The sequence below is a fragment of the Nicotiana tomentosiformis genome, chromosome 6 (assembly GCF_000390325.3).
Source record: "Nicotiana tomentosiformis chromosome 6, ASM39032v3, whole genome shotgun sequence".
NCBI lineage: Eukaryota > Viridiplantae > Streptophyta > Magnoliopsida > Solanales > Solanaceae > Nicotiana > Nicotiana tomentosiformis.
In genome coordinates, this window is record NC_090817.1 from 136,543,082 (window position 1) to 136,615,170 (window position 72,089).

Genomic DNA, 72,089 nt, shown 5'->3' on the forward strand with positions numbered 1-72,089 from the left:
CCCAGGTAGAAACTTTTCCCCTAGGGGGATCCAGCTCATATTTCGGGTAGAAGTGATCCAGCTCATATTTCGGGTAGAAGTACTTTTCGCCCAGGCTCGTTTTTCGCAATTTAACCGAGGTAGAACATTTTCTCCCAGGGGATTCATTTTCATTTCAGTAATACAGGGCACCGGCACCTGTTTACATTTCTTTTCCGTAATACAGGGTACCATCCCCTGGTTACATTTCCTTTTAGTAATACAGGACGCCATCCCATGACTACATTCTTTTCCGAAATACAGGTTATCAACCCCTGATTACATTCTTTTTCCGTAATACAAGGTACCAAACCCTGATTACATTTCCTTGCCAGTATTAGGGTACACCAATCCCTAGTCGCTTTTCCAATATAGGGTCTCCACTCCCTAGTTTCTTTCATTTTAGACATAGGGCCTCTATTCCCTAGTCTCTGTTATTTCGGAGTACACTATTCCCGACCTTTTACTGCTTTCAATAAAGAAGTAGTTTAGAATTTTGTTACAATAACTCACGAAATTTCCTAGTGCAAACTAGGGCAGAAAAATTTCGTTCGTTTGTTTGTTTTGGTATCTGAGTAGGTTTTACCTCGAGGCATAGGGTTCGAGATGACCAAAAGAAGAAGTCTCAATTCAGGATAAAAGAAAAGAAAAAATAGGTGAATCCAAAATGTAAAAGCAGTTGAAAAGATGTGGAATGCTCAAGACATGGCTGAAGCCACGAGCATTGGAGTCCTGTTTTGATTAGAAGAAGCTATAGAACAATGAACTAGCACCTACAACTAGCGAGCATCAAGGTTTAGATCAGAGTCTGCATGAAGAACCAATCAAGACTCAAGATCAAGTTTTAGAAGACTCATAGATAGGAATCTTGTAACTCATAGCTAATAGACTTGTTTAGTTTCTTTTTTTTTTTAATAATAGCACGATCGTGGACCAGAGCCTCGATGGAACCTCACTCGACTCCTCAACTCATCATTCCACCATTCTCCTTGAACTACACATGACCTGATTCCCCTATAACCCGGGATATGTAGGTTGTCCAAAACCAGGATTCGGTTACACCCTATCTTTTATTTCTTTTCCTTTTGAATAACGGTTTGGTCAAAAATTAGTTACATGGATCACCTAGTTTTTGCCTAAAATCTATTCATGTTTCCAAGCAAAGAGGGACAGCTGTGAGCACCTAATTTTTGACTATATTTGAATTTTTACCACCTTCTACTATGTAAATATTTTTAGAAATTTAATATATATATTTTTTAGCTTTGTTACATTATTTTTATATAGGTTAAGAATTAAAAATAATTTAAAAGGTCAAATTATTACTATTAGTATTATTTTTATTTTTTATCTTTATTTTAAAATAAAATAAATTTAAAAAAATGAAAAGATTAAATATTTTTTTAAATTTTCGGATGGGAATAAAATAATAGGATTAAAAGTATGGAATAAAAAATAAAAAATAAAAGTAGGTGGAAATTATTTTTTTTAAAAAAGTAAAAGAAAGTGGAAAATTAAAAAAATAAAAGTAAAAGAATGTGAAAATTTTAAAAAATAAAATATAAAAGAAAGATGAAATTAAAAAATAAAAGTAAAGGTATCTGAAAATTTTTAAAAAAAAGTAAAAGAAAGTGGAAGTTAAAAAAAGAAAAGTAAAATAAGTGAAAATTTAAAAAAGAAAAGTAAAATAAGTGGAAAATTTAAAAAAGTAAAGTAAAAAAAATGAAAAATTAAAAAATAAAAGTAAAAGAAAGTGGAGAATTATTTTGTTTTTAAAAAAAGAAAAATGGAAAGTGGGAATTCTTTTTAATTAAAATAAAAAAATCTGAAAAAATTTCGATTTTTTTCTTCTATAAATATAAGAGAAATGTGAGGATAAAGGGGGGATAAGGAAAAAAAAGAAGGGAGGAGGGAATTGAGAGAAACTATTTTTTCTTCTTCTACACTAAGAGAATTTCTACTCGTGTCATTCTTTCTTCGTCTTTCTTTCAAACAATCCAGCAAGTCATCACCCAAAACCCAACAAAAATACTTCATAACATCCTTTTTTACACGCCAAAAAGTGGAGTCAATAGTCGAGGTCGATGATTCCGTTGGAGCTCCGTTCACTAGGTTTGATATTATTCTTCGCTTATACTTGTTCGACGTTCGTTTGAGTTATTGTACCTGTTCTTGGAGACTCATTTAATTGGAAATTTTGCATTAAAGGTTTATTCTTCCCTCTGTTTTTTTAATCTTATTTCATGTTATTTTATTTATTTGCCTTTAAACTTTATAAATAATAATGTAAGTTAGTCCTTAAATGCTATATGCTTAATCATATTTTTGAAAATATGGTATTCAAACTTGCTTTAAAGTTGGAAAGATTTGGACCCTAATGAGTTTGGGCTTCAATTTTTGAGTTGTAGGGTGTTGGTATATGATATTTTATTTATTCAAATATCTAAAATCATACACTTCTTCCATAAGTAATTCCATAATTCATGGCCTTCACAATAATCTCAAACTCAGGAAAGAAACAAATCATGAATGCGCTAGAATGCTTTAGGCGTACTCATAATTAACTAAATCATCGTGATTATGTATATGTTCGCGTGACATAATTACGATTTTCAAAACTAAAATCAAGGTATGCGTTCGCGCAACTTCGGGCGAAATAACCTTAAATATAATAAAAATGCTATTAATTGCGCGCACGTACACGTGACATGATTTTGGCACAATAAACAAAACGGATTCACACACGTGATTCGTTTCAAAGATAATTCCATATTTTAAAATAAAAGCGGATAGATAAAACATGAAAATCAATAAATCACAGTTTATCTAAATTAATTCAAGCCAAGTTGTAGTCAATAAAGCGACCGTGCTAGAACCACGAGACTCGGGGAATGCCTTACACCTTCTCCCCAGTCAACAGAATTCCTTATCTGGATTTTGTTATCGCAGACCAATAATAATAGAGTCAAACCTTCCTTTGACTAGGGATTCAAATAAAAGGTGACGTGGAACACCCCAAAAATCAATTTCAAGTGACGACTCTGTAAATAAAATAATTCCTATTCAAATTTGTCACTTGAAAAAACTTTTTAACCCACAACAATTTATTAACACATATATCTTTTGTGGGGGGAAAAAGGAAGTGTGACAATCATAAGTTACAATATTAGTAACTTGAAAGCCAGTTAGTACATCAAACTGTTAAAAGATAACATAAGCTACGTATGAGAATTCTCATAGTAGAAGATGGAATCAACTCAATATACACATAAACAAGAGACAGAATTTGCACACTACATCATTATCAGATCTAAATAATTGAGATTGCAAAGAACAAAAGTAATCTTATTAATTTCAACTACAAAATAATACTATCAACTACAGAACGGAACTCAAAATAAAATAACCATTCATTTTCTTCTATGGCTATTTCATTATTGAAAAAAAAATCTAGATTTATTTAAACTCTACCTACAAGGAAAAATGCTGCAAAATATTTTCCTTATCTGAAACATAAAGGAATCTGAAAGACAACAGTAAAAATAAAATAAAAATCCCAATCACTTAAAAAACTACGAAAAAGAAGTCCTAATTCTCTTATAATATCCGAAGCTGGACTTCAAAAATCTGGAAGCTCCTTAATATTTTCCGATGAAGAAGAAGAAATGGAACTTCTCATACTAGTACTAGGCATAAAAAACAATGGATCGGTATAGTTACAAAATGGCTGATCTGTGAAAAATAAATCTGTCGAATTTGGACTAAGAAAAGGTGCATTACTATCTAAGAAAATTGGAGGGTCACTAAGATTATTATAATTACTAATACCACTATTAATATCATTAATATTAGGTAGATCAAAAATTGTTGGAGGAGGAGGAACATAACAAGAAGCTGATGAATTAACCTGAGCATCTCCTACACTGCAATTACCACTATTTTCATCCGTGACAACCGATGTAGATTCATTGTCATCATTGGCCAATAACTCACATTTCTTATTAATGTTCCTACTATTATTTTGATAAATAATTTCTTTATCAGGTCTGAGGATATCTCCAAGACAGCTTTCGGGGCCAGAAACGGGGTCCTCCTCCTCGGATTTGGGATGTTGAGGTAGAGGAAGAGGTGGATGAGAAGGAGAAGAGTTGTCGTCTTCTCGTGAAAAGCCAGTGAGTTTTTGGACCAATGCCATGAAATCGCGCGGATGAGTGTGGATAACTTTAGGAGGATGTGTGTGGATGATAATGGGATGACGTGGTTGTTGAGGGATGGTGGTTGAGGTGGTGGCCGCGACCCCATTAAATAGGGAGGAAGAAGACGAAGAAGAAGATAACGAATTCGTCGATGATTTCTTGATCAAATGAGAGTTCTTATTGATCTTCAAAGGAGGAGAAATATTGTTGTTATTGCTAATCATGTCTTGATCTGCCTTAATTGCATGATTGTCGTAGAATTGTGCATGGCTCATGGTTAATTCAATTTTGGTTTCCTAAGCTAATTCCAACAACTCCAAAATTGATATATCTCTATCAATATGAGATAAGGTTATGAATGTAATATATGTATGATATAAAGATAGAGATATTGCTTAATTTGTGAATCTCTTTGATTATTGGGAGGTTTAATTTGAGTGGAGTTGATGAGAGGTAAGTGAATTTGTGTGGTGAATATATAGAAGAAACTTGAGTGATGAGCTGTGGGTGAAAGTTTAGGTGTATAGATTAGCGAATTCATCGGCTATGAAAAAGGCAGCACGTTATTTGCGAAAATAAAGCTCTTGTTTCCACGTTAAAATAATGAATAATCAAATTCACCAAGTCCAATTAACTTAACTTTAGGAGCAAATATTAGAGAAATTAGAATATTTTTAATATATAGGGCTTATGGTTTAAAATTTATGTTTTACATTTTATTTTCAGTCAAATGTCTTAGCTGTAATTTTAAAATGTTTCTCTTAAAAGTTTCTCACATCTTTTGATATTTTAAGGAGCAACACGTGATAACACTATCTATTAGTGTAACGACCCGACCGGTCGTTTTGAGTATTATAACCCCGTTTCCCCATTTACTGATTAAATTGGGCTTTACAGTTGTTGTGTAACTTGCCGGGGCAATTGGTTCGGGTCCCGTGAGGTTTTGGAATGAATTGGAATACTTAGTTCCAATGTTTAAAGCTTAAGTTAAAATAGTGGTCAAATGTCGACTTATATGTAAACGACCTCAGAATTTAATTCTAATGATTCCAATAGCTCCGTATGGTGATTTTGGATTTAGCAGCGTGTCCGAAAATTATTTGGAAGTACGTAGTGGAATTTGGCTTGAAATACCGAAAGTTATATTTTTAGGAAGTTTGACCGGGGGTGACTTTCTGATATCGAGGTCGGAATCTGATTCCGGAAATTTGAATAGGTCTGTAATGTGAAATGTGACTTGTATGCAAAATTTAAGGTCAATCGGACGTGATTTGATAGGTTTCAGCGTCGTTTGTAGAATTTGGAAATTTATTAGGCTTGAATCCGTGTGTATTTCGTATTTTTGAGGTTGTTAGGTATGATTTGAGGCCTCGAGTAGGTCCGTGTTATGTAATGGAACTTGTTGGTATATTCGGACGGGGACCCGAGGGTCTCGGGTGAGTTTCGGATGGTTAACGGATTGATTTTTGAATTTGGAAGATTGCTGGAACTGAAGCCTTCTGGTGTAATCGCACCTGCGGAAAAGTGGTCGCAGGTGCGAGCTCGCAAGTGTGAGCAGGGGAGCGCTGAAGCGAGGCGCGCAGGTGCGGAAGGATCTTTGCAGGTGCGGAATCGCACCTGCGCGAGAAGGAATGCAGATGCGGGCATAGGGCTGTGAGGCATAGGTCAGAGGTGCAAGGGAAAATTCTGCACATGCGTGAGCGCAAATGCGACGTTTGCTCACACAAGCGGATGCGAAGGTACGCAAAACTTATCCGCAAATGCGAAAATCGCTGGGGCAGAACCTTAAATTCGAGGGTTCGATATTTTTAACCCATTTTCGGATTTTGGAGCTTGTGTTGGGCGATTTTGGAGAGGAATTTTTTCACACAACTTGGGGTAAGTGTTCTTAACTCCCTTGTGATTATATTCCATGAATTAGTCTTCATTTTTGGTGTAAGATTATTGAATCTTCAAGAGAAATAGAAGGAAATTTCTATAATGTCACAAAATGATTTTTTTTTTCAAGTTTGAATACCGATTTGGAGTCGGATTTGAGTGAAATTAGTATGGTTGAACTTGTAACTGGATGTGTTGTCGTATTTTGTGAGTTTTGTCGGATTTCGAGAGGTGGGCCCCACGGATAATTTTTGGGGCGTAATTTCAGATTTTGTGAAAAATATTAGTATTTTGATATTGAATTAATTCCTATAAATTGTGTGGACTGAATCAAATTAATTGTGGTAGATTTGAGCCATTCGGGGAGTTGATACGCGCATGATGAGATTTCTGGAGCATTGTTTAACTTGCTCGATATTGGATTCGGCTTGTTCGAGGTAAGTAACTCTTCTAATCTTGGAGTTGAGGGTATGAACCCTGAATATATGTATTTTGTGAATTGTTGGGAGGTAACGCACATGCTAGGTGACGGGCGTGTGGGCGTGCACTATAGAAATTATGACATAATTATTTTTGTGGAATTTTATAGTTAAATAATCTTGGCATTTTCCATGCGGTTTTATGTGTTAAAGAAATTGAGCTGAAAAGCATATTAAAAATTATGTTAAGGCTATGTGTCAGTATTATTGGGACCCATAGAGGTCATATTGCTGTGAATTATTGTGTTAAATTGAAAATTCATACTTAGCCATATTCATTTTATTGCATATCATGTCTCAGTTTCTGTTGTTATTTATTGATACAACATATCATCATTTTGGGTAATTTTCATGACATTGTGAGCCCGAGAGACTGGAGAGATTGATGACTGAGTGAGGCCGAGGGCCTGTTTTGTGAGGATATTTATGGGATCGAGCTGTACGCCGCAGCAGGACATGTTGGCTTTATATATATTATTATTGCACGTGAGTTGGCCGTGCAGCACGTGAGTGGGCCGTGCAGATCATTATATTATTATTACACGTGAGTTGGCCGTGCGACACGTGAGTTGGCCGTGCAGATCCTTATATTATTATTGCACGTGAGTTGGCCGTGCGGATCCTTATATTATTATTGCACGTGAGTTGGCCGTACAGATCCCTATATTATTATTGCACGTGAGTTGGCCGTGCAGTACGTGAGTTTTCGTGCAGATCCAGATATTTATATTATGTCACGTGAATTGTCTGTGCTTATAGTGCTTGGGCTGTAAGAACCCCTCATGAGTCTGTACACCCCCAGTGAGTGCAGTCGACTATAAACAGGGATCGGGCTGCACGCCACGGCAGGTATTGTATAGCGCTGAGTGATTGAGTGTGCTGAGCACATTGAGAGAGAATGCGAGACAATGAGATTGAGTACTCTTAGAGTGTGAGTACATGGGTGCAATCTCTGAGATACATTGCATTGACATGCACACATGACATATATGCATAGAGATGTGTTTTCCTTATGCTGTACGATATCACATTATTCATGATTTCTCACACATTTTGATAGATGGGCATAGTGATGCATTTGTTTTACACGGGTTATCCGGAAGGAAAATGAAACATATTGTTTATTATTGAAAAGATTTTTGGAGAAATTTATTCTTTTTCAAACTATTCATATTATTGACAACTTCGGCAAAAGATTTGAGTTTTTACCGATGGATTTGAAAGGAAGAAATATTATTTTTGAAATCATAATTTGGCTGAGCATTTTATTTCTGAGTTATTTCTGGTATTATTTGCTTATTGTTCTTATGAACTGTTGTGGACTATTGGTTTTGGACCCGACCCTAGTGGAAGCTCGTCACTACTTTCAACCTACGGCTAGGTTTGTTACTTACTGAGTACATGGGGTCGGTTGTACTGATACTACACTTCTGCACATTTCGTGCAGATGTTGGCTGCTGTTGTTGATGTGCTCGATGGTTGCAGGATTTGAAGATGTACCTGCGTTCCTGTTGTAGCTGCCTCTTGTTCAGGGTAGCCTTAGATTTATAAAAGCTCTGTTTATGTATTATTCAAACAGACTATGTATTTATTTCATTTCCGCTTTGTATACTCTATTCTTAGAAGCTCATGATTTGTACTACCAGTTCTTGGGTAAAAGTATTGGTTTTAGATATTTTCTTTTAATTAATTACCTCGTTAATTTTATTGGAATCAGATAGTTGGTAATTGGCTTACCTAACGGATTGGGTTAGGTGCCATCACGACTAGTTGGATTTTGGGTCGTGACAAGGTGGTATCAGAGCTCTAGGTTCATAGGTTCCACAAATCATGAGCAAATGTCTAGTAGAGTCTTGCGAATCGGTATGATGACGTCCATACTTATCTTCGAGAGGCTACGGGGCATTTATGATATATACTTCCCATTTTTCTTTCCTTATCGTGTGAGATTGATTCAGCTTGAGTCATAAACTCTTTGAATTCCTTCCACGTATTCGTATGCGCACATGAACGCTCGGTATTATCTGTGCATGCCGGCTTGTGATTCCATAACCGAAGTTCGAGATGAGTATTCTATGTTTTTGGGATGGGCCAGTCTGGAGGACTTGAGGCCAGGTTTAGACCGTAGCTTAAGCTCGGTAGCTTCAGTTGTAACCTGTACAATTGGACTCATATGTCCGGTAATGACCCTGCAGTGGAATTTGTAGCTGGATGAGCGGTGAAATGGCGGTATGATGGGTATGATGTGACCGCGGGATGTGTTAAGACGATTTGAACATAACGAGAAGTGTTTCCTTGAAATGTAAAGAAATGGCCATTGGGTGCTTGATTTTCGTTTTAATATGACGTACAGTCTCGAGTATGAATGTTTTGAAGGATCTTTCATATTGTTAAATTTTGGGGTAAATTAAATTCTCATGTCTGGGTAATGAGTTTGGACTCAGATTGACTAAGTTATTACATAGTAATTGTGACTGCAAAAAAATATAACAAGATGCCAATTTGAGGCTAGAGAGGTGGGTTATCTCCTAGAGAGTAATCTACGTAGGTATGTTCCTTATATGTGAGTGGAGAGTTACTTTTCCGCCAGCAGGGCGTATGTGTGGAGATTTGAATTTGAATTTGAATCTGGCTGAGAAAGTTAATTTGAGTGTCAAGAGAATGATTGCGAGCTTAGCAGATGATTTGGAGTATTTTATGGTTGGCGTTGTATGAGCTTGAGAAGAATTTTTCGTTGAACTGACGGAAGTATTAGGGCAGTTGTAGAGTATGGATATTGTGAGTTATGGAGTGTTTAAATTTATAGCTTTGAGCCAAGTGGGGGAGCCTGCTGCAGATGGCTTAATTTCATGGTTATATATTAAATTTTAGTTTGGGTCTGAGGCATACTTGTGGATTAGTTATGACTTGCAGAGATGGAGTTCGAGAATGACTTGAGTAAAAGAATTTCTGGATACGAGTTACATTGTACTTTATGAGTATGTGAAAATCATGGGATGAGTGAGTTGTTATTTTCAAAATATGTAGTACGCACGGAGTATGAATTTGATTGGGGGTATTAAAGTAGAGTTACTTCTTTGAGTGTTGTTGTGCTAATGGGGCATGTGTCTTTTGACCCATTTGGGCGGTGCAATTAGATTTGAGCAAAGTGGGTGACTCCCGAGAAAATTCTAGTGGGTTTGAAAATTTTATATAGCAATTGAGAATTTCTCCGAACTTGTGTATGGATAAAACCTAAGATTTACACTGGATGGTGCCTGGACTTGCGGAAATTCTGTATGACTATGGATTCTATGTTGTAGTCTAAGGAGGGTGAGGAGAATAATTTCAAATTCACATAAGGTATTTTCAGAGCGAGTGTTAAATTATGATATTTTTGAAGGTGCTTAAGAAGAATACAGTTGCTTATGGGCCGTAGGGCGTTGTGGTTCTATGCTAAGGTTTGTGGGGTGAGTTGTGGTTAAAGATCGTGGTGTTTTAGCAAGGAGAAGTATCAATTTCAAAACAAATTCGGAAGGGACTTGGAGAAATAAGACAACTTGGTAGTAGGTTGGATCAGTATGGTAATGGATATGATCGGTTCTTTGAGTGCTTATGATGTGGGGGTTTTCTACAGGTTCTTTGTGGCAATACACCTGGACTTGGCAACCTACGTGGCTTGGTCGAGTTAGAGAAGTTTAGTTTTAAGGGCTTGATTATGTGTAAATGGATTCCAAAGTATTCTTGATGGTTTCTACCGGTGTGGAGGACGTGTTGTGTATTGTGATTTTCTCCTGGAAAGAAGCAAGAGAAAGGTTTCTAACTAAAATGGTATGTAAATTATTGGTGACTCAAAGTTGATAATAATATTCTTGTGTTTTTCACATTATGGCAAGATAGATGTTATGTGTCGTACGAAAGCTAGATTTTCATGTACAAGGTGGTAGTACAGTCTTGAAGAGAAGGTAACGAATGTTGGACAACATGGACGATTTCAAATAACTAGATGAATACTATTATTACTTGGTATTGTATGAGAAAAAGGGCGGACTTCAGAAGGCGCATTGAATTTTGACTTACGGATGTATAAATTAGTACTACAGTACTCACATAGTTGATAGACTGCTGATATTCAAATTTTGTCAAGTGGCACGGAAGAACTTTTAAAGTATTTCTCGTGGGATGATCGTGTATGAGAGAGGTGTTAGGCATTCGGGCGGTGGAGATGGAATCAAATATGGTGATTCGCGCGTTCTATGGATTTGGAGATTGAGAGTTCCCAAGAGCAGATTGTTTCATGGTTGGGGACTGTGAAGTTGTGGCCGGAGCTAGCCAGGTGATAAAATGTGTTATGATTCAGTCATTATGGATTTTCAGAGGGATTTTTATCTATTTGTGGGTAACCCGAGTTGATTTGGGGGTCCATAGGTAGGCCCAATTAAGATGTGTATTTTACACCGAGTCGGAATGGTTGGCTCCATACTGCTATTATTGAGGGATGTGTCATTTGGTTGATGTTGAACTTATTCGTGTTCTCAAATGATCTGTGAGTTACTCGTTTATGCTATGAGGAGTTGTGATTCATTGGTTATGTGCACAGATGGTGCGGTTCTATTTGAGCTTTATAGCGGAATTTGAGTGTGATGAGTATTTGGGTATTGCATGATCGATAGCGTAATGGTTATGTCCTTTCAGGTTTTGTGTGGTATTTTTGTCATTTGCCTCTCCGTCATTATTAATTTGGAGCAGGGTGGCTCAGAGTATATAACATGAACCTCGTGTTAAAATCAGGTGATGGTTCTACAGTGTATGATGAATTTTCAGTGTTTCGTTGTGGAGGTACTTGTTAATCTGGCGGTGCAGTTATCTCATTTGAGTCATTTTTCATGACTGAGTACATTTGAATTGTTGCGTATTAGTGTGTGGATGGCACGAGTTGTGGCTCTGAGTTATATTGGTGAGGCATGTCTATGGAACAATTGTATTAAGTAATATAAGGTCATTGGACCTGGAATGGGTACTATCCGGTTTAATTTCGGTATATTCGGGAGTATAATATTTAAAGTCGGCTCAGAAAGTGATTACTATTCCGGTTAGGGCGAGAGATCTCCATGACTTGTTGGTCGGATAAGGGGTTACGAGATTCTGCATGTTTCTTTTATCATCAACAATGTACGGAGGTTTTGGGATGAGGTTTGGTTTGATATGAGTTTAATACTAGTATTTGGTTGGTTTTGTAGTAGTCACCGTGATCAGGAATGGTGCTACGAACATACGAGTTGTGTAATATGAAGGTGATTATGTCCGTGGTTATAGTTATGGCTTGATATAACTTGTTCAAACTCATACAATGTGTAAATGTAAGATTCGTGTCTTGAAAGAAATTCTAAAGTTTGAAAATTAAATTCCAAGGTTTATGGGCTAAAGTTAAATCAATGATTTCAGTTGTAATGTATTGTCAAGCCTATATGGAATAATGTGACGTGGGTTCACCCCTGAGTACGTGTGTGGTAAGATAGAACAGTGATTTGATGGCTTGGAAACAACTCTTGGCATGTTCGAGAACGAACGTATGTTTAAGTGGGGGAGAGTGTAACGACCCGGCCTGTCGTTTTGAATATTACAACCCCATTTCCCCATTTACTACTCAAATTGGGCTTTACAGTTGTTGTGTGACTTGCCGGGGCAATTGGTTCGGGTCCGGTGAGGTTTTGGAATGAATTGGAACACTTAGTTCTAAGGTTTAAAGCTTAAGTTAAAATAGTGACCAGATGTCGATTTATGTGTAAACGACCTCGGAATTTAATTCTGATGATTCCAATAACTCCGTATGGTGATTTTGGACTTGGGAGCGTGTCCAAAAAATTATTTGGAAGTACGTAGTGGAATTTGGCTTAAAATGCCGAAAGTTAAATTTTTGGAAAGTTTGACCGGGGAGTTGAATTTCTGATATCAAGATCGGAATCTGATTCCGGAGATTTGATAGGTATATAATGTGAAATGTGACTTGTGTGCAAAATTTGAGGTCAATCGGACGTGATTTGATAGGTTTCGGCGACGTTTGTAGAATTTAGAAATTTGGAAATTTATTAGGCTTGAATCCGTGTGTAGTTCGTATTTTTGAGGATGTTAGGTATGATTTGAGGCACTGAGTAGGTCCGTGTTATGTTATGGAACTTGTTGGTATGTTCGGACGGGGACCCAAGGGCCTCAGGTGAGTTTCGGATGCTTAACGGATTGATTTTTGAATTTGGAAGACTGCTGGAACTGAAGCCTTCTGGTGTAATCGCACTTGCGGAAAAGTGGTCGCAGGTGCGAGCTCGCAAAGTGAGAGCAGGGGAGCGCTGAAGCAAGGCGCGCAGGTGCGGAATCGCACCTGCACGAGAAGGAGCGCAAATGCGGGCAGAGGGCAGTGAGGCATTGGTCGCAGGTGCGAGGGAAAATTCCGCACCTGCATGAGCACAAATGCAATGTTTGCTCGCACAAGCGGATGCGCAGGTGCGCAAAACTTGTCCGCAAATGTGGAAATCGTTGGGACAGAAACTTAAATTCGAGGGTTCGACATTTTTCACCCATTTTCGGATTTTGGAGCTCGTGTTGGGCAATTTTGGAGAGGAAACCTTCCACACAACTTGGGGTATGTGTTCTTAACTCTCTTGTGATTATATTCCATGAATTAGTCTTCATTTTTAGTGTAAGATTATTGAATCTTCAAGAGAAATAGAAGGAAATTTTTATAATGTCACAATTTTTTTTTTCAAGTTTGAATACCGATTTGGAGTCGGATTTGAGTAAAATTAGTATGGTTGAACTTGTAATTGGATGGGTTGTCGTATTTTGTGAGTTTTGTCGGATTTCGAGACGTGAGCCCTACGGGTGATTTTTGGGGCGTAATTTCAGATTTTGTGGAAAGTATTAGCATTTTGATATGGTAGATTCGAATTAATTGTGGTAGATTCGAGCCGTTCGGGAGTTGATACGCGCATAATGGGATTTCTGGAGCATTGTTTAGCTTGCTCGACATTGGATTCGGCTTGTTCGAGGTAAGTAACTCTTCTAATCTTGGAGTTGAGGGTATGAATCCTAAATATATGTATTTTGTGAATTGTTGGGAGGTAACGCACGTGCTAGGTGACGGGCGTGTGAGCGTGCACTATAGAAATTGTGACATAATTATTTTTGTGGAATTTTATAGTTAAATAATCTTGGCATTTTTCATGCGGTTTTATGTGTTAAAGAAATTGAGCTGAAAAGCATATTAAAAATCATGTTGAGGTTATGTGCCAATATTATTGGGACTCACAGAGGTTATATTGCTGTGAATTTTTGTGTTAAATTGACAATTCATACTCAGTCATATTCATTTCATTGCATATTATATCTCAATCTCTGTTATTATTTATTGATACAACATATCATCATTTTGGGTTATTTTCATGACATTGTGAGCTCGAGAGACTGGAGAGATTGATGACTAAGTGAGGCCGAGGGCTTGATTTGTGAGGATATTTATGGGATCGGGATGTACGCCGCAACAGGCCATGTTGGCTTTATATATATTATTATTGCACGTGAGTTAGCCGTGCAGCACGTGAGTGGGCCGTACGGATCTTTATATTATTATTGCACGTGAGTTGGTCGTGCAGCACGTGAGTTGGCCGTGTGGATCCTTATATTATTATTGTACATGAGTTGGCCGTGCGGATCCTTATATTATTATTGCTCGTGAGTTGACCGTGCAGATCCTTATATTATTATTGCACGTGAGTTAGCCGTGCAATACATGAGTTGGCCGTGCGGATCCAGATATTTATATTATGGCACGTGAGTTGTTCGTACAGCACGTGAGTTGTCCGTGCTTATAGCGCTTGGACTGTAGGAGCCCCTCATGAGTGTGTACACCCCCAGTGAGCGCAGTCGACTATAAATAGGGATCGGGCTGCACGCCGCAGCAGGTATTGTATAGCGCTGAGTGATTGAGTGTGCTGAGCACAGTGAGAGAGAATGCGAGATAATGAGATTGAGTACTCTGAGTGTGTGAGTATATGAGTGCAATATCTAAGATACATTGCATTGACATGCACACATGACATATGTGCATAGAGATGTGTTTTTCTCATGCTGTACGGTATCACATTATTTATGTTTTCTCACACATTTTGACAGATGGGCATAGTGATGCATTTGTTTTACACGGGTTATCAGGAAAGAAAATGAAACATATTGTTTATTATTGAAAAGATTTTTGGAGATTTTTTTTCTTCAAACTATTCATATTATTGGCAACTTAGGCAAAAGATTTGAGTTTTTACTGATGGATTTGAAAGGAAGAACTATTATTTTTAAAATCATGATTTGGCTGAGCATTTTATCTCTGATGTTACTTCTGGTATTATTTGCTTATTCTTATTATGGACTGTTGTGGACTATTGGTTTTGGACCTGACCCTGGTGGAAGCTCGTCCCTACTTTCAACCTACAGCTAGGTTTGTTACTTACTCGGTACATGGGGTCGGTTGTACTGATACTACACTTCTGCGCATTTCGTGCAGATGTTAGCTGTTGTTGTTGATGTGCTCGATGGTTGCGGGATTTGAAGATGTACTTGCGTTCCTGTTGTAGCTGCCTCTTGTTCAGGGTAGCCTTAGATTTATAAAAGCTCTGTTTATGTATTATTCAACCAGACTATGTATTTATTTCATTTTCGCTTTGTATACTCTATTCTTAGAAGCTCATGATTTGTACTACCAGTTCTTGGGGAAAAGTATTGGCTTTAGGTATTTTCTTTTAATTAATTGCCTCGTTAATTTAATTGGAATCAGATAGTTGGTAATTGGTTTACCTAATGGGTTGGGTTAGGTGACATCACGACTAGTTGAATTTTGGGTCGTGATAATTAGCAATATTAAAAATAAAATAAAAAGAGATTTATTTATATCTTAAACATATTTTCAAAATTTAGATGTGATTTTAAAACAGAGATTTATCCACAAATTAAGGCATTAGTTTCTACTTTGTTAAAAAGCTAGTGCAAAAGAATAGGGTTTTCAAACCCTCTCTCTTCCAACTCCCTCCCTCTCTAACACTCTTCTCTCTCTTAATCTTTATTTATAGTGTAATCAACTCTCTTTATAATACTCTTATTTGTTCTAATAATTTTTTGTTGTTATAGTGAAATACTGTATATAGAACATATATTATAACATAATATGAAAAATTGATTCCGAATAAAATTTGACCGTTATAGTGAATTATTTTATTATTGTAAAGAATGACTGTTATATAGAGGTTTAGCCGTAATATCCAAATGAGTCTCTTTTTTTTCCGTGTAACATTAATCTTTTGGTTAAGACTAACAATTTAGACATGAAGAAGGCAAGTTCGATTCTCCACGCGCTTTCTCTTTTTCTCATGAGCAACTGGTAATTCGAAAAGATACATCTAATATAATGTATATTAGTATATATCTTATGTATTCATATATAATATCATCATTATATCAATTACATAATTAAATATGCAATATTCTAGAATTATTCCTTAAATATAATGGAGTTATTCTATAATAAAATTATTTCATTATACCTTTTATATAATTCAATATTGCTAATCTATATCTATACTATATTAAAGTACGAACGCCCTTAACGAAATGTCGTTCGTCATTTTTATCCTTTAAAAATTAATTTCACACTAGACAAAATAGTCAACAATAATAACAACAACAACAACATACCCAGTATTATCCCACACCATGCGGTTTGGGGAGAGTAGTGTGTACGCAGACCTTACCTTACCTTGTGAGGATAGAGAGACTATTTTCAATAGACTCTAGACAAAATAGTCATTTAATTATTTTTTTTAATATTTAGATCTTTGAAATAAACTAAAAAATTAGTTATTAAAATCTTTCCTTATTTGAATAATGTAAAGATTACTAATATTTAGGACTTCAAAGTCCAATAAAATTTAGCTTATATAATTATAGTATCTTCGATACTAAATGTTTTATTTGTCAAACAAATTATTAGTATTAAATAACGTGAATGAAACAGTGGAGGTGCTAATTTCTTGATAGCATAAATTAATTGCTAATTGAGGTCAAAATACGTACAATACAGAAATATAGATAGTTAAATGTAACGGTATCAATTAATGATGAATAATTTTTGCAATGGCGAATTTCATATTTCTATATTATATGTGAACTATCTTTCACTTAAATAATATTTTTTTGTTCATATTTTTACATAATATTTTAAAACTACAGTCAATAATTAGAATAAATAACTAAAAAATATTTGTGAATTTAAAGAGAGAGAGAGAGAAATAATTGATAAGAGTCAATAACACTAATAATTATGCAAACATAAAAAGCTAAAATAAAATGTCAAATTGATTTTTTTATCCTTAAAAAATAAAATTCTATTAAATAATAAATTATTATTAAATTTAAATATTCAACACCTGAAATGAGATAATACTAAAAATAAATTATTTCCTTTGATATAAAGATAAATAATTAAGTTTTTATATTAACTAATAGCAAGAAAATTCAATTCAATTCAATTCTTTTTCAAATTAATTATATACAAAGTTTTATTTTTTCAAGTTGACAAAACTCCTTACATACATAAATTAAAAAGAATGCTGGTGAAGAAATTTGTTTTTATAAAATCGATTATAGTATAGTATTAAAAGTCGAATTGGCTAATTAAGTGCAAACTTGAAGCTATATCTTAGTATAAGATAAAATGTGAATGAGTTGTCATTTTGTTTTTTTGATTTCACTCTAACAAATAACAACTCCTATATTTTTTTATATTAATTTATTTGTTGTAAAATAATATTACATTAACATTAGTCATTTTTGACTTTACGCTTGTGAGTTATAAATTTTTCCACAGGACCCGCAGGGCCAACCGTAATTCTAAAATTTCTAAAAGACAATTTTCCAATTTGTGTTACCTCACAAAATTTATATAAGAGTGATCAAACTATTTGTGTTACTTATTTATTTTAGTCTTAGGTCACAAAAATAACAATAATATTCATGAAATATTTCTACAAAACTTCTTGAAAAATCACAGTAAAACATCCAAGGATTTATGTGACGCATAATTTCTTGCTTAATTGTACTAGCTATATAAGATTAACTTACGTTATTTCAGGAACTTATATTTTTTTACTTTTTATTTCATGACTCAAATATATTACTATTTAATAATATTTAAATAATTTTTAGAATTATGTACTTATTGATACAGGGTGCACTAGAGACAATCTTTGTACCCTTTACTCAAATATTCCTTTTATAGCATTTACTTTATTAATTTTGGTTAATAGGATATTTATTTGTTCATAAGGCTAAAGTATTACAATAGTGCTAAAGTTGCTAGCTACATCATCAGTACCATTATTAGGGATAATATAGTAGAACCGAATTTTTTCTTTGAATAGGCTAGCTAAATAGGATATATAAATATTTGTTATTATTTTAGAATATTTTCTAAAATTATGTACTCATAAATATAGGAACCCTAAAACTAGTTAAATATAAAACATGCCAGAGTTATTTCATTATTATAACTTTTATATCATTAAATATTATTAATTAAAATATACCAGATTCGGTGGAGTCAAATTTGTATTAAGAAAGAAAATAACAATAGATGGGAATTGGGTGAAATATGGGCGAATAATAGGAATGAGTGAGAAAAAAGGGGGCTTTTGCATCTATACTCGGTTTTGGGGTCACAATTGAACCTATACTCACTTTGCAAAAACGTTTGCAAGCGTACCCACTTTACGATCAACTTCAGACTTATCGGGTCTAAAGTTTAAAAAAATTAGTCTGAAGTGAAAAAATTACACTTCAAATATATTTAAGGCCAAATAGATCTGAAGTGCAACCAATAGTTTCATGCATTTAATACTAATAGGTCTGAAGTGAAAAATTACACTTCAGATACACTTAAGGCCAATAAGTATGAAGTGAAAAATTGCACTTCAGATGTACTTAAGGCCAAAAAGTCTAAAGTGCAACAAACGTTTTCATTTTCTTAAGGCCAATAAGTCTGAAGTGAAAATTTGCACTTCAGATGCACTTAAGGCCAAAAGGTCTGAAGTGCAACAAACGTTTTACTACACTTAAGGCCAATAAGTCTGAAGTAAAAAATTGTACTTCAGATGCACTTAAGGCCAAAAGGTCTGAAGTGCAACAAACGTTTTTGCTACACTTAATGCCAATAAGTCTGAAGTGAAAAATTGTACTTCAAATACACTTAAGGCCAGAAGGTCTGAAGTACAACAAACGTTTTGCAACACTTAAGGCCAATAAGTCTGAAGTGAAAATTTGCACTTCAGATGCACTTAAGGCCAAAAAGTTTGAAGTGCAACAAATATTTTGCTACACTTAAGGCCAATAAGTCTGAAGTAAAAAATTGAACTTCAGATGCACTTAAGGCCAAAATGTCTGAAGTGCAACTAACGTTTTTATGCACTTAAGGCCAAATATGCCTGAAGTGAAAATTGTCCGGAAACAAAAATTTGTTCTTCGAATTATAACAATCCAATATACGATTTAATACCTAAATCTACTCCAAATGAGCTCAAATTTGAAACATAACCTCCAAATATCATCAGGAACATACCCCAATCATTGATTTATAAAAACAACAATCAATCTAATGAACCCATTTTGCAATTAAGAAAAAAAAAACCCTAAGCAATAGTAAAAAATAAAGCGCCATAACTGTTCACCATCGTAAAACATCATAAACTACATTAAAATATGTTCACAACCACCATATAAAATCATTGTCACCCGAAGAAGAAGAAGAAGAATAATAAGAAAAAAACGAAGAAGGAGAAGGGGCGGAGAAAGATGCTTGAAGTTGTTTAAAAAATGGGTACAAAATAAAATATTTTTAAAAAGTGAGTATAGATTAAATGGAGGCGACCAAATAGGGTGCCCGTGCAATTCTTACAGAAAAGAGCAAGGAGTGAAATATGGGCGAAAAAATAGGAATGGAACCTATTTGGGAATTTTCTTATATCTTGCGCAATTATGCTTTTTCCATATTAAAAAGTCTTAACCAGTATGTCCGTCAGTATAACTACAGCCTAACTAATTTTTGGGCTATTTTGGCCGATTTGCCCTCTTTGTTGGTGAAAGTGCACATGGACCCAATTTTGGGGTCATTACTTAACTTGTACCCTAAGTTTATTTATTTATTTATTTATTTATTTATTTTGTGCAATTTTACCCACTATGGTCACGACTTTAGACATCCGTAACTGAAGTATCATAATTCGCATATGAAATTACAAATTTTGGCAGAAGTTGGAAAGCCACATCTTATGTTGTGACTACACGAATACGTCTCAACTCTTAAGTGCATGCAAAAAATTAGTTGCACTTCATACACATATATCTTAAGTGCATCTTAAGTGTAACCTTTGCATTGAAGACGTTTTAGTATGTGTAAAAATTACACTTAAGATACATTTAAGATATTTTAATATGAAATGCAACCAATTATTTGCATGTACTTAAGACGCTTTAATCTGAAATGAAAATTGACTAGAAACAGAAATTTCTTCTTCGAATTTTAACAATCCAACACATAATTCAACGCCCAAGTCTACTCTAAAAATGAGCTCAAATTTGAAACATAACTTCCAAATACATAAAGAACAAACTCCAATCATTAATATGTCAAAACAACAACAAACACTACAAGAAATTGGATTATTAGTGGCAACATATAGCAGCGACCCTATAGGTTGCTACAATAGCTATATTATTAGCAGCGACATCTAAAGTCGTTGCGGAAGGATAATTTTAAGCAGCGACTTATTTTAGGTCGCCTCTAATATGGCTGAAATTTTCAGTCCCACTAAAAATAAAATTTTGGCTCCATAATATATGTGGCGACTATGGCGTAGTTACCGCTAAAACTCTCTTGCAGCGACTGGGTCGCTCATATTACTTCAAAATAAAAATAAGCTAATTAATTAAAACTTGTCTAAGTACATAACCCACAAAGTTGTGAGTGAAAGAACGGAGAACTCTGTCTAGAATATTGACGCTCTCTCTACAAATCGATCAGGTCTTCATCTTAAATTTTATCCAAATCAAAACCCCTCAAATCAAAATGTGAATCTCATTTGTCAGGTATGTTCAAATCCCTAATATTTTTATTTTTTTGGGAAAGAAATTGATAATCGATCGATTTCGTGCAATGGAGGAAGAATCAAAGAAACGATTTCAGTTCCTAGTCGATTTCGTGCATTATTTCCTTCTTATTTGTTACTATCTCATATCTAACTAAAATCCCATAAATATTTATATAAGATATATTTATATTTGGGTATTTTTGTATAATGATTCTGTAAGACGAAAGTTTCAACATGCAGTTAGGGATAATTATTTTTTTAGCAATTTCACTTTTGTATTCTCATATTTCATCTCGAATTTCTCTGAGCCATTTGATAATCTACAGGAATACCAAAACAATCATACAATCCTAGGAAGAGAAAATCACATTATTGCGATATCAAAGTCAAGATCTAACTGGTGGGACATAACTGAAAGAACCTACGAAGCTCATATAATAATTCAAACTGAATAGAATGTAGACATGTAAAACGTCTCTCAAGAAGAAGATTTTAACATACCCAGAAAAAGAGATAACTGAGATTCTGTCAAGACCGAGAATCGACAATAACAACACCAAATATGCTTCAAATGATTCTCTGTTAGGTAATTTTGGACTTAGGAGCGTGCCCGGAATGTGATTTGAAAGTTCGTAGTGAAATTAGGCTTGAATTGGCGGAAGTTGGAAATTTGGCGATTTCGGTCGGCAGTGAAAAATTTGATATCGGGGTGGGAATGGATTTTCGGAAATTGGAGTAGGTTCGTGGTGTCATTTGTAGCGTGTGCGTAAAATTTGAGGTCATTCGAACATGGTTTGGTAGGTTTCGATGTCGTTGAGTGATGTAATTTGGTGTTTTCATGGTGTGTTGAGTGATTCGACGGCTTGACTAAGTTTGTATGTTGATATATGACTTGTTGGTATGGTTGGTTAAGGTCCCGAGGGGCTCGGGGTGATTCCCGGTGGTTAACGGATTGTTTGAAGTTGGAAAAATCAGCTGAAGCTGCTGCTACTGGTAATGCCGCACCTGCGGAGGGGGAGCCGCAGGTGCGAGGGCGCAGAAGCGCATGGATAAGTCGCGGGTGCGTGCAAGCTAAGGTGGTCTGGAAGCGCAGGTGAGAGAAAGCCATCGCATCTGTGAGCCCGCAGGTGTGAGACTTGGGGCGCATATGCGGAAGGGAGGAAAATGACTGGCTTCGCGGATGCGGAGAATTTTGCGCAGGTGCACAAGCGCATGTGCTAAAGGTTGGCCGCAGATGCGGAACCTGGGGTCTTGAGTGAGTTCCGCACCTGCGATGGAAATTCCGCAGGTGCGACATCATAGAAGTGGATATTGGACCGCACGTGCGGTTTTGCTGGACATGAAGTATAAAAAGAGGACTTCGGGATTTTTGCTCATTTCCACCATTTTCAATTTGGACTTTGGAGCTTTTGAGGGGATTTGCGAAGGGGATTCAAGGTTATTCACTGAGGTAAGTTACTTGAGCTCTATTATCATTATCTATGGTGTTTTTCCGTTGATTTCTTACCTAATTAGTAGGATTTTTGAAGTGAAATAAAGGGTTAGGGCTTGGGATTTTGGAGAGTTTAATTTAAGTATTTGAGGGACCAAATGATGTCGGATTTTGATAAATTTCATATGTATGGACTGGTGAATGAATGGGCTTTCGGGTTTTGTGACTTTTGTCGAATTTGGAGAAGTGGGCTTGGAGGCCGGGTTTGAGTGAATTTCGGGATTTGGACTATAAATTGGTATTTTTCTTGTGGTATTCATTGCTTTAGCTCATATTGATCATATTTTATTGCTCGTTGCTAGATTCGGGTCTTTAAGAGGCCGGTTCGAGAGGACAAGGCATTTCAGAGTAGGAGTTCTACGTGGTTGAGGTAAGTAACCGTTTTAAATCTGGTCCTAAGGGTATGAAACCCTGGATTTTGTGCCATGTGATTATTTTGGAGGTGAAGCACATGCTAGGTGACGGACGTGTGGGCGTGCACCGAGGGGATTGTGACTTGGTCCGTCCCGTAGAAACTGTAAAGTTGAATAACTTGTTGATAGCTCTGTGCTCTCTATGTGTTGTAGAAATTTGACTAGAAACCATGTTTAGGCTTTATGTTGGTACTGTTGGGACCCACATAGGTCGTGTACATGTTGAACTATCTGCTTAATTGTTGTTTGCACTCAGTCACAATTTACTTGTTATTTTATCTCAATATCTATTGTTCATTATTGAGGCATCATATTATTGTTGTTTGGGCTGTTATTTCTGAGTGCCCGAGAGACTGGAGAGATTTATGACTGAGCAAGGCCGAGGGCCTGAATGTGAGATATATTATTATAGCACGTGAGTTGTACGTGCATCACGTGAGTTGTCCGTGTAGCACGTGAGTTATCCGTGCGGATCCATATGTTTATACTATGGTACGTGAGTTGTCCGTGCAGCACGTGAGTTGTCCGTGCGGATCCAGATATGATATTATAGCACATGAGTTGTCCTTGCAGCACGTGAGTTATCCGTGCTTATAGCGCTTGGGTTGTAGGAGCCCCTCATGAGTCTCAATAACCCCAGTGAGCGCGGGTACCCATTGAGTGTGAGTGCTGAAGGCTGAGAGCCGAGTGGTTGAGTTTTATATGACGAGTAGAGTGACTGTTGCCCTGAGAGGTTGTACTTGCTTTTCATTTGTTGTTGCACTTAGTTGCTATCTGTCATTGTTGTGAAATTCTCTGAAAGATATTATATCCGGATTACATGAACTTGAACTGTACAAAATTGATTTGACTTAAACTGCTGGATCTGAAAACATGTCTATTTTCTGTTGGAATTATTGAAAATGGACTATAACTGTGTAGCTCGCCATTTTCTTCAGTTCCTTAGTTATTATTGTTACTTGCTGAGTTGGTTGTACTCATGCTACACCCTGCACTTCATGTGTAGATCCAGGTGTGTTTGATCATGGAGGTCGTTGAGTTTGGGTGCGATCGAGTACCGGAGACTACGAGGTAGCAGCCGGCGTCCGCAGGACCTTGTCTCTTCTTCTATATTTCTTTCTGTCTTGTATTGATACTTAGACACTGGTTGCATTAGTTTGTTTGTCTAGATGCTCATGACTTAGTAACACCCCGATGTTTGGGGCTAGTTTTCGCATTTTGATTCTATATTGAGTTCAACTTTGATTTTTATGAAACATTTCTGATATGAAAAAGTTTTAAACTACCTTTTCCATTGAATTACTTGAATATTTTGGGAACGTCGGCTTGCCTAGTACCATCGATAGGCTCCATCATGACATGTTAGATTTTGGGGCGTGACAAATTAGTATCAGAGCTCTAGGTTACATAGGTCTCACGAGTCATGAGCAGGTTTAGTAAAGTCTTGCGGATCGGTATAGAGGCGTTTATACTTATCTTTGAGAGGCTACAGAACCTTAGGAAAATCTTACTTTCTTGTATTCTATCGTGCAAAATTGATTCAGCTTGAAACATAACTCTTTGAATTCCTTCCACGCATTTCGTATGCGCATATGAGCACTCAGTATCAAATGTGCATCACCGGCTTGTGATTCTATGAACGAGGTTCAAGATATGTATTCTGTGTTTTGGTGATGGTCCAGTCTGGAGGACTTGGGGCCAGGTTTAGACCGTAACTTAGGCTCGGTAGCTTAAGTTGTAACCTGTATATTGGGACTCATATGTCCGGTAATGTCCCTACGAGTGAAATTTATGGCTCGATGAGCGGTGGAATGGTTTTCTGATGAGTATGATGTAACTGTGGGATGTGTTAAGACGATTTGAATGTGATGAGAAGTGCTTCCTTCAAATGTAAAGGAAGGCCATTGGGTGCTTTATTTTTGTTTTGATGTGACGTACAATCTCGAGTGTGAATGTATTAAAGGATCTTTCACGTTGTTAAATTGTGAGGCAAATTAAATTCTCATGTCTTGTCAATGAGTTTGGACTCAAGAAGAGTAAGTGATTGTGTAGTAATTGTGGTTGCGAATGGGCATTTCTAATGTTGATGGCTCGAGAAAGATGATCTTCGAAGAGGCTTAGAGTCGGTAACATTTTATTGGTTCAGGTGCGACATAGATGCATTTTGATTTGATGCAACAGTTGGGCAGAAAAATATGAGGGAAGACATGATGGGAAATGTTTCGCGGTGGTTAAAGTACTAGCATGTCAAGTAGGAGAAGTAGAGGTTGAGAAGTTGCTTAAAGGAGATGATTTAACCGAAGTAAGAGTGGCAGATTAGCATATGGATTCTGTGGTAGGGTAGTCGCGTGCCTTGAGAAAGTGTAGAACGGTTTGGAATCGTGATAGAATGTGATTTAGCCTACAAACTTTATTTGGAGTGATGGTTACTGTACAGAGAAAGATTGAATATGGCAAAAAGGAGTTTGTTTGAAATGAAGATGGATGTGAAGATCTGATTATCATTTTAGGCGTAATATGACTTGAGTTCGGAAAGTATAGTTGAACTTTCAGTTGATGTCAATAGGTAAAGTGCAGACTTATACAAATGGTGGGTGAGCATGAGCTCAGGAGAATTTACTGATTATGTAGTTGTTGCACCTAGTGCAGCGTCGTTGGAAGATGTCGGTAAGGAATTCCACAGGTGGGTTATCTCCTGTGAGCAGTTAGCGGTGGTGTGATGTTGATGAAGCTTCTGCGGGGAATATTACTTGCTAACCGGTAAGAGGTCGAGTGTGTGATTGTGGCTGGTAATTCAGATTGTTCATGGAAAGCTTAACAAAAGACTTCAAAAAGTCTGGCAGGTTAACAGTGCAAGATTTTGGTAACTGAGAAAGAGAAATCCTTGTGGGTTCTGATTTTATATAATGGCAGCTTAAGGTTAAGTGGGGGAGCCTGCTATGGATAATTTGATTTCATGGTTATGTGTTAAATTTTAGTTTTGGTACAACGCATACTTGTGGCTTAATTATGACTTACAGAGGTGGAAATTGAGGATAACTCGGGTAAGTAAATTCCTGAATGCAGGTTATACTGCACTTTATGAGTATATAAAAATCATGGGATGAGTGAATTGTTAATTGTGAATGATATAGTGCGCACGAAGTGTGAATTTGATAGGTGATATTAAAGTAGAGTTACTTCTTTGAGTGTTGTTGTGCTAATGGGGCACATGTTTGTTGGCCATTTGGGCGGTGTAATTTGGATCGAGCAAAGTGGGTGACTCTCGAGAGAATTCCAATAGGTCCGAGGTTTACATATAGCAATTGAGAATTCCTCCGGACTTGTGTATGGATAAATCTGAGATTTGCATTTGATGGTGCCTGGACTTGCGGAAATTCTGTATGACTATGGATTCTACATTTTAGTATAAGGAAGGTAAAAAGAACAATTTCAAATTCACATAAGGTATTCTCAGAGTGAGGGTTACAGTTGTGGTATTTTTGAAGGTGCTTAAGAAGAATATAATTGCTTATGGGTCGTAGGGCATTGTGGTTCTATGCTAGGTTTGTGGGGTGAGCTGTGGCTAAAGATAGTGGCGATTTATCAAGGAGAAGTATCAATCTGAAGACAAATTCGGAAGAAACTCGGAGAAAATAAGACAACTGGGTAGTATGTTGGATCAGTATGGTAATGAATATGATCGGTTCTGTGGGTGCTTATAATATGGGGGGGGGGGTTTCCACAGGTGCTTTGTGGCAATACACCTGGGTTTGGCAATCTGCGTGGCTTGGTTGAGCTAGAGAGATTCAACTCTGATGACTTGATTATGTGCAAATGGATTCCAAAGCATTCTCGAGGATTTCTACCACGGTTTGGGATGGGAATTTTCCAACCGGCCTGAGGAGCATGTGGAGTATTGTGATTTTCTACCGGATGGGATCAAATGGAAGGCTTTTGGCTGATCAGATATTTATTTTACTTGTAACTCAGAATGATTATGAGGTTCTCGTATTTTTCATATGATGGCATGATAGATGTGGTGTGTGGTGTGGGATTAAGGTTGGCGTGTGCAAGGTCACGGTTTAGCTTTGAAAGGGAGGTCATAAATTCTTAGAGGGGATGAACAATTTTCGATGTTTAGATGAATGCTATCACTATTTGGTATTGCGTGAGTAGAGGATACATTTCAAAAGGTGCACTATGCTTTGAATTATGGATATGTCATAGGTATTGCGGCATTTTCCTGGTTGATCGACTGCTGATTTTAAGACGTTGCTATGTGGCACAAAAGAATGGGAGAAATATTCCTCGTGGGATGATCGTGTATAAGAGATGTGTTAGACATTCTGGCGGTGGAGATGGAATCAGAAATGGTGATTCGTGTGTTTTATGGATTTGGAGCAAATTGTTTCATGGTTGCGGATTGTGAAGTCGTGGATGAAGCTAGCCAGATAAGGGTATGTATTACAACTCCGTCGTTGTGAATTTTTGGAGGGTTATTTATCTACTGTGGGTGACCCGAGTTGATTTAGGGGTCCATTGGTAGGCCCAATTAGAAGGTGTATTATACACCAAGTCGGATTGGTTGGCTCCATACTACTATTGTCAAAGAATGTGACATTCGGTTGATATTGAGCTTATTCGTGTTCTAAAATGATCAATGAGTTACTCCTTTATGCTATGAGGAGTTGTGATTCATTGGTTATGTGCACACATGGTGCAGTTCTATTGGGGGCCATATGGCAGAATTTGAGCGAGATGAGTATTTGGGTATTGCATGATTGATTGCATATTGGCTATGTTCTTTAAGGTTTTGTGTGGCATTGTGTCATTTGCCTCTCTGTGGTTATTGATTTTTAGCAGGGTGGCTCGAGGTATATAATATGGACCAGCGTTTGGATGGGGTCACGCGTTACAACATAGTTATGTTAAGGTGTGAACCTTGTGTTAGAATCGTGTGATGGTTCTATGGTGTGTGATGTATTTTCAACATTTCGTTATGGCAATACTTGTTAATCTTGCGGGGCAGTTCTATCATTTGAGTCATTTTCCATGACTGAGTACATTTGAATTATTGCGTATTAGCGCACTGATGGCACGATTTGTGGCTCTGAGTCATATTGGTGTGGCATGTCTGTGGGATAGTTGTGTTTAATAATATAAGGTCATTGGACCCAGAATGGGTACTGTTAGGTTTGGTTCCAGTATATTTGGGAAGATGACGTTGAAAGTCGGCTTAGGAGAGGATTGTGGTTCTGGTTGGGGCGAGAAAGCTCCATGGCTAGTTGATTTAATGAACGGTTATGAGCTTTGATTATTTCATTCATCTTTAGCAGTGTACGAAGGTTTGGAATGAGGTCTTGTTGAATGCGGGGTTTTATACTGGTACTTGGTTGGTTTTGAGTAGTTATTGTGATAAGAAATGGTGTTACGAGTATGCGAGTTGTGTAGTATATTATGTGATTGTATCTTTGATTATGGTTATGGTTGAGGACAGCTTGTTCAGGCTTATACAGTATGTAGATGTGAGATTCGGGTCTTGAAAAGAATTCTGGATGTTAGAAATTTGGCTCCAAGGTTTTTGGGCTAAGGCTAAATTAATGATTTTCAGTTATGTTGTATGGTGAGGCCTAAATAGAATAGGGTAACGTGATATCACCCCCGAGTATGTGCGTGGTAAGGTGGAATAGAGATTTGAAGGTTAAGAACAACTCTTGGCACGTTCGAGGACGAACGTATGTTTAAGTGGAGGAGAATGTAACGACCCGACCGGTCGTTTTGAGTATCACAACCCCGTTCCCCCATTTACTGCTCAATTCATGCTTTACCGTTGATTTATGACTTATCGAGTTAGTTGGTTTGGGTCCGGAGGGAATTCGGAGTGAACTGAGACACTTAGTCTCTAAAAGTGGAAGCTTAAGTTGGAAAAGTCAACTGGATATTGACTTATGTGTAAATGATCTCGGATTTGAATTTTGATGGTTCTGTTAGCTCCGTTAGGTAATTTTGGACTTAAGAGCGCATCCGGAATGTGATTTGGAGGTCCGTAGTGGAATTAGGCTTGAATTGGCGAAAGTTGAAAATTTGGCGATTTCGGTCGGCAGTGGAAAATTTGATATCGGGGTAGGAATGGACTTTCGAAAACTGGAGTAGGTTCGTGGTGTCATTTGTAGCGTGTGTGTAAAATTTGAGGTCATTCGGACGTGGTTTGGTAGGTTTCGGCGTCGTTTGTGAAATTCAGAAGTTAGAAGTTCTTAGGCTTGAATCCGAGGGTAATTTGGTGTTTTGATGTTGTGTTGAGTGATTTGAAGAGTCGAATAACTTTGTATGTTGATATATGACTTTTTGATATGTTCGGTAGAAGTCCCGAGGGGCTCAGGGTGATTCCGGGTGGTTAACGGATTGGTTGAAGTTGGAAAAATGCAGTTGAAGCTGCTGCTACTGGTATTGCCGCACCTGCGGAGGGGAAGCCACAGGTGCGAGGGCGCATAAGCACTTGGATAAGTCGCAGGTGCGTGCAAGGCTAAGGTGGGCTGGAAGCGCAGGTGCGAGAAAGCCATCGCATCTGCGAGCCCGCAGGTGTGAGACCTGGGGCGGAGATGCGGAAGGGAGGAAAATGACTGGCTTCACGGATGCGGAGAATTTTGCGCATTTGCACAAGCGCAGGTGCGAAAGGTTGGCCGTAGATGCGGAACCTGGGGTCTTGAGTGATTTCCGCACCTGCGATGGAAATTCCGCAGGTGCGGCATCGCAGAAGCGAATATTGGACCGCATGTGCGGTTTTGCTGGGCAGAAAGTATAAAAAGAGGACTTCGGGATTTTTGCTCATTTGCACCATTTTCAATTCGTACTTTGGAGTTTTTGAGGGGAGTTTCGAAGGGGATTCAAGGTTATTCACTGAGGTAAGTTGCTTGAGCTCTATTATCATTAGCTATGGTATTTTTCCGTTGATTTCTCACCTAATTAGTAGGATTTTTGAAGTGAAATAAGGGGTTAGGGCTTGAGATTTTGGAGAGTTTAATTTAAGGATTTGAGGTACCAAATGATGTCGGATTTTGATAACTTTCATATGTATGAACTCGTGAATGAATGCGCTTTCGGGTTTTGTGACTTTTGTCAGATTTCGAGAAGTGGGTTCGGGGGCCGGGTTTGAGTGAATTTCGGGATTTGGCCTATAAATTGGTATTTTCCTTGTGGGATTCATTCCTTTAGATCATATTGATCGTATTTTATTGCTCGTTGCTAGATTCGGGTCATTTGAAGGCCGGTTCGAGAGGAAAGGGCATTTCGGAGTAGGAGTTCTACGCGGTTGAGTTAAGTAACAATTTTAAATCTGGTCCTGAGGGTATGAAACCCCAGATTTTATGTCATGTGATTATTTTGAAGGTGACGCACATGCTAGGTGACGGGCGTGTGGGCGTGCACCGTGGGGATTGTGACTTGGTCCGTCCCGTAAAAATTATAAAGTTGAATAACTTGTTGATAGCTACGTGCTCTCTATGTGTTGTAGAAATTTGACTAGAAATCATGTTTAGGATATATGTTGGTACTGTTGGGACCCACAACGTTCGTGTACATGTTGAAATTTCTGCTTAATTGTCGTTTGCACTCAGTCATAATTTACTTGTTATTTTATCTCAGTCTCTATTATTTATTATTGTTGTTTGGGCTGATATTTCTGAGAGCTCGAGAGACTGGAGAGATTTATGACTGAGCAAGGCCGAGGGCCTGAATGTGAGATATATTATTATAGCACGTGAGTTATCCGTGCAGCACATGAGTTGTCCGTGCGGATCCTTATGTTTATACTATGGCACGTGAGTTGTCCGTGCAACACGTGAGTTGTCCGTGCAGATTCAGATATGATATTATAGCACGTGAGTTGTCCGTGCTTATAGCGCTTGGGCTGTAGGAGCCCCTCATGAGTCTGAACACCCCCAGTGAGCGCGGGTACCCATTGAGTGTGAGTGCTGAGGGCTGAGAGCCGAGTGGTTGAGTTGTTGTGACGAGTTGAGTGATTGTTGCCCTGAGAGGCTGTACTTGCTTTTCATTTGTTGTTGCACTTAGTTGCTATCTGTCATTGTTGTGAAATTCTCTGAAAGATATTATATCCGGATTACATGAACTTGAACTGTATAAAATTGATTTGACTTAAACTGCTGGATTTGAAAGTATGTCTATTCTCTGTTGGAATTATTGAAAATAGACTATAACTGTGTAACTCGTCATTTTCTTCAGTTCCTTAGTTATTATTGTTACTTGCTGAGTTGGTTGTACTCATGATACACCCTGCACTTCATGTGCAGATCCAGGTGTGTTTGATCACGGAGGTCGTTGAGTTCGGGCGCGATCGAGTACCACAGACTACGAGGTAGCTGCCAGCGTTCGCAAGACCTTGTCTCTCCTTCTATATTTCTTTCTATCTTGTATTGATACTTAGATACTGGTTGTATTAGTTTGTTTGTCTAGATGCTCATGACTTAGTGACACCCTGATGTTTGGGGCTAGTTTCCGCATTTTGATTCTATATTGAATTCAACTTTGGTTTTTATGAATCATATCTGATATGAAAAAGTTTTAAACTACCTTTTCCATTGAATTACTTGAATATTTTGGGAACGTCGGCTTGCCTAGTACCATCGATAGGTGTCATCATGACATGTTAGGTTTTAGGTCATGACAATGCAAGTACGCAAGCTCAAAACAATGTGCATAATGAGGAAGATGATTTTATTAATGACAATCATAAAGAAATATCAGAGAGTGAAGATAGCGAAGAAGAGTTATTTGATGATGATGATGATGGGGAGGACACCGATACATCCTTTTGAAGACTAAGAAGCAAAAGACTGATGATATAGATGTTACATCGTGTTTTGAAATTCTCTGTATTTTTTTCATATTATTGTCCATATTAGACTAATAGTGAAATTAGTTCTTGGTGCTTGAAGCTTTGTGTCTATATTTTATTTTTGAAAGTTCTCTGTATGTTTGTCCTTATTAGACTTTCAATGAAATTAGTTTGTGATTCTTGTAACTTTATGTCTACATCTTATTATTTTGAAAAGCTCTTTGTATTGTTGTCCTAATTAGACTGCATGAAATTAATTCGTAATGTTTGAAGCTTTAATTACATAACATAATCAGTGGTGAAGTAAAATTAGTGCTTTACTCTAATATTTCATCAATTAATTGATTTTAATTCTTTGCTATTTGAATTAATATTTTCTCTAGTCTAATAAATTATTTTCTTTTTATATGATGCTGCAAGAAATGAAAGGAACTGGACAAGGAAAAAGTGGGAGAGGCGGGACGAGCTGTGGTCGTGAAAGTTTTCAAGGACGTGGCAATTTTGGAGCTACATCTCAGCCACACATACAGACTGGACGAGTATCCGGTGCATCTGTAGAGACATGAGAACCATGTAACCCGAGTCAAGGACTTTTACAAACCAGACGAGTATCTAATAACTCTCTTCCAAGACCTTCTTTAGAAACACAATCATCACGAAATGAACCAGAAATTGTGCATCGCTCTCCAGAGGCTGACAATTGTGCAAGTTAGTTTTCTGTTTTTTGGGGTTTTGTGAAATTATTTTAACTAATTGTGCAGAACTACTAATTAACAATAGTATCCCTTTACTTTGCAGTTTCTTCCAGCAATAAAAAAAGAGGAAGAAGAAAATACAAATCTAAAAGTTTAGATATAAAAACTAAGTACGGTGGAAAAATCAAAATTATGATTATTGGCTAAAAACCTAAAGAAGGAGAATGTATCTGTTGAATAATTATTGTAGGAAAGTTCCTCCAGATGATTGAATGCCTTGAATATGATTATTGGCTAATGCAACCGAATCTTTTTTTTCCTGTACTTCACCATTAATTTACCCATTTCACGATCATGTGGATGAAGTCTACCAAATTAATTTGCCTATAAATTTTCCATTTTGTTTTTAACAGTTAGACAACATCACTATCATAACCTTTTCTCATTATTAGGTAAATGATAAATACATAAAACTATTGGAGTAGCATTTATTCATGGAGCATACCTCACACAAATACAAACAAACACACACTCACACAGAGACGGTGCACAGCCCTCTGGTTTTTCTTAAGTGAAGTAGAGCATTTACTGAGAAACAGAAGTTTCTTATTGGGAATATTGCTTCTGCCTCTTATTTATTTGAGTAATGCTTCTTACTTCATCAGCAACTCCCTCTCTTCTGCAAAAACAATATAAGATGCTTAGATTGCATGATAACTGGAATAGGGAATATCTTTCTCTTTTGGGGAGGGGGAGCTTGTATTCCTTTATTGAGCTTACTGACAGTGAGTATTGTGGAAGGTGCATTAGTTAATCCATATATATACCCTTCAACGATTTATACCCAACATTTTCAGGCAGAGTATTTGGTTTAACCCTATAAGTTATATAAATTGAACTATAAAGAACTCTTACACTACATTGATTATAACAAGTTATTGCACTATTTTTCAGGTTAGCATACCTGACTTCCTAGTTTTGAACTTAAGTCCTGTGCACTGGCAATGTATAGGTTTTTTATAACATCATATTAAATTGACCTATAGTAACATATAACTCTTAGACCCCCTTTTGTTATCCTTAAAGTTTTTCTATGCATGTTTTTTGATATAAAAAATCTCATTATATATGTTCCTTATATATATATATATATATATATATATATATATATATATATATATATATTATATTTTCTTTAGCAGGGACAAGGCACTTAAACAATGGTATCGTTTAAGGATGGTGTCGACCAATGAGCAATTACAAGGCACTTAATATTTTGTCTTTTTTGGGATATATATATATGCGTACAATTGCAATGCACAATGAAGTATCGTGTAGTATTATGTAATTGACTTTTTTAGTAATGAAAATATTTATAATATTCAGTTTGAGAAATTCTTTTAGTATTTTTTAAATATTATCGGTTGCTTTTAATATTAGTAGTCAATTGATGTGAATATACAATCATTAAATTTAGAGAATTCGGTTCCTACCGGAAGTATATATAATTTTGGTCATTATATAGTTTTTGAGAAGATAGGTTTTAGAGGCGACATTATTTTGTCACAAAATATTAGTAATTGTTGCAATGTTAAATTGCCACTGTTGGTTTATTTCTTTTGCAACGACTTTAGTCGCTACAGAAAGTTATTATGTCTTTCATGGTTTATTATATTGTAGCGACACGAGTTGCTACTAACAGTCATTTATAGTGGCGACATTAACTTTCCACTACAAAAATATTTTAGCAGCGATAGTAGTCGCCGCTAAAGATGAATAGCAGTGGCGATCCAGCTAAATTTTTATTCTTGTGGAACCATTTTTGTAGCGATTTTTTTCACCTTTTGTGGCAACTATATCGCCGCAAAATATACGCTTTTAGAGGCGACCTTTGGTGTCGCCACAAATACCTTTCAGTTTCGATTTTGCTTGTAGCAACACAAATGTCACCACTGATAACATGTAGCAGCGACTTTCAGAGATTTTGTAGCGACTTTGGTCGCCGCAATAAGCCTGTTTTCTTGTGGTGAAATATAACGAACCCATTTTATAACTAAGAAGAAAAGAAGAAAAGAAGAAGAAGAATGAGGAGGAGGAGGAGCCTGAAGCAGTAGCAAATAAAGGAGCAGTAGCAAAGAAAGGAGCGTCACAATAACTTAAACCCCCTAAAAACCTGTTTATAAACACTATGTGATCCGTTGTTACCTCTATTTTCATAGCAATTAAGGAGGAGGAGGAGAAAAACCAAAAAAGAAGCAACTTCTCTGAAATTATGTACATTGGATGCCCGTTTAACATTAAAAAAAAAAAAAAAAAGGATACAAGTTAAATGAGAGCAACTAAATAGGGTACTCCCTGAAATTTTTACCTCTTTGGTCCAAAACTATGGGACTAATCATCACAGGCAAATGAGGGATAAGATTCATAAATAGCCACTTTCAACCACTGTAACTGAAAAATAATTGATATGTGGAGCTTTAAATTTTAGGTGAAACTTTAGGACATTGTCATGGAGATTCAACCGTAGAAGCTAAAACATTATGATATAAGCTATTTTCAATTACATGGCTGAAAAGTGTTTAGTTCGCGCTATCGCCCACGCTATTACTAAAGCAAATGAGTTGTCCCTAATGTATAGCTCCTTCACAAATTATCCAAATGGTCCTGCAAAAAGTTACTATGAGTTTTTACATTCTTAAAAGGCGGGTCTCTATTTATAACTTTAATATTCACAAACTTTGAATACTATTACTATTTATCATCATAAGTATTACTTTCTTTTCCGTTGTATGGGTTTATATATAGTTCTAGGTACTGATAAATTGTGATTGCAGCATCATTTTATTTCCCTTTTCTTCCAACAACTCCCGTCATTTCATATTAAAAAAATATATATATAATTTTAGAATATTTGTATTCCAATTAGTTGCCACTGGATATAAGAAGTTTATCATGTCCAATCACCAACCAAAACTCATTTTTAATTTGAGACAATTTCTCAATCCTAATTATGATTAGATGTGGTAAATAGAGTACACTAGTGTCGCATAAAAATATTAGTTATATCCTTAGCAGACAAATGGAATTCAATGAACACCATCTTATTTAATGTGGTTGGTTTAATGTTGTAATAGTTCATCGTTGAACGTAATTCTTAATTTATGATAGTGAGTATTTGTACTTTAATATCACATCAGATAGTATAAAACATCTTTTGCATGTTTATTCATTTGTCGGAGTTGAAGCTCGTAAGTTATGATCACGCAATGATTAATTAGTTAAGTATACAACTCAATTATAAGTATATATTTCCACTATTTGTATATTTAGCATAAGTAGCTAAGCTTTAGTTTCTGTCCAAGTTAAATAATGGGGAAGTTACACATTTGACCACTCAATCCAAACTTTTTACTATCTCCTTGTCAAATTATGCATTATATATCTATATCTGTTGGCTCTTTTCTTGGGAGCGACTATTTAAGTTTGTATACGGATTTTGTATGGTTAATCGAGACCGGGGCGGCAGACCGAGGCTCGATCCCAAGTTATATTGGATCGTTACATGAATAGATATTGCCTAGCTCGTGATTCAGGGATCGAGATCGAGACCAGCTAAGGTCAAGACCGAGAAGGATAGAGATCTAGCGAGATCGAAGGAAGCCTGCTAAGTCGAATAACAGAAAGCCGACGAATTCGTGACCGGGCGAGGATTGTGGCAGAGATCTCGGCATGTATCAAGACAAGACCGGTTGATTAGCCAATCAGGAGATTTCCTTCGGTATTTAGAATTGTACCATATGTGGAATTCCTTTACTATATAAAGGGGGTTCCAATCATTTTGTAATCATCATATTCGCGCACATCAAACCAGTTCATAACATTTTCTTAAGCATTCTTATTCTGTTGTCCAGTTCTTGCTTTTCAATAATATACTCAGTTGGTTCGAGGGCGACCTAGCTCGAGGGCCAAGGTAGCACGTTACATTGGTTTGCTTTGCTTTACAGTTAATTTCTAACTTCAATTCTCATATTTTTCAGTTTGTGCCAAGTAAAATCACATATCCTTAAAACCACTTACAAATTTAATTATTATCCGATTTTAAGGGTAAACGGTTTGGCGCCCACCGTGGGGCTAAGGATAATAGTGATTGCATGCTGCTAATTTTCATAACACACACTACTTTACACTTGTTCTTGTAAGCGTTTCTGATTCCAGGATCAGCATGTCGAACTCTCGAGCAGTACCCACACACATCGACAACGGCCTTGGTTTTCATAGCGAAAACGACAACGTAGCCGCCCCAAGAAATGAAGTGCTTCCAGTTGACCTCGAGGGAGTACCAGTTGCAGACCCCATCGACGTCAGCTCCCATGTTGCCCTGAATGCAAATCTAGGCGTCGACCCCGAAAATAGCGTCTGTAGAGACGTTCGATCAGCCGGTCAGAATGCACAGGGCGGCGAAGAAGGCGGAATCAGCCTTCGAATAATATTCGAAATGCTACAGGCTCAACAAGCTGCAATAGCACAACTTCAAAATCAGAACCACACACCGAGTAGGGTCGAACCTGAGCCATCACAGGAAGTTGTTCATAGGGCTAAACCAGTGCCGGGGATGTCAAATGTGAATGAGTCAGGGACCGACCCCACTATCTCGAAAATGTTCGAGGAACTGACAAAGCGAATTGAATCGGGGGAGAAGAAGATTGAAGCGAATGACAAAAAAGTGAAAACATATAACTCCCGAGTTGATCAAATTCTGGGAGCACCACCGATTTTGAAGGGTTTGGATTCAAAGAAGTTCGTACAAAAGCCCTTTCCCCCAAGCGCGACTCCTAAGCCCATTCCGAAGAAATTCCGCATGCTAGAAATTCCCAAGTATAATGGAACTACCGACCCTAACGAGCATGTCACTTCTTACACACGCGCAATAAAGGGAACGATCTAGAGGACGATGAGATTGAGTCCGTACTACTGAAGAAATTCGGAGAAACTTTATCAAAGGGAGCGATGATATGGTACCATAATTTACCACCTAACTCCATTGATTCTTTTGCCATGCTCGTAGATTCCTTTGTCAAAGCACACGTCGGGACGATAAAGGTCGAGACTAGAAAGTCAAACCTCTTCAAAGTAAAACAGAAAGACATCGAGATGCTCAGAGAGTTTGCATCTCGGTTCAAAATAGAGCATATGGATCTGCCCCCGGTCGCCGACGATTGGGCCGTTCATGCTTTCACTCAAGGCCTAAACATACGAAGTTCGGTAGCCTCACAATAGTTAAAGTAGAACTTGATCGAATATCCAGCTGTTACCTGGGCCGATGTGCATAATCGGTACTGGTCAAAGATTAGGGTCGAAGATGACCAGTTGGGAGCTCCTCCCGGGTCCGTTTATCCAAACAGGACCATCGACAGAGTTAAAAGGGATATTTACCGGGAACCATTGTCAAACAGAGATCGATATCAGTCATACGGTGGAAATCGGAGAAACAACGGGCCTGGATGCAACCCCGTTAGATTTGATAGAAGAAATGATCGAGGACAGAGCTCTCGATGGCTCATGAGTAAGAGTGGTTTCGACAGAAATGTCGAACCCAAAGAAGCACCACGACTATCTGAATACAACTTCAACATTGATGCATCAGCTATTGTATCGGCCATTGGGCGCATCAAAGACACCAGGTGGCCCTAACCTTTACAGACTGATCCGGCCTAGAGAAATCCTAATCAAATGTGTAAATATCATGGCATCCATGGTCATAGAACAGAAGATTGCAGACAACTGAGGGAGGAGGTAGCCCGTTTGTTCAACGAAGGGCATCTTCGAGAATTCTTAAGCGATTGGGCTAAAAACACTTCAAGAACAGAGATTCAAACAGACAAAATGAGCAAGAAGAGCCACAGCACGTGATCCACATGATTGTTGGAGGGGTCGATATTCCTGAAGGGGCCGTATTCAAACGCACCAAGGTGTCGATCAGGAGGGAAAAACGGACTCGAGACTACGTACCGGAAGGGACCTTGTCTTTCAATGACGAGGATGCAGATGGGCTCTTACAACCCCACAACGACGCACTAGTAATATTTGTCTTTATGAATAAAATTTAAGTTAAACGTGTTTTGATTGGTCCAGGTAGCTCGGCCAACATTATTCGATCGAGGGTCATAGAACAGCTCGGCCTACAAGATCAAATTGTGGCCGCAGCCCGAGTACTTAACGGCTTCAACATGGAAAGCGAAACCACTAAAGGTGAAATTACTTTGCTAGTAAACGTGGCCGGGACCATCCAAAAAACAAAGTTCCATGTGATCGATGGTGACATGAGGTACAATGCCTTGCTCGAAAGGCCTTAGATCCATAACATGAGGGCAGTACCCTCAACCCTTCCCAAGTTCTGAAGTTCCCGACATTGGAGGGAGTCAAAACAGTGTACGCCGCCAAGGAAATGTTTGCAGTCGATGAAGTGATACCAGTATCGGCACTCTCATCAACGAAGGGATCAAAAGGAAAGTAAGAGGCCAAATAGAAACCACAGACACCGTCCTCGACCCAATTGCAGGAGCATGGGATCGACGAGGATGACGACTACTGGATCCCTCGATCCTTCATAATTCCCGATGACTTCGATGCCACCAAGTCAATGGTCGAAGAGCTGGAACAAGCCACACTGGCAAAGCATCAGCCCGAACGAAAGGTATACCTGGGCACAGGGCTAACCCCTGAGCTCAGGAAAAAACTTATTCATTTCCTTAAAGCTAACACGGATTGCTTTGCTTGGTCCCACCTCGATATGACAGGGATCCCACCAGAAATTACCACTCACAAACTAAGCCTGGACCCTAAATTCCGCCCAGTGAAGCAAAAAAGCAGGCCATAGTCCGAGGTCAAACATGCCTTCCTCAAGGACAAGGTAACCAAACTTCTCAAAATAGGATCCATTCGGGAAGTAAAGTACCCCGAATGGTTAGTAAACGTAGTGGTAGTCCCTAAGAAGGGAAACAAACTTAGAATGTGTGTAGATTATAAGGACCTAAATAAAGCATGCCACAATGATTCTTTTCCTTTGCCTAACATCGATCATATGATTGATGCCACGACCGACTACGAGACTCTCAGTTTTCTCGATACCTATTCCAGGTAAAACCAGATACAGATGAACCCGGAGGATTAGGAAAAGACCTAGTTTATCACTAAGTACGATACCTACTGTTATAATGTAATGCCATTCGGTCTAAAAAATGCTGGTGCAACTTATCAATGCCTAGTAAACCAAATGTTAAAAGAACAAATAGGAAAATCAATGGAAGTTTAAATTGATAACATGTTAGTTAAGTCCCTGCGAGCCGAGGACCATTTAAAGTATTTGCAGGAGACTTTCGATATACTGAGAAAGTATAATATGAAGCTCAACCCCGAAAAGCGTGCATTCAGGGTTGGCTCAGGCAAGTTTCTTGGTTGCATGGTGTCCAACCGGTGAATCGAGATCAACCCCGATAAAATCAAAGCTATCGAGGATATCACGGTAGTGGATAATGTAAAGGCCGTGTAGAGGCTGACAGGGCAGATAGCCGCCCTAGGACGATTCATTTTGAGATCCTCAGATAGGAGCCACCGATTTTTCTCGCTGCTTAAGAAGAAGAGCAATTTTGCATGGACTCCGGAATGGCAGCATGCCTTCGAGGAACTGAAGCGGCATTTATCGAGCTCGCCATTGCTTCACACCCCGAAAGTGGACGAACAACTTTACCTGTACTTGGCAGTCTCGGAGATAGCGGTAAGTGGAGTCCTGGTGCAAGAAAAACAAGGTACCTAATTCCCTGTCTATTATGTTAGTCGGACCTTAGGTGAGGCCGAAACTAGATATCCACACTTAGAAAAATTAGCGTTTGCTTTAATAAGCGCCTCTAGGAATCTAAAACCATATTTTCAATGTCATCCAATATATGTTATAACAACTTATCCTCTTCGAAATATTTTGCACAAACCCGAGCTTTTGGGTCGATTGGCCAAATGAGCCGTAGAAATTAGTGGGTACGATATTGATTATCGGCCCCGAACCGCCATCAAGTCTCAAATCTTGGCAGACTTCGTGGTTGACTTTATGCCGATCCTCGTACCCGAGGTTGAAAAAGAACTACTGATAAAATCGGGTACATCTTCGGGAATCTGGACCCTCTTTACGGATGGTGCTTCGAATGCGAAGGGGTCCGGACTAGGCATCGTACTAAAATCACCCACAGGTAATGTAGTTAGACAGTCTATCAGAGCTACAAAATTAACTAACAATGAGGCCGAGTATGAGGCCATGATTGCAGGTCTCAAACTAGCTAGAAGCTTGGGAATGGAGGTCATAGAAGCTAAGTATGATTCCCTACTCGTGGTAAACCAAGTTAACGGAACTTTTGAAGTCTGAGAAGACCGAATGCAAAGGTACTTGGATAAACTACAGGTGACTTTAAATTGATTTAAAGAATGGACCTTGCAACATGTACGTCGAGAACAGAACAGTGAGGCCGACGCTCTTGTAGACTTAGGTTCATCGGTCGAGGACGACGAACTCAACTCGGGGACTGTCGTACAACTCATAAGATTGGTAATCGAAGAAGGTAATACCGAGATAAACTCCACAAGTTTAACCTGGGATTGGAGAAACAAGTACATAGAGTACTTAAAGAACGGAAAGCTTCCATCAGATCCAAAGGAGTCGAGAGCTCTGCGTACAAAGGTAGCACAGTTCACTTTGTCCGAAAACGGAACGCTATTTAGAAGGACATTCGATAGACCGTTGGCAATATGTTTAGGGTCGGGAGATACCGACTACATCCTACAGGAAATTCACGAGGGCACTTATAGAAATCATTCCGGTGCCGATTCGCTGGTCCACAAAGTAATCAGAGCAAGGTATTATTGGACCGATATGGGGAAGGATGCAAGGAAGTTCATTCGAAAATGCGACAAATGCCAAAGGCATGCGCCCATGATTCATCAACCAGGGGAACTACTCCACTCGGTCCTGTCCCTATGGCCCTTCATGAAATGGGGAATGGACATCGTTGACCCTCTCTCGTCGGCCCCAGGTAAGTTCATTTTATTTTGTTTATGACTGATTATTTCTCTAAATGGGTTGAAGCACAGGTTTTAGAGAAAGTCAGAGAAAAGTAAGTCATAGATTTCATTTGGGACCACATCATATGTCGATTCGGGATGCCCTCTGAGATTGTATGTGATAATGGATAATAATTCATCGGCAGCAAAGTAACTAAATTTCTCGAGGCTCACAAGATCAAAAGGATCTTATCAACACCTTATCATCTAAGCGGGAACGGACAAGACGAATTGACCAACAAAACCATCATCCAAAATCTTAAGAAGAGATTGACCAACGCCAAAGGAAAATGGAGAGAAATGCTACCCGAGGTTCTATAGGCATACCGCACAACATCGAAATCCAGTACCGGAGCAACACCGTTTTCATTAGTTTATGGCGCCGAAGCTTTGATCCCGGTCGAGGTCGGAGAACCTAGCATCAGGTTTCGATATGCAATAGAGGAGTCAAATAACGAGACCATGAATAGGAGCCTATAATTGTTGGACAAAAGACACGAAGCCGCTCTCGTCCGATTGGCCGCCCAAAAATAACGGATCGAAAGGTACTACAATTGAAGATCCAATCTTAGACATTTTAACATCAGGGATTTTGTGCTAAGAAAAGTCACCCTCAACACCCGAAATCCGAATGAAGGGAAACTAGGTCCGAGCTGGGAAAGACCGTACTAGGTTCTCGAAATCATCGAAAAAGGATCCTACAAGCTCGGCACGATGAACGACGAATAACTGGAGAGAAATTGGAACGTATCGCACCTAAAGCGATACTACTGCTAAGGTACGTCCCCTTCCATTTTAATTTATATTTTAAACTAACCCTTGCATGTGTTCGACCAGAAACAACAATGAATTCTTTGACATGAAGCCTTTAGGTCTGAAAGTACGCGTTGTACTCTTTTTTTCTTAGACCGGTTTTGTCCCAAATAGGTTTTTCGTCGAGGTTTTTAATGAGGAAACCATTGATCGTGCTAACTTAGAACAATTCAATAGTATCCGAGGCTTCTTTACAATCAACCTCTAATACTGGGGGGCATTGCCCTCGAATGTCAACTTTGATGCAAGGAAGTTACTTCATGGCAGCAGGGTCTCGATAGGAAAAACTTGTAAGGACCAAACGGTCAAACGAACCATGCCCGCTTAGTTTGCTCGAGTCATGGCACAAAACATGTACGCATATATAATCATTTATAAAGAGAAGTATTTTTCTTTACCGATATCTCATGCCTTAGAAAATTTTTTCTACTTTACAATTTCATGCTCTCGATCTATTATATAAACAGGCTTAAGGGCTGACCATAACTCGGATAATTACCCCCACGCTCGGGGACTGCCGTCCGAAAAATAAACGAGATCGAATTATTAAAACTCCAAGATCATAAGACCTTTTAGGCAACCCTCGATTTTTATAGGCCACGACCACCCCACTCGGGGACTGATACTTCGGGCAAGCTCGAAGTAAAACGGGAAAATAAGCCCAAGGGGCAAATCCCAAACTAAAGAGGCTATGGCTGAATTAACATGGTTTGAAGACGTCCGAATTCCATAACAAAACAGGCCTTCGAATTCTTTCATAAACCGGTTAAAAAGGCTACCCCGGCAAAATCATAAAAGGCTTCGATAATATCAAGCCTCGAAAACTCTAATGAGTACAAAATTATTCGAACTCTCAAAAAATTCCTTATTTCATGCTAAGGCATTACAAGTTTTGCAAATACAAATGATAAAAAAAAAAAATCAAGCCGAAAAGGGGAGAAAGCCATAAACAACCTTTTTACAAAAGCCTAAGGGCTGTTTTGGCTTTGAGTTCGAGAGACCATCCTCGCTCAAATAAAAAACCTAAGGGTTACCTTACTACGAGTTCGAGCAAGCACTCACTCGATCGTAAAGCCTAAGGGCTATACTAGTTCGGTTTCAATCAAATTGTCTAAACCTCGAACCTTAGAATACAACTTCATAATTTTATAAGGCAGAAAGGAAGAAAGTTTATATATATATCAAAACTCATTTACAAGGGTAGCATGGCCCGATCAAATTTCCTTACAAAAGACCGAAACGGTCTTAAAAGAAACACAAAAAATACTAATCCTAAAGAACTTAGTCTTCTTTGGGAGCAGCATCGAGGCCTTCTCCTCTTTCAGATACGCTCATACTCCCAGAATCATCATCATCAGCAAAGGCCAACACTCTGGCTTCAACTTCAAGCTCCTTAGCATTCTCGATCTCGCCTGTAAGATCGAAGCCATGAGCATGAATCTCCTCGAGAGTCTCCTTTCGAGACTGGCATTTGGCATGCTTGCAAACCAGTTCGCTCGAGCCTGAGCAACTTCGGCAACCTCCTTTGCTCAAACCTGAGCAGCTTCAACGCCGGACCGGTAGACGGCCACCATTGCATCAGCATTAGCCTTGGCCGTTTCGACCTCTGATTTGGCCACTGCAAGTTCCGTGGCCAGCCTCTCTCGATCGGAAGTTGCTGAGCCCAACCGAGACTGGAACTCCTTAATTGTCTTGGCTTGCACCAAGGCCTTCTCTTTCAAGCTTCAGAGTTGGGTCTCAGCCAAGGCCAGTTGAGCTCGAACAGCCTCATTTTCTGAGGCAGGGCGGTCCATGTTCTTCTTCCACGCCTCGGCCTCCGCTTTCACTGCGTCCACTTCCTCACGAAGCTGCCCGATCACATCAAGCTTTCGCTGGACCTGTGGGACTGAACTGTTAGCCACCACGACTAAGTCAGTGTCATTAACTTCAAATATTCTTTTTATCTGCTCGGCCAGATCAGCTTGTTCTTTCTAAGCTGTTTCTAGCTCAGCCCAAAGTCCTTTTGCTTCCCCTTCTCTCTCCTCATTGAGAAGCTTGAAGGAATCTCTCTCCTCAGTAAGCCCTCGGATTTCGGCTTCGTACCGGCTCAGCTCCCCTCGAGATCGGAAAAAAGCCTCGCGATGAAGCACAGAAGCCTACAAAAATAGAAAGAAGGAATTATACAAGGGGAGAAAAGTACAAGTATGAAAATTGACAAAGAAAATATGAACTTACCCGGTTTAGGGCATGTTAGGCTTCATTGAAAAGACAAGATGCTCCCACCTCATCCATTTGGGCTTGGTCTTCTTCCGTGACCAAACGTCGGAGGTAGCTAGCCACTCCTACGGGGGCAGCAAAAACCTAGGCATCCTCCGGGACCATGATAACGATTGTTCGCTTGCACCCGAGATGGACACTAGGGGCCGAAAAATGATTGGTCAGTTTAAAACTCGAGGAAACCTCTCCCGAACTCTTCTTCGGAACCTCTAAGTCACTCAGACCGGTGACACCTTCTACCCCAATAAAATAATCACGGAAAAGATCTTCCTCTCCGTGGGCTCCTTCCCCATAACAAGTCTCCACAGCGTGAGCGTCGCGTATCATCGACTCGAAAAATAAAGGAAACTAGGGGGAATCCCCGATCTCTATTGCCCCAAGTGGGTCTTTTGGGGCGTCACCTCCATCTTAGGGAGCCTCGAGCTCGGTTTCTGCACCAGCATCCACCACCTCTTCAATGGTCTATTTGCCTTGAGATAAAGAAGTCTCCTCCTCCTCCGAATCTCGGTGCTAGCTCGCGTAGGGGCCACTAGCCCAGAATCATCTTCTTTTTCTTCTTCTTCTTCTTCTTCCCTTAGACTTTGGACTGACTCTATAGTCAGTGGGATTATGTTCCCCTTGGGTTTACGGGATGTTCTCTTCTTGGGTTCTTGACCCTCGGAGTTCAAGGCCCTTTTTCTCTTATTCTCCTTCGCCGGTTTCGAGATAGGTAGTGGAACTTCTTCATCATCGGATGAGGGTCTCATAGTCGTGTCCTTTGCGAAACCTACAAAAGGAGAAAGTAAGTAAACTCATGTCTGAAAAGATGTTTGAACAATAGACAAATCGATAAGTTAGGAAGAAGGCTTACCATGAGTACGAACCTCCCACCGACCCTTCCACAAATCGCGCCATGCGTGCTCGGCGTGTGTTGACGTCAAAACTAGGCTCCTAACCCAATTCTCGAGGTGGGGAACCGCACCCGACATCCAAGCAATAGTTGCATCGAGAAAAACACTGATAAGAAAGGATGGAAAAGTAAAAACAACGAACAGAAATTAAAGACGAAATCATACTTACGTTTCATATTCCATTTCTCAGGAAATGCCATGCTCTCAGCCGGGATTAGGTCTGTGGTCTTCACCCGAACGAACCGACCCATCCAGCCCCGATCTTTGTCTTCATCTATACTCGAGAGGAGCATCTTGGCGGCCCGGCGTTGAAGCTTTATTAGCCCACCTCGATAGAGTCGAGGGCTATATAATCTTATGAGGTGGTCAAGGGTGAAGGGAAGCCCGTCGATTTTGTTCACAAAAAAATGGAGCAGTATCACGATCCTCCAGAAAGCGGGGTGAATTTGGCCGAGGGTCACCTGGTATTTCTTGCAGAAGTCTACGATGATCGGATCGAGGGGACCCAGCGTGAAAGGATAAGTGTAAACACTCAGGAACCCTTCCACGTGGGTGGTAATCGCTTCTTCTGGTGTCGGTATCACAACCTCTTTATCTCCCCAGTTGCAATCTTTCTTCACCTGGTTAAGGAAGTTTTTGGGTATCGAGCACATATATCTCGATATCGGCTCGCATCGACCAGAAACCGATGAAGGTTTCTCGACCTTAAAGTTAGAATCAATGACACACCCACCGGGAATAAGTTCTTCAGGGCGTGGCTCCACCACTGGTTTCTCGCCGACCGACCGAGATGAGGAAGCAACCTCTTTCTGCGGAACAGTTTTAGATGTTTTGGACTATGGGCAAAGAAGAATAGAGATTGAAATATTCAGTCTTTTAGGAAGAACAAGTAAAGAAACTCAAAGACCTGAAGATAGGAAGCTTTGAAGAAGGCAAAGAACTATGGAGATTGGAATGAAAAAGATTTGAAAGTAAAAGTTTGAAATAATGAAGAAGGTGGCTATTTATCGGTTTCACAATGACGGTTCAAAACTGGTAGCAAAAGTAAAAGTTTGAAATAATGAAGAAGGTGGCTATTTATCGGTTTCACAATGACGGTTCAAAACTGGTAGCGGCCGACCGTCAACTGATGTGTATTAAATACTTAGGAAACTGTGCCGACAAGACGTTTCAGTCACTTTTGCTGCTTATGTCACGACGATTATGTCATGATCGAAGGCTCAAATCGTTTCTTGTCATTACTTTCTAAAAACGAGGGGACTATCTGTATACGGTTAAAATATGGTTAATCGAGATCGGGGCGGCAGACCGAGGCTCGATCCCAAGTTATATTGGATTGTTACATAATTAGATATTGCCTAGCTCGTGATTCAGGGATCGAGATCGAGACCAGCTAAGGTCGAGACCGAGAAGGATAGAGATTTAGCGAGATCAAAGGAAGCCTGCTAAGTCGAATAATAGAAAGCCGAGAAATCCGCGACCGGGCGAGGATTGTGGCGGAGATCTCGGCATGTATCAAGACAAGATCAGTTGATTATCCAATCAGGAGATTTCCTTTTGTATTTAGAATTGTATCATACGTAGAACTCCTCTGCTATATAAAGGGGGTTCTAATCATTTTGTAATCATCATATTCACGCATGTCAAAGCAGTTCATAACATTTTCTTAAGCATTCTTGTTATGTTGTTCAATTCTTGCTTTTCAATAATATACTCAGTTGGTTCGAGGGCGACCTAGCTCGATGGCCAAGGTAGCAAGTTACATTGGTTTGCTTTGCTTTACAGTTAATTTCTAACTTCAATTCTCATATTTCTCAGTTTGTGCCAAGTAAAATCACATATCATTAAAATCACTTATAAATTTAATTGTTATCCGATTTTAAGGGTAAACAAAGTTAATTTCTCTTAAATCATAAATAGTCGACATGTTTGAATAACAGAAATGCCATTGTATGACTGAGAAGAAATTAAAGAGCAAGTAATTGGAGAGTGATGATTATGATACGGAGTTCTTTATATATTGTCTTTCTATATTGAAGATATATAATTGCGTTATACAAATGCAAATGTGGAAGCTAGCTTGAATAAGAAGATACTTACAACAGAGACTGGGGATTTTCCCAAGTCAACCACAGCTGATCCTGATCACTACATTAAATTAGCATGAATTCAGATTTCCTTGCTTTGGTTTCATGCAATTAATTTTGCACCTACATAAGAACTTGAGAAATTTACAGTAAAATATCTAAAGCACCAAATAGAGTCCGACTTCTGAAACTTATTGAGGGCGACCTCTAAAAGTCGTCACAACAAGTTACCAAATATTTGAACCCAATTTGTATGATTGCTCCTGTGGCTGTTGTTGCTGAACAGGATCTGATACCATAGAGGAAGAAGGCACCTCGACTGCCAAGTTAGGGTTATTATAATCAATCCCAATATGAGAAATATTTTGTGTTTGAATGAACGGGTAATCGGTAGTACTAGTTGTAGCTTCTCTTGGCTGATTATTATAACCTCTAAACTGTAACGCCCGAAGAAGCAAAGAATCCACTGATGGAAGATTAGAGCAAAGCAAGCTAGAAGACCAAGCTGCAGGCAATAGTGGAAGAGTGTTGCTAATTGCTGCTTCTCTTGTTGCAGCAGCAGCCAAGTTCATGTTCAAGTTCATATTCATCATGTTCTCATTGCTGTAATTTTGTAAAGAAATATTATTGCAAATATGGCCATTTGATGGAGTGGCTAGGCCATAGAAATTATTTGGTGGCTCAATATCCCCTAACTCATTTGCAAAAGTGTAAGTGTCACAATTAGGAGACTCTTCGGATTGTTGGGATGATGATGTTGGTTGTGGTTTCTTTGCAGTTGAACTCTTGTGAAACACCCTACAGACCACCCATTCCTCCTGAAAGAACAAAAAATAATTAATGGCTGGTCAATATGATACTAATTCTAAGGCAAAGGAATCTTAATACTTCAGTTGGTTGGCTATTTAAACTTTCAGTTTTCCCATCCCGTAATCCCCTCTCGTTTTCCTTTTCCCCTCCCCCTATATATAATAAAAATATTTCAAAAACGATTTAATCCAAAAAGAAAAAAAAAGTAACCCTCTATAAAAACAAGTAATAATACAATTTTTTAATGAATTTGTACACTATTAAATAATCTAATTAAAAGATAAATGCAAGTAATAGTTCAAAATAAGGTGAGATTACTCATATAAAAAATAAGGCAAGTAACCTAGTGATTTTTTTAATGATGTCATTGTATATAAATTAAATCCGATTAAGGAATAGTTACCTTTGAAGGTTTGAAACCAAACTTGGTTTCTAGTCTATATTCGTGCATAACCCAGTTGGTTTTTTCACCTTTAGGAGCTCTTCCTCTGTAGAAAACCAGTGTTTTCTTCATCCCAACAAGGACTGATCCGCCGCGAAAGATCTCCTTATCCTTGCCTGTTGTTTTCCAGTAGCCTGCTTCTGTAGCTCGGTTTGTACGAAGGCCAGTTGGGTACTTGCGATCTTTAAGGCTAAAGAAGTACCACTCTTTTTCTCCCATTGAGGCTTTGGCTGTAGGAGATTTAATTTAGTTAGGATGTAAATTAATCTTGATCTATACAAGGTAAAACTTTTAATATAGGTAAAATAACTAACATTAGAATTAACTTTAAGTCATAGTTGATGTCAATTTGTAACACATTTATCAGAAAACTTCAGTTCATATTTTTTCTTCATGTTCACTTATACTACACGCCAAGTTGGCCAACATATATAGGAAGTAAACAAGAAAACACTTAGCTCCAGTTTGACCATAAAATTCGGGAGCTGTTTTTCAAAATTTGTTTTCAAATCTTTTGAAAACAAAATCTTTACATCCCAAAAAATAACTGTATAGTAGTTTTTGAAGTTTTCTACTCACAAAACTTCAAATTCTTTTCAAGTAATATGCATGTCCAAATACAATTTCAACTTTCAAAAATTATTTTTCATCTCATCTTCAAAAATTTATTTTTTCACTTTTCAACCAAATCTAGTCCAAACCCAAGCTAAACAAGCTGAAAGGCAATGGTGGTAATACAGTATATATGAACATGCAATACACTATAACTTTTGAGTAAATACGTCTCTAAACATTGAATTAAGTAGTAAAAACTAATGGTAATAGATACTTGTAAATTAGTTGAGTGCAAAATCACTTCTTCTTGGGAATATATAGCATTTCATGTGTGTTGACTTTCAAGAAATTTAAAAGATCACAGTATATAATTTTCAATCAAATCAGTCAGAAAACTAAACAATATTAAAGTTTAGAAAAAATCGAAAAAGGAAAAGACAAAAGAAATTAAAGATCAAGAATATAATTATATATGCAATAAAGGGAAGAAGCAAAATAGCTACCTGGAAGATCCCAAGGCTCACACTTATTAAGATCAACATCAGCAATGGCTTTAGCAGTGAAGTTGAAATCAGAAACTTTGTTAGTCAGATAATAAGTGATTAATTCTTCATCTGTGGGATGAAACCTAAATCCTGGAGGTAAATTTTCCTCCATTTTTCGCTAGCTAGCTTTTGGTGAGGAAATTAAGTAAACTCAAGAGGGAAGTACGGAATTAGAGAGCCTGGCTATAAAAAGGGTGACAAAGCTGCGGTATTTTCTATGCATATATCAATCTTCAGAAAGAAGCAGCCGTTTTCCTGGATCTTTTTTTGTCTTCATATTTACAGCTACCATATTGACAAAGATAGTGTATCAAGATTTTAGATTTTCTTTGTTAGATGATTACTATAATACCAGATGAGCTACCATCTTTTATATATTCTCTAAACTGCCACTATATGGAGTCTAGTTAATGTATATATAATGTATATAGTTTATTCCATTAAAGGAAATAAGATTTTCAGTGACAATCTTCTGTGGCAACGCTCTTTAGTCACCACCAAAGGTAAGTACCTTGTCGCACCATATGTCGTTGGTTTGAGTAACGACTTACCTTGGGTCCATTTTGTAGCTCATTTGTTAATTTTTTGTGGTGAGCATAGTCGCTTAAAGATAATGATAAAGCAAATTAGCTATTGTGGCGACTTCACTTGCCACAAGGTAAACAAATGCGCCACAAAAAGATTTAAGTGTCGTACTCAAACTAGAAGCAATGCGGCATAGAGTGGCGACTAGAGAAATCGCGAAAGAAGAACGTCACTAAAGAAAATCTTATTTCCTATATATAGTGTTACTAGATTCTATGCATGAACGGTATAAAAAATATCTAGTAATAACTTAAAAGGTAATTGGAGATAACTCTGTTTAATAAGGATCGGTAAATTAGTTGATAACCTAGCTAGATGAACAAGTGACCTACTATGATTAATAGGTTAAATTACACTGATGTTGTAAAAGTACATCACACAGCAAGTGTATATATTAACTTATATCCATGGTTTACTAAATATTGTAAGTTCTTACCACGGGCTATCGATTTTTTCAAATGAGTTATAGACATTGAATGGGCATGTACTACATATGATCGTCAAGATTCGTGGCCTTTTGCTCGTTGGATCTCAGCTATTTTATTCCTATCTTTACAAGCTTATTCTCTTAATGCGGGACAAACCAAGTGCAAGTAAAAAGTCTAGTTTAGGGTTAATATCTAAGGTTTCCATATTTTGTGAGTACACATATATCATCTGATATCTAGTTTAATTAGAAAGTGAAATCAAGTGAGAACTCCCAAATATTGGAATCAAATAGATAATCGTGTATTTTTATAACTATTTGGCTTATGATCTAAACCCAAAGTGGATAAGGAGTCGAGTTTAGAAGGTAAAAAAAACATGCTATCACATATATATTTAATTATATTATGATTTACTCCATTTAATTAGAAGTAGACCAAGCTGTACTTTTACAAACAGTAGAATAAGGTTTAACCGTACTTAATTTCTGCACTACCATTAACATACATATAGTGTATATACATACGATAGACAAATAATTTAATGAGAGAAAATAAATAAGGAGTCCAGGTTACATATACTTGATTACGTACAGATATTCTTTTATCAATAGTATGTCCAACAACCTTCACCCATTTCTACCCACCCTATGATTCAGTCTAAATGACTACATCCTCTATTAGTCTGTTCCAAATATATCAAATTAAAATTTCCTTTTGTCATCCTCAATATTCTATTGGCACTTGTTTATCCCTTCTCATTTGTATCCCCAATAGGCAATAACTAAATAAATAAATTAAAGAAAAAAAATCCTATAATTAGCCAAGGACGTGTTGTATGTGTTTTGGAGCATATGAACATAAAAATAGTGTACTTAAAATATAATCATTGGTTAACGAACTTAGAATAGATAATGTAAATTTATTGAGATAGTTAAGAATTGAGATGCCGACCTTGTTGTCTTTTTCCCATAGTTTTCAGGCAAGAAAATGCCACTTTGGGTTTAACCATGTATGAACAGACACAATACTAACAGTGTTATATTTATTGGGGTAACACCAATTACATGTTTCCTGCACAATCCCTAACCTAATCTTTTTGATTTGGACAAATGATTGCTTGCCTAGTGGTTAAAACGATCACCAACCATAAGACTGCTAGCTCCTTTATTTCCGAGTCTTAATTTCAAAACTTCCCTAGTTTTCAAGGCGCTCTCTCTCTCTCTCTTTTCATTTTTATACATTTATATATACTCTCCGATCCACAATAAGTGATCATTTTACCTTTTTATTTTGGTCCAAAATAAGTGTCCATTTACATAATCAATAAGAAATTAATTTTATTTTTTCAAAATTTGCCCTTATTTATATGTTCCAATGTATAAAGATAACAATTAATTAAGGTTAATTTAGTGAATACATCCTTTTTGTAGGAGTTCGTATTTCCTTAATGGGTGTACCAAAGGTAAAATAGTCACTTATTATGGACCGGATGGAGTATATACCTTAGATTGTGTGAAAGGGAGCATTGGTGTAACGGTAAAGTTGTCTCCGTGTGATCTATATATCACTTCAAGTTGTGGAAGCAGTCACTAATGCTTGCATTAGGATACGTCACATTTCTTGGGTGCGACCTTTCCTCGGACTCTGGATGAATATATGATACTTTGTGCATTGGCCTACTCAGAAAAATAAATATACATTAATTGTGTAAAAAAATTATTTTATAAATGATCTTAATTATAGTAGAAATATTTTTTATATGGTTAGTGTCTAAAATTTAAACTCGGCTACTACTCGGCCGGGAGCTTCTGTTTTTTCAATCCTAACATAGAACTCTTTGGTACTTATATAAGAAGACTTGTCAAGTTCTCTAGAAAGGCACCCGCAACTGTGCAATACCACCACACGTGCTCATCAAAAGCACACAGTATTAAGCTTTCTAAAATCAAAATACTATCAGATTATGGTATAAAAACAAACGTGTTACTGTCAACTTAACTAATGCTATCTCTTATCCACCAAGTATCAACTTTATGATCGTCTTTGTTTGATAGAAATCACACTCAAATCTTAGTAGTTATGACCCTTTACACGGGTGCCTAATTATTATATGCATCTAAACTGATTAATTTCCCTTGCAAAAAGATGGGCTTAATTAATTTGTGTGTTTACCTTAGATGGACTAGTCAATGGTTTGTCAACAGTGACTTTGCCTAGCTGTCACGGAGATTTTAGAGTTTTTCAATGTTTTCATTTAGGTTGAGAGTGCTTGACTTCAGGTGTAGAAAATTCAGGATCAACACATGCAAGTTTTTGTTGACATTTCTTAGATAGTACGATTCTATAGCCTTCCAAGTTTTTATGGATTCCGGTGAATAGTACAAATATATAAAATCATATACTTATAGGTCGCGAGTTCGAGTCGTGAAAACAATTAACATAGCTTGCATTAGGGTAGGTTATCTACATCATACCCCTTAAGGCTTGTTTGGTACGAGAGATAAGGGATAATTAATCCTTAGATTAAATTTGAGATGAGTTTATCCCACGTTTAGTTGAGGTAAAATCGTGGTATAACTAATCCCGAAATTGTAGTATTTTTTTTAATTAACCCCATGGGAGTATGAGATAACTAATTTCGAGATAATTAATCGTGGGATAACTTGTTTCCCAATCAAACGACCACTTAGGGTGTGACCGTTTTACCGGACCCTGCATGAATGCCGTATACGTTGTGAATCGGGCTGCTTTTTTTAAAAGCATATACTTATGCTGCAATGAGGTTGGAGAAAAAAACCTACTCGATCCACCGGAAACTAGCTCTAACCAATAAATTAAATGAACCGTGTCTAGATTGCTGTATTTAGATTTCCTGATTGTTGTGAGACAGCAGCAATTTTCAACGCTGCTAATAATTAACATGATAAAGAAAATCCACAAAACGTATACCCGCAGAAAACGCATGAAATTTATAGTTCATGAAATTACGTACTGGCCTGGGTAGCTAGAAAATCACATAGCTTCACCCACCTTAATCACTCTCTCCCCAACCCCTAGGGTCAATTCTGTCGGCACCTCTGCAATTCTTCAAGTATAAAGAGAGAGAGAAATGGGGAACTCAGAAGAGCAGCCGAGGTACGTAGAATTTAAAGTTTATATGTTGGTTCGAGATTCTATAGCTAGTCCTTTTTAAGTTATTAGCTTCTATATTAATAATTTGTATATATTTAATAAATTTCTTAAGATAAATATATGATTTGGATTAAAGCTACTAGGTTCGATATTCCATATTCTTTTGTCTGTACGAACCTGGTTGTCACAGCATGAGCTATACAATGCCTTATTGTATTAGCAGATTATATATATCCATGGAAATTAAGAAATTGGCATTGAACTTGTATTGGTGACACATTGGTAGGTTGGGTCAAATTTGAACGAATTAAACAGGTTATGTCTTAACCGGCCTAAAGTTTGATAGGATTAAAACAAATTAAATTGAGATGGATAAAATAACGAGTTATCACTCAACTCCACCCAACATGACCCAATTCCTCTCGTCCGTTTTTGTTTTGCTTTTTGAAAAAAGATGTAGTAAAAGATAATTTATTTTTCTTAAATTATTAGCTTAAATTCTTATAAAAAATTTCAATCTTCAATATTGACCATTTATGGTTGGTTCGGGTTCTATTTTGATCCATTGGCTTATACTATTTCAATATGTTTGGGCCCAAGTCTTATGTATCCTATTGGGTTCAAATATTTGTTTTGCCCAGCTACCTATTGAGGTTACGAGATTGGTACACAAATAGGCAGTGAGATTCAATGTTTACTTTTTCTATTCGGTTTATATAGATTATAAATTATACATTATATATATATATATATAATATTTTCGTCAGTTATTTTTAGTTTAAGAGATTAGGCGAACGACTATTTGAATTAATTCTCTGTTACCTTGATTTTGAAGCCCATATCTACTATATGGCAGCTCTAATTAATATTATGGCCAGGGGTTAATTAGAGAAAACAAGAATTTCATTAAAAGATGGAGCAATCCTCTTTAGACTGATGCATCATACCAACTCAATTACTGTAGATTTTATCATAGGGCAGAAGCCGCAAAACTGCAGATCACGCAGTGGAATTTAGAAGAGAAATTTGTGGGTTGTGGCACATGGGTACACTCTTTTTAGGAACTAGCTTTAGAGGACGTGCGTTGCAAGTGTTAATAGACGAAAACTTACACACAAAAAGAATAAATTATGTAAAATTAAAATGGGCATTAAAATTAATGTGATACTCATTTAAATGACAACAATAATGTTGTTATATTGACCCGTTTATTAAATTTAAAATAATTAAATATCTTTTAAACTTGCAACAATGAACAATTTGATTAAGTTAATTATATTAATAATTATAGCTATTTTCTTTATGAGAATGTTGTGTTGATGTTAATAATTATAGCTATTTTATTTTAAGATTTGAGAATGAATAGATTGGTCCTATAAGTTTTTTTAAAAAGCGGACAGTGACAATATAAAGTCTAAAATTAATTAATGTTAATATATATATATATATATATATATATATATAGAGAGAGAGAGAGAGAGAGAGAGAGAGAGAGAGAGAGAGAGAGAGAGAGAGAGAGAGAGAGAGAGGGGGGGGGGGGGAGGGGGGGGATGAAAATAGAAAGAAAACAAATTATCACAAATTATTTAAAATACATATCGCCTTCTACTGTTGCATTATATAGTAACTCGTTCAAGGTTGTGTTTCAACCAATTTAACTTGCAATATTGTATTATAACTTATTTTACTCTATTTTTTGGATATCCTTTACCAGCAGCATTGTGTTATGAAAATAAATTTATGAACCTTAAGAATTTATCAACTTGAAAAAATAATTTTACTTATATGATGAATTTGAAAAAGAAAAAAACTAAATTGATATTTTTTGCTAATTATCTAAATCAAAGACTTAATTATCTGTTCTAAATAGTTTAGTTCTTGTCGATTCAAATTCTTAATATTAGCTCGTATCAATTTTTAATATTTAACTATAATTATAATTATATCTAATAAAAGTTATTTTCAAACGATAAAACATAGCGCATAAATATTGTCTAAAATACGACAACAAAAATAAAGAGAAGAAGTAATTTTATATATTATGGTCACCCTTTTTTTTGTACTAATGGTATTTGAAGTCGATCAACATATCAGCTTTTTTTAAAAGGAAGTCATATTAACAAATAAAAAAAATAGTTATTTGTAACTATTGGATTTGTACAATATGTCAACCACGTACTATAAATAATTAGTAAAAGCAACTAATGTTAATTCAGTAGTCGAAGAAAGTTCAACAGCGAGAAACTCGACTCATCACTCAATCAGTCGTTCCATCAAACGAATCAAAAAAAATACAGTAAAATAACTTGTATAAGAATATAAAGACTTCCTCTATTCAATTTAACATACAGATTTTACAAATAAAAGTTAAAAAAGAAGAGGCATGCATGCTAACATAGTTGAAGTACTTATTCTTCTTATATTGAAAGTTAAACATAACCTAGAAAATAATGATCATAATTAAAAAGCCAAAAATTCAAGCACAAATAAATGTAGAATCTTTTTCTCAAATAAAGAAAATCTGGAAACTCACAAAGCTAGAGACCCAATAACAAAAGCCAACCTATGATATTGAAGACCGTGGAATACTTCTTTTTTTTATATATAGAAGTATTTGCCAATGCTATTGGAAAAGGAAAAGAATCTATGTTAGGTAAAATTATGTATAGTTTCAATCGACAAAGAAAAAGAATTCTAAAAAAGAAAAGAAAAATAAGGCCTATTAAAGGTAAAATTTCTTAACCCAAAAAAGTACCCATAACCTAGAAAAAGGAACTTAAACTGAAGAAGAAAAGAAAAATAGGAACTCCAAAAGTTAAAATTTTATAAAAAAAAATAACACTCGTGGTTCTAGAAATACTCCTAAACTTAAATGGAGTTGACAGTGAAGGACTCTTGAAAAGGAATTGAGAGGAATAATATGATTTTTTAAATCAAAATTCTAAGTATTAGGCAATAATTAAATGAATATTATGATTTTTCAAATTAAAGTCCTAATAGTCCTAAACATTAGGCAAATAATTAACTGGATATTTTTAGTATTAGAAAAAGAATTAATGACTATTCTTATAGTAGGAGAATAAGTTAAATTACTATTGTGTTCAATATGAATATATTTTTAATGGGCATAAAAGGGGAACGACATTTCGCTAAGAGTCTTTGTACTTTTAATATAGGGTACGCGTTTCACGTGTGTACCCCATATCAATGAATATATAAGTTTTTAAGTGTGAGATCTTGAAATTAGTAAATATTGATCTATTTAGCTATCTTAATAAAGGAAGAAATCCTTCTCTACATAAATCCTCAGATGCCTTATTACAATTTCTAAAGAAATATGGGAATATCTTATGAAATTTGTTGTTATTTTTGTAACCTAATACTAATCGGTATGTGCTTTGCGCGTATCAAGTCAATGAGCAAATACTTTAAAAAAATAAGTCAAAATATGGACTACACTTTTAATGACAAAGAATATTTACAGGAAAATAATTATAGAAAATTAATGCATATACAATAGTTTATATATCTAATTTGGGAAAAAATATATGTTGAATGAAGTTTAAAGATTTCTTTATAAAATTCATATGTGCATGTACCTAGCGTAAGTTTACGAACAATAAATAAAATATTATAAACAAATTATTTAATTTAAATAAGGTAAAATAACTTCAATAAGGTCATTAATGACTTCTTTTATAAGAGTATTTGGCTTTATATAATACAAATAAAAAAGAATTTAACCAATAAAATCATGTATAACTCAAATATAGAAGAAAAAAAAAAGTAGCCAACATTATTTGTAGTTTTATTTTTTGTGCTCTAATTCAGTAACCAACTTTATTTGTTGTTGCTTACTGTTTTTTTAAATAAAATAATTAAATTATGAATGCTTAATTGGTTATAGTACCATAACACAGAAACTCCTAAACCTAGAGCAACAAATCTCAATGACGATAAATTGAATTAATTTCTCAGATTTCGTTTGAAGAATTTTTGTGGGTCCCTCTTTCATAATAATTATTAAGTTACATAATTTAAATAAAACTAATTTATATAAGGTCAAATTTGAATTTATTTTAGGGAAATAATTTAATGACTATTCCTAAAAAGTAAAAAATTAATTACATGGATATTCCTAAATAGTAGAGAATTAATTAAATGACTATTCCTAAATATTAGAAAAATAATCAAATGACTATTTTGTCCGGTGTGAACTCTATTTTTAAAGGGTAAAAAAGACGAACGACATTTCGCTAAAGGCCTTCGTGCTTTTAATATAATATAGATATGATCTTAATTTGGTCACACTTCTGTAGAAAATAAAAGGTAAAGAAAACAACAATAAAAAACTATTTTATAGCATGCATGATTTAGTAACCTGTAAATTCTGGTAAATAACATATTACAATAGATAAAATTACATTATGTAATTTGAAAAATGACGATGTTCAAATAAGTAATTGTAACGATCTGACTGGTCGTTTTGAGATCTAGCGCGTCGTTCGTCGGTTTGAGGCCTTGAGTAGCTTCAATTCATGTATTATGACTTGTACGCGTAGTCGGAATTGAATTTCGGGAAGTTCTGAGTTGATTCGGATGGAAAATTCTCATTTCGGTAGCTTTAAGTTGGAAGAGTTGACTAATGTTTAACTTTTGAGTAAACGATCTCGGAATCAGGATTTGAAGGTTCCAACAGGTTCGTATGATGATTCTGGACTTGGGTGTATATTCGGGTTGAGTATCGGGTCACCCTAGGAGCATTTCAGTACTTATTGTGGAAAGTTAACATTTTGAAAGTTTTAGAGTTTCCTAAGTTTGGTTTGAAGTGGACTTTGGTGTTATCGATATCTATTTCGCCATGTTGAGTTGTTGCTTTCTGAGGTCGGGTGCATCCTTCTTCACGTTCGCAAAGAAAGGACCGCGTTCGCGAAGGTCTGTGGGGGTGTTTGGCCATTTGCTCATCGCGTTCGCTGTAATGACCCGACCGGCAATTTTGAGCTCTAGCGCGTCGTTCGGCGGTTTGAGCCCTTGAGTAGTTTCACTTTGGGTATTATGACTTGCACATATGGTCGAAACTGAATTTTGGGAAGTTCGGAGTTAGTTTTGGAAGAAAATTCTAATTTCGAAAGCTTTAAGTTGGAAGAATTAACTAAGGTTTGATTTTTGAGTAAACGCCCTCGGAATCGGGATTGGAAGGTTCCAACGGGTTCGTATGATGATTTTGGATTTGGGCGTATGTCCGGATCGGGTTTCGGATGACCCGGGAGCGTTTCAGCGCTTATTGTGGAAAGTTGGCGTTTTGGAAGAATTTCATAAATTTGGGTTAAAGTGCATTTCAATGCTATTGATGTCCGTTTGAGATTCCGATTCTGGGAATAGTTTCGTATGGTGATTCTGGTATTGGGAGCGCGTCCGGATGTGGATTTGGATATTCGTAGGTCATTTGGCGAAAATTGGAAATTTGGATAATTTTTGAGAAGTTTGACCGCGAGTGGACCTTTTGATATCGGGGTCGGATTCCGATTCCGGAAGTTGGAGTAGGTCCGTAATGTCGAATGTGACTTGTGTGCAAAATTTAATTTCAATCGGACGTGATTTGATAGGTTTCGGCATCGAATGTGAAAGTTCGAAGTTCTAAAGTTCATTAAGCTTGAATTGGGTAGCGATTCGTGATTTTGATGATGTTTGCTGTGATTTGAGGGCTCGACTAGGTTCGTAATATTTTTTGGGAAGTGCTGGTGTAATTGATTGAGGCCCTGAGGGTCTCGAGTGGATTCCGGATGGCAAACGGATCGAGTTTGGGCTTGGAGGAATGCTGGGGCTGCTGTCATCTGGTGTAACCGCACCTGCGAGGTTTTGGCTGCAGGTGCGGAGTCGTAAAAGCGGCCAGGAGGGTCGCAGAAGCGATGCTGGGCGTGCTGGGCAGGAGCGCAGGTGCGAGGGAATGTCCGCACCTGCGAAGGTGAAGAAGCGGAAGGAAAGGCGCAGAAGCGGAAGCAGGCAGCTGTGGGCATCTCCATAGAAGTAGAATATTTGCCGCACCTGCGGAATCGCAGAAGCGGTCAAGTGACCGCAGGTGCGAGAAGTCGCTAGGCAGAAGGGTTCTTTAAGAATGGGGAATTGGCCCATTTTCTTCCATTTTTCACTTGGTTGGGGAAATTTTGGAGAGCTTCAAAGAGAGATTTTCATCAAGCAACACAAGGTAAGTGATTTCCACTTATTATAAGTTAAATACATGATTTGTATGAGTATTTAAACATGGAAATTAGTAGAAATTGTGGGGATTTTGATGAAAAACCTAGAAATTTATATTTTTGGAGTTTGACCACAAAATTGGACATGGAATTGGGAATAAATTATATATTTGAGTTCTTGGTGTTATGGGTAAAGTTTATCTTCGAAAATTTTCAAAATCCGGGCATGCGGACCCGATGGTGATTTTATCGACTTTTCGAGCGGAGTTGGAAATTATTGTAAATTGAATTATAATAAGTATTAGAGTACACATTTATGGATTTACACATTTATTGACTAGTTTTGGAGCGATGAGCTTCGGGTTGAGTTATGGAAAGGCTTTGGAGCCGGTTATGGAACTTCGGAGCGAGATAAGTCTCTTTTCTAACCTTGTAAGAGGGAATTAACCCAATAGGTGAATTGAATTAATATGTGCTTCCATTTGTGGGGGGGCTATGTACGTATGAGGTGACGAGAGTCCGTACGTAGCTACTAGTTATGCCTATGCCCGGGTAGTTTAGGGTTTACACCATACCTTGTTGATACCGTTATTTGATTATGTTTATTATTTGCCTTAAAAAGAATTGAGATCGAGTATGCTTATTAAATGCCTTGAAAAGAGTTGAAATTGAGGATTTCGAGACTTGAAAGTTTTCATTGAATTTCGTATTTTTAAAAAAGAATTTAAGAATATTATAATATCTTAAGAAATCTATGTGCAACCGCGTCGCAAATATATTTCGTGAGCGGGGTAAATTTCCACTACTCTCATGGGAGCGGGCCGTTCGCTCGGCAGGTTAATAGTTGCATCTATGGTTTGTGCCATTCGACCCTCAGTAGTGCACAATTTATATTTATATGTTAGTTCGTGCCATTCGACCCTCGACGGTGCACAGTTTATATTTATATGTTGGATCGGGTTGTACGACCTCGGCATGACTTACGCATGATAACTCTTTGAAACTAATAATAATTGACGTAGCTTTATTGGCTTGATATATAAATTGTTAAATGATGGAAATGAATTTGGGAAGTTATTAATAAAAAAGATTGTTGATTATTTCCGGTTATTGAATTTTCAGCTATGTTATGTATTCCATATTTAAATATAAGATTGGCATTATATTGTTAGCCCGTAGTAAGTGTAGGAGTCGAGCCCTCGTTACTACTTCTTCGAGGTTAGACGGGATACTTACTGGGTACGCATTGATTCACGTATTTATACTACACTTGCTGCACATTTTGTGCAGGTACATATATATCTAGTGGCCTCGTGGGAGCAGCAGCATGGTTAAATGCGGGGACTTAGGTTAGCAGCATTCCATATTACGACTCGCAACCAGCAGAGTCTCCTTCAGAGTATTTATATTTTTCATGTCCAATTTGTATTCCGGACAGATATTGTATTTTATTTTACTTCCTAGTTGATGCTTATGCACTTGTAACACCGGATTTTGGGGATATTATGGGTTGTTTGGTATTGAAATTGTGAAAATATTTTTATTTACTCTATAAAGTCCATCTTTTATTATTAAATTGAAGAAAATCATGATTTCAAATACTAAAATGAGTAACTAAATTAATCAATTATTGTTGGCAGGCCTAACAGCGGTGTTAGGCACCATCACGACCTCTAATGAAATTTGAATCGTGACATTCGCGATTAGGGGCGCGCGTTCGCGAAGCCTTGAAGGAGGCAGTGCTTCGCGATCGCGAGTGAGATTACGCGATCGCGTAGAAGGTAGGCGGGTGGTGGGCACAAGGAAATTGTTCTATGCATTCGCTTTTCTGGAGTCGCGTTCGCGTAGGGGCGGAGGTGTTGGTCACCGCGTTCGCGACCAGTGCATCGCGTTCGCGAAAGGGAATTTTGGAGCTGGAGCAGGATGCTCTTCGCGAACGCGAGGGTAAGGCCGCGTTCGTGAAGAAGGTCGGGCTGGGCAGTGTCATTTTAAAAACGGGAGTTTAGCTCATTTTCACTCCATTTCTTCATGGGAGTCGACTTTGGGAGCGATTTTAGAGCACCATTTTCATCATCAACCAGGAGGTAAGTGATTTCTGTTCATTTTGAGTTAAATACATGAATTATACATGGATTGGAATATGAAAATTGGTGGAAATTATGGAATTTTGGTGGAAAACCTAGAAATTATATTTTTGGATTTTGACCACGAAATTGGACATGAAATTTAGGATAAATTATATATTTGAGTTCGTGACATTATGGGTAAAGTTTATCTTCGAGAATTTTTGAAATTCGGGCACGCGGGCCCAAGGGTTGACGTGGGCCGATGAGCATTGGTTTGAGAAGCTAGAGAGGCGTTGGAGTCGGTTATAGAACTTCGGAGCAAGGTAAGTCACATGTCTAACCCTGTGAGGGGGAATTTACCACGTGGGTGCTGTTCTTGTTGTATGCTATATGTTGTGGGAGCTGCGCACGTATGAGGTGACGAGTGTTTGTGCATATACTATAGTTCCTGATTATGTCCGGGTAGACTTAGGTTCACGCGATGCTTTAATTGTATTATTTGAATTATCCTTGCCTGTATAATTCTCTTATTTCGCATTGCGACCTGAAACTAGGCTTGTGTAGAGTGATATACTCACTATTGTAGAGATTTGATGAGCTACTTGATTTGCCACAGAATAATTGTGTTTCCCTTATGAAATTCTCTCGTATTTTGCGTTTTCATTGAAAAGCTTCTTTACATTTCATAACTCGCACGTATCTTCGTGAGTGGGGTCAAGGACCCTTTAAAACTTCATATTCTAATAGGATCGGGCCGTTTGCCTCGGCAGTATCATATTCTCATGGGAGCGGGTCATTCACCTCGACAGTATAATTTATGCATCTATGATTCGTACCGGTCGACCCTCGGTAGTGCACACATTATTATGCGACCGGGTCGTTCGCCTTGGCATTTTTATAAATACTCTTATGGGATCAGGTCGTTCACATCTGAAGCGTCGCGCGTAATCTTTGACAAGAAGCTATCTTATCCGTGAGCTTTTCTTGAATTGAGTTATGACGATCTATCTGGTGGGGACCATTTTACATATATACTCTTGTTGAGGAGGTGACCGATAACTGAGAGCTTGTATTTACTGTTCAAAGGAGGATCGTACTGCGTACCTATATCTGTTTACTCTGTTTATTTACTTTTACCATGCCTCATACTTGTTTACTTTCTATTGCACTTAATATATTGGACCACTAGTAAGTGTCGATGTCGACCCCTCGTCACTACTTCTACGGGGTTAGACTAGATATTTACTGGGTATGCGCTGATTTATGTACTCATGCTACACTTCTGCATATATATATATATATATATATATATATATATATATATATATATATATTTCTGATGGTCTTTTGGGCGTAGATGCGCAACTATTACGGGGACTTTATGGTGAGCTGCATTCCATGTTACGATCCACAGCATACAGAGTCTCCATCAGAGTTACTTACATTCTCCTGTCTAACTTGTATTCCATACATATGTTGTATATTATTATATTTCTTAGTAGATGATCATGCACTTGTGACACCGGATTTTGGGGGTTCCTAGTGGATGTTTATTATTGTAGTCAAATAATTATTATTATTCTATCTTGTAATTTATATTTTATACGGAAATTGGTAAAGAGGATCACGGGTTTGACCGAGTACCAAATTTTTACTTTATTTATTTAATGGGAATTATGATTTAAAAATATTAAAATGAGTAATTAAGTTGAAAATTCATTGTTGGCTTGCCTGACGGTGATGTTAGGTGCCATCACGGCCTATAGGGGATTTTGGGTCGTGACAGCTTGGTATCAGAGTGTTAGATTCACTTGAGTCTCACGAGTCATGAGCAAGTCTAGTAGAGTCTTCCGGATCGGTACAGAGACGTCTGTACTTATCTTCGAGAGGCTACAAGGCTGTTAGGAGCACTTCCCTTCTTAATTCCTCTTTGTTCGGTTTGATTCCATTAGAGCTTATGCCTTCATTTCCTTCCTACTTAATCTTATGCGACTTGGAGAGCTTGTTATTAATTGGGCATCGAGGAGTTGTAATGGTACTGCAAATGTGGTGCAGGATATTTCTCCCTGTGTATTTGATTGGGGTATTGTCGTCGCCTCATAGAGGGATGTTTTGTCATTTCAGCCCAATGTTAGTGTTGCCTACGGTTTCGCGGCTATGAACGGTGCATTATGATGTTCATGAATGGTTATCGCGTAGTATTGGTGTAAATAGTAAGGTGCTTATTTATGTGTCGCGGCAATGAATGACTCGAAAGAAGGACTACTCGGTTCATGGCTTAGAGGTTCGACATTAAATTCCATCGGAGAAAAGGCAATCAGACTATGGATGTTCAGGTTTTGGTTGATGCAGTAATGAGACTTGATATTTTCAAGCGTGGTGGAATTCTCATTTGTGATATGGTGTCGTCGTCCTTGTTTAAACGTATTAAGGTTCGCCGGCGTTATGGTCTTCTTGGGTTTTCCTTTGGGGCAGGGTGTTGTGAAATGGTGCCAGAGAAGCAGTTATTAGAGATGGTGGTGTGTATTAGTTTTAGAATCGAATCAGTGTTTCTAATGCTAATGGCTAGAAAAAAATGTTCTTCGAAGAGGCTTAGAGTTGGTAGCAATTTATTAGTCTAGGTGCTACAGAGATCGATTTTTATTTGAGGCAACATTTGGGTAGTGAAGGATGAGGAAGGATATGGTATGAGGTTTCTCGTGATGATTGAATTCCTAACAGGTCAAGTATGAAAAGCAGAGGTCGAAAAGTTTCTTAAATGAGATGGTTTAACTGAAGTGGGAGTGGCGGAGTAGCATATGAATTCTGTGGTAGGATAGCCACATGCCTTGAGAAAAGTTTAGAGTGATTTTGGAATCATGGTGAACAGTGACTAGGTCTACGGATTTTATTTGAAATGATGGCTACTGTGCTAAGGAAGGTTGAATATGACAGAAAGAAGTTTGCTTGGAGTGTTTATGGGTGTTAGAGCTTGATTATCGTTATGGGATACGACGTGACTTCGAGTTTGGAAGGTATTGTTGGACTTTCAGTTGATGTCAATGGGGAATGAACAGACTTGTACAGCCGGTGGACGAGCATGGGCTCAGGAGGGTTTACTGATTTCGTAGTAGTGGTACCCAGTGCATCATCGTTGGAAGATGTTAGTATAGAATTCCACATGTGGGCTATCTGTTGTGGGCAGGTTAGCAGTTGCGTGATTTTGATGAAATTTCTACAAAGAGTTCTACTTACTACTCGGCAGAAGGTCGAATATGCGATTGTGGCTGATAATTTGGAATGTTCATGAAAAGTTTAACAAGGTATTTCAAGAAATTAGGCGGGTTAACGATGCAAGATCATGGTAAATTGAGAAGGAGGAATCTTTGTGGGTTCTAGATTTATGTGATTGTAGCTTAAAGTTAAGTGGGGGAGCCTACCGTTTAGAATTGGATCGTGTGGTTGTCTGCTTGTGCGGTTTTTGGTTATCAGTGCATTGGTATATTATTTATGGCTAAGAAAAGAAAACATCAGGGGTAATTCGAGCAAAGAACTTGATGAATGTGTGTTATATTTTGCCTTATCGGCTCATGTGCAGGTTTTGGGAAGACTTAGAGTTTATAATTCTTGTGGATGTGATGTACAATGAAAAGAATTAATCTGGTTGCTTCTTTGGGAGTGTTCATGTGCTAACAGAGTGATGAAGTTTGATTATATTCGGGACCAGGTCAGGGTGGGTGACTCTCAATAGTGGTTCTAATGGGTTCAAGGATATAAGCGCGGTGTCTAAGGATTTTGGGTTCATTGTGTGGTTAAAGAGCAGGATTTTGCAGCATAGTGTGAAGAATACTTGGGGAATTCTCTATGTTATTATCGGGTCTGCGGGGCAATATTGGTGAAATGGAAGAAACAGTTTCGGATTTGCGGAAGGTCCTTCAGAATGGGTGTACCAGTTGGAGATATTATTGTGCGCATGAGGAGGGTATGAGATGGTTCATGGGTATCGAGATGATGTAGTCTCGTGATTCGGATCATCAGGATGAGTGCTAATTGAGTTCGTTATATTTTTGAATAGAGCTATTATTATTTCTAAGGCAAGTCAAGATAAATTAGAAGAAGTTGGGTCGGTTAGTAATGGTTTGAATCAGCATGATTGTGGCAATGATCAGTTCCTTCGTCGTGTTAGTTATACATGTGGGTTGTGGTTGTATGTGCGGGCTTGACAACCACCATAATTTGATTGATTTGGAAGGTATTTGATTCAAATGACCTTGTTATGTGTAAATGGATTCCGGAAGAATTATGGAGGTTTAGACCACAACTTGAGGTTTGTATTTTCTGCGGTTATGGGAATTCAGCTGCGTGTTGCAATGGTTCTTCTGAAATGAGTTAAGTGAAAGGATTCTAGCCAGTAAAGTGTTTATTCTACTAGTAGTACATGGGTTATGATGAATTCTTGTACTCTCGCATTGCGGCATGATAGGTGCAGTGAGCGACATGGGAATTGGCAACTTGAGGTTTGTATTTTATGCGGTTATGGGAATTCAGTTGCGTGTTGCAATGGTTCTTCTGAAATGAGTTAAGTGAAAGGGTTCTAGCCAATGAAGTATTTATTCTACTAGTAGTGCATGGGTTATGATGAATTCTTGTACTCTCGCGTTGCGTCATGATAGGTGCAGTGAGCTGCATGGGAATTGGAAGTTGAGGATGAGGATTAAGGTTATGGCTCGGTGTTGATAAGAATATGACGAGCTCGGATGAGCAGGAACACAAGCGAGTCCATGAATGAAAAAGTTAAAGTCTGCCTGTTAGTGCCTAGCATTTAAATTATTTGGTACTTAATTATTTGCGAAAAATTGTCTCAAGTTATTTGTCCAACTATTATGAAAGTGTAGACCAATTTGTTTGCAAGTATTTGAAAAGACGGGTTATCTCACTTTGAGGATAGGCTAATTTGTTTGTTTTTATTTTATATATAAAAAAAAAAGGCCACCACATGTGCAAATTCTAAAGGCTCAACATAAGTTTTCCTTGAAAGATCACTTTTTCATTCAAATTAAAGGGAACTTTTCTCTTTTCTGCATTTAGTTATTTCAATAGGCTTTTTCTTATCACTTTCAAAATTCTAATCCAAGCCAATAAGTACTAGTCATCATCCGCTATTAAAGAAATCTAACATCTTAATCAATAGAATTGGTATAAGACATGAAATCGCATATATGATGCCTTTCAATTGAACTTTAAAAAAAAATTACTACCACAAGTAGCTATTTGGCCTTAAATTAAAGTGACAAATGCAACAAAAGTGGTCAGTTTTGAAAAATCAACTTCTCAGGTACAAATGCAACAGAAACCTTTTGACATGAAGTTTGACACAACACAGGTTCACCAATGTCAACAGCCCAATACTCTTCTTTCAATACTAAACATTATTGCCTCACTCATTCTTTAAGTGCACTATGATCTAAGTAGTTCAAACTAACATCAAAGAAACATGGATACTCAGATCTGCCAACTACGAAATAAACCAAACTACTCAACTACAACATTAAAATGATCACGAGCATGCAGATCTTAACACTCAAATATTCAGAAACTCCTTTGAATAAAATTGCTCGGAACAAACTAAAAGGCCAATCTTGTCATCATCTTCTATTAAAGAAAAGAACCTGCATTACAAGTGTTTGAAAGGTTACCTGAAAATATGGAAATACAGCAGTAACAGTAGCAGAAATTCAGCAACATAAGCAGTAGGAACAGTAGGGGAAACAACAACAAATTAACAACTTGAGTGACCCGTGAAACAGCCCAGAAAAACCGACGAACTAAAGCAGAAAATTCAGCAACTTTTAACAAGGAAAGAACTAAGTAAACTGACTTAAGAACCCCTTTTTTTGACAGTTTTTGCTTTCTGAATACTCACTCAACCGCTCTCAAATTTCAGCTCACTTTTGGATGTTCATTTCTTAAGTTGTGTCTTTTTTTTTCCAGAGTGTAGAAGATCTTTCAATATGTGTCCTAGAGTGTGTGATCCTTTTTCAGTGAGTAAGGATGTGTATTCTAAATGTAAGAGAGTCCCCTTTATAGGAGAAGAGCAGCCCTTTAAATAGGCAAATAAAGTCAAATTTTTTGGAAAGATTTTGGTTCACCAAAAGTCTGTCCAAAAGACTGACTTTGTGTGCTAAACACTGTTCAAAATTTGTTCAAAAGGTGAAAGGACAGCCTGAAAATCTGGTGTGTCAAAAGCAAGGAGAAAAATAAAGTCATTTCAGCCACCTTACTAGTAAAAGGTAAGCTACTAGTATACTATTTTATGATAAAATAACCTAAACTTCAGATGTTAACCATCAGCACGAAACTACTTAATTTTGAACCAAATCAAACTCAAATGACTAACAATTGACAAAACAGAAACAAGACTTCAAATAGAACTAAAACTCAAACTAACTAGATTAAAATAAATTGATTTGTGCAAACTAAACATAGAACAAACAACTGGATTCACAAACTAATTCTCAAAATAGAACGAGCATCATTAACAATCGGAGACGTTCAACAACTAAACAATCAATTATTTAAGCAAATGATTAAACTAATACACTAAAGATTATGTTTAATTAATAATAGTTTAACAAATAACTAAACTAAATAGAGATAACTAATTAAATAAATCTAACTTGAAACTCTAATTAATAACAAACCCAAAACAAAAAAATTAAAATCAGGAACTAAAATTAAAATCAAGAACTAACCTATTACTACTAAAAAAATCAGAAATTAAGTAAAGAGATGACGATTATACCTAACGAGCGTGCTTGAAGCTGTTCAAGCTACGAGAAGACGTCGGAGATGCCAAAAAGTGGTTGCACGACCATGGAACGCTTATTTCATTTTGGTAGACATCAAATTCAATGAACTTGGTGTCATACCAAAAGGAAATGAGTGTTCTTGGGTCGGAATTAGGCTAAAACAGAGGATGAGGAGTGCGGCAGTAGTGGCGGGTCGGCGGTGAGGGTGGCTGGCCGGCGGCGACGGGGATTTTGGGAGTGAAATGGGTAGGAAAAGATAGGTCTTGTGGATCTCTATCCATTCATGTATGTGTTATAGGATGTTGTTGGCCGGAGCTTCAAGAATTTGGGCCAAAAAGTGGCGGCTAAAGTTTCCTAGATCTAAAATTCAAGGAGTTTGAGGGTTTTTTGAAGGAATTGGTTTGGAGATATGAAAAGAGGAGGTTGTGGAGATTACATGGTGTGAATTTGGAGGTGTTTAGAGGTGGTCCGCTACTGGTGGGTGATTTCCGGCGGCGGCAGAGAGAAGAGAGAGAAGAGAGAGGGAGGAAGAAGAAAGGAATTATGGGGGAAATGGGGGCAAAGTTTTAGTATATCTAAGTCTTAAATACCTAATTGGGAGATTGATTGTGGAACATTGGATAAGAGAGAGATGAATGGATGAGATTTAATCTTGATTCACTTAATAAAATGATGTAGTTTCATGATGAAACTATGCCATTTTGGACCAAGTCTTGGCCAGCCATTTTGGACTGTGTATGGCCGAATTAGGCTCAAACTTTGGGCCAATTTTGGCTCAATTTTAATTAAAATACACTAGGCCAATCCCTTTTCCCTCTAATGAAAATATAGTATTATTTAGTCCTAAAGAAAATGTACAAGTAGAAAGAAAATCTTTTTGGTATATATAATTTAAATATGCAAACTAAAATATACAAATAAAAGGTAAAAAGTATTTTTTGCTACCTTTTAATTAAGGAATTCACACATAAAAATGCACAAATAAATTCAAAGAAAAACAAAAAATAGCTAAAATCATCCAAAAGTTATTATTATTATTATTACTATTTATTTTGGGAAGAGCGTGTAAAAAATTAGGTATTCATAACTTCCCCTCTTTTCTTGAGAACATGAAAAGTTTTCGTACAAAGATAGTGAATGCCATTATTAACTCTTGCTTGCCTATGACTCTATTGAAAGCATTTTTAAAAAATATGACCGAACCTTACTTTCGAGGTTGCCTACATATCCTTGGCTATAAAGGAATCAGATCTGTGTAGTTCTGGGAAACTTTTGGTAGCTGGGACTACCGGACACTAGAGTTAAGACTGATGCTGCTTGTTGTTGTTATTGTTGTTGTTGTTGTTGTTATTACTGTTACTGCTTCTTACATCAAAATGCAAAAAGAAGAGAACTACATATGCTTGCAAGCTAAGAGTTACAAAATTCATATATATGAGTCTTGTGGAGTTAAATCTTGATTCTTGACATGCTCGCTTGTGTTGACCTTAGATTGGATCTTGATGCTCTTTGAAGAAAAGATTATGGCTCGATCTCAATTGCTTGCTTTCCTGATCCGAAATTGAGAAGATGAATCTTAAGACGCCGAGTTGCTGACACATTATCAAAGCTGACTCCAACTATCTTCTAATCGAAAGACTTCTTTCTTATGATGGAAATTGGAACTACAAGCTTTAAGTCGTCGAAATCTGTGCTCTACGGCTGGGGCCTATAAAGCCATCAAAAACGAACAAGACGAACAAAATTTTTCTGCTCCAGTTTGGCACTAGGAAAATTTTGTGAGTTATTAGAGAAAGTTATAAACTATCTATTTTGTTGAAAGGAAGTTAAAGACAGTAGTATAAACTAGCTATGTGAGGATATGAAATCACGGGGGGTAGTAACTTCTGTCGCCCAAAGGGAATAGAATTAGAGGATGGTATCCTATATTACTGACAAGGGAACGTAACCAGGGATTGGCACCCTGTATTACTAAAATGGAACGTAACCAGGGGTTGGCACCCTATATAACTGGAACGTAACCAAGGGTTGGCACCCTGTATCACTAGGAAGGAATGTAACCAGGGGTTGACACCCTGTATTACAAAGAGGGAACGTAACCAGGGGTCGGCACCCTATATCACCAGGAAGGAGTGTAACCAGGGGTCGGCACCCTATATCATCAGGAAGGAGTGTAACCAGGGGTTGGCACCCTGTATTACTGAAAGGAGTGTAATTAGGGGTTGGCACCCTATAAAACTGAGAAGGAATGTAACCAGGGGTTGGTACCCTGTATTACTAAAAAGAATGTAACCAGGGGTTTGTACCCTGTATTACTAAAGAGGAATGTAACCAGGGGTTGGTACTCTGTATTATCGAAAGGAGTGTAACCAGGGGTTGGCACTATGTATTACTAAAAGGAGTGTAACTAGGGATTGGCACCCTGTATTACTGAAAGGAGTGTAACCAGGGGTTGGTACCCTGTATTACTAAAAGAAATGTAACTAGGGATTGGTACCCTATATTACTAAAGAGGAATGTAACTAGGGGTTGGTACCCTATATTACTAAAGAGGAATATAACCAGGGGTTGGTACCCTGTATTATCGAAAGGGGTGTAACCAGGGGTTGGCACCATGTATTACTGAAAGGAGTATAACCAGGGGTTGGCACCCTGTATTACTGAAAGGAGTGTAACCAGGGGTTGGCACCCTGTATTACTGAGAAGGAATATAACCAGGGGTTGGTACCCTGTATTACTAAAAGAAATGTAACCAGGGGTTGGTACCCTGTATTACTAAAGAGGAATGTAACCAGGGGTTGGTACCCTATATTACCGAAAGGAATGTAACCAGGGGTTGGCACCCTGTATTACTAAAAGGAGTGTAACCAGGGGTTGGCACCCTGTATTACTGAAAGTAGTGTAACCAGAGGTTGGCACCCTGTATTACTGAGAAGGAATATAACTAGGGGTTGGCACCCTATATTACTGAGAAGGAATGTAACCAGGGGTTGGTACCCTGTATTACTAAAGAGGAATGTAACCAGGGGTTGGTACCCTGTATTACCGAAAGGAGTGTAACCAGGGTTTGGCACCTTGTATTACTAAGAAGGAATGCAACCACGGGTTGGTACCGTGTATTACGGATAAAGTACTGAATCCCTCTAGGCGAAAGGGTTCTACTTTAGTTAAGCTAACATAAAATAAGCCTGAGCAAAAAGTACTTCTACCCGAAAACATGAGCTGGA

The 72,089-nt window shown here is 37.5% G+C and overlaps 2 protein-coding genes and 1 long non-coding RNA gene across 5 annotated transcripts; 1 reads left to right on the forward strand and 2 right to left on the reverse strand.

The window, feature by feature from the left end:
* Nucleotides 1-3,637: 3,637 nt before the first annotated feature.
* LOC104096829 (VQ motif-containing protein 20-like) lies at nt 3,638-4,489 on the reverse strand. Its single transcript, XM_009603260.3, has one exon. It carries the CDS (start codon nt 4,487-4,489, stop codon nt 3,638-3,640), a length of 852 nt encoding a protein of 283 aa, XP_009601555.1.
* Nucleotides 4,490-20,595: 16,106 nt separating this feature from the next.
* LOC104096828 (uncharacterized) lies at nt 20,596-32,680 on the forward strand. Of its 3 annotated transcripts, none has more exons than XR_011409207.1 (4): nt 20,596-20,728; nt 30,924-30,988; nt 31,889-32,176; nt 32,267-32,680. It is a non-coding gene; the product is annotated as an uncharacterized lncRNA (long non-coding RNA). The 3 variants fall into 3 exon arrangements; XR_011409208.1 differs by lacking the exon at nt 20,596-20,728 and adding an exon at nt 23,641-23,706 and having other exon boundaries at nt 31,889-32,197; nt 32,289-32,680; XR_686436.4 differs by lacking the exon at nt 20,596-20,728 and adding an exon at nt 23,641-23,706.
* Nucleotides 32,681-47,220: 14,540 nt separating this feature from the next.
* Nucleotides 47,221-49,970, reverse strand: LOC104096827 (NAC domain-containing protein 46-like). The gene is made up of 3 exons (XM_009603259.4): nt 49,625-49,970; nt 48,528-48,796; nt 47,221-48,132 (listed from the first exon to the last, which is right to left on the reverse strand). The coding sequence occupies exons 1-3, from the start codon at nt 49,776-49,778 to the stop codon at nt 47,542-47,544; spliced, it is 1,014 nt and encodes a 337-aa protein (XP_009601554.1). The 5' UTR covers nt 49,779-49,970; the 3' UTR covers nt 47,221-47,541.
* Nucleotides 49,971-72,089: the final 22,119 nt, after the last annotated feature.

Bases quoted from the DNA above. Each gene is read 5' to 3' on its own strand.
- LOC104096829 (XM_009603260.3), bottom strand. From the start codon at position 4,489: ATGAGCCATGCACAATTCTACGACAATCATGCAATTAAGGCAGATCAA.
- LOC104096827 (XM_009603259.4), bottom strand. From the start codon at position 49,778: ATGGAGGAAAATTTACCTCCAGGATTTAGGTTTCATCCCACAGATGAA. The intron at 48,797-49,624 runs GTAGCTATTTTG...AATCTCCTACAG, and splicing joins TGAGCCTTGGGATCTTCCAG to CCAAAGCCTCAATGGGAGAA. The intron at 48,133-48,527 runs GTAACTATTCCT...TTGTTCTTTCAG, and splicing joins TTGGTTTCAAACCTTCAAAG to GAGGAATGGGTGGTCTGTAG.